General features: G+C 51.2%; 3 protein-coding genes and 1 non-coding gene across 4 annotated transcripts; 2 read left to right on the top strand and 2 right to left on the bottom strand.

Annotated features, from left to right (window-relative positions):
* Positions 1-14739: 14739 nt before the first annotated feature.
* Positions 14740-26779, top strand: WFIKKN1 (WAP, follistatin/kazal, immunoglobulin, kunitz and netrin domain containing 1). Its single transcript, XM_044433676.1, has 2 exons — positions 14740-15132; positions 24873-26779. Exons 1-2 carry the CDS (start codon positions 14971-14973, stop codon positions 26364-26366), a joined length of 1656 nt encoding a protein of 551 aa, XP_044289611.1. The 5' UTR covers positions 14740-14970; the 3' UTR covers positions 26367-26779.
* Positions 26780-27432: 653 nt separating this feature from the next.
* METTL26 (methyltransferase like 26) lies at positions 27433-41824 on the bottom strand. Its single transcript, XM_044433747.1, has 6 exons — positions 41407-41824; positions 34572-34734; positions 32545-32604; positions 31763-31830; positions 30058-30136; positions 27433-29341 (listed from the first exon to the last, which is right to left on the bottom strand). The coding sequence occupies exons 1-6, from the start codon at positions 41601-41603 to the stop codon at positions 29294-29296; spliced, it is 615 nt and encodes a 204-aa protein (XP_044289682.1). The 5' UTR covers positions 41604-41824; the 3' UTR covers positions 27433-29293.
* Positions 41825-42585: 761 nt separating this feature from the next.
* TRNAG-CCC lies at positions 42586-42656 on the bottom strand. Its single transcript has one exon. It is a non-coding gene; the product is annotated as a tRNA-Gly (tRNA).
* Positions 42657-50207: 7551 nt separating this feature from the next.
* On the top strand, positions 50208-61471 carry MCRIP2 (MAPK regulated corepressor interacting protein 2). The gene is made up of 5 exons (XM_044433802.1): positions 50208-50558; positions 50813-50906; positions 57802-57929; positions 59310-59411; positions 61004-61471. Exons 1-5 carry the CDS (start codon positions 50504-50506, stop codon positions 61072-61074), a joined length of 450 nt encoding a protein of 149 aa, XP_044289737.1. The 5' UTR covers positions 50208-50503; the 3' UTR covers positions 61075-61471.
* Positions 61472-63382: the final 1911 nt, after the last annotated feature.

Raw genomic sequence — 63382 nt, 5'->3', positions numbered from 1 at the left:
TTCTGGGCACCAAGATTTAAGAAAGATGCAGAAAAATTAGAAACATAGAAACAGAGCGAGTCAGAAGGGGTCTCCCGGACCATCTAGTCTGACTGGCACCAGCTGGCTCCACTCACGACATGCCCACCATGTGGACGTCCAGCCTATCCTTGAACACCCGCACCGATGGGGCCTCAACGACCTCTCGTGGAAGCCCATTCCACACCCTCGGGGTCCTGACTGTCAGGAAGTGCTTCCTGGCAGCCAAATGGAACCTTGGCTCCCTGAGCTTTGCTCCATTGGAGCGCGTCCTGCCTTCCTCTACAGGGGAGAACAGGTCTCTACCCACCTCTGTGTGACATCCCCTCACCTGTATGTTGCCAACATATCCCCTCTGAGTCTCCTCCAGGCTGAAGAGACCCAGTTCCCTCAGTCTCGCCTCATACCCCATCCCCTGCAAACCGGCCACCAACCTTGTGGCCCTACGCTGCACTGACTCTAACCTGGCTATATCCTTTCTGTAATGAGGGGCCCAAAACTGAGCACAGTACTCCAGTTGCAGGCGCACCAGAGTCATGTAGAGTGGTAGTAATACCTCTCTTGATCTAGAAGCCACACTTCTAGCTATGCAACCAAGGGTGGCGTTCGCCCTCTTGACCACCGCATCACACTGCTGACTCATGTTTAGCCTGCAGTCAACCAGCACCCCGAGGTCCCTTTCACAAGTGCTGCTCTCCAGCCACTTGTCACCTAACCTGTACTTATGACAGCTATTCCTATGTCCCAAGTGCAAGACCTTGCACTTATCCACATTGAACGCCATCCTGTTGTCTCCTGCCCACTTCCATAGTCTGTCCAGATCCTTTTGGATCTGGAGTACCTGTTCCTCAGTTGTGGCCACTGCTCCAGTTTTAGTGTCATCTGCGAATTTGATCAGCAGACTGTTCACCCCTTCTTCCATGTCATTAATGAAAAGATTAAACAGGATCGGCCCCAGGACAGAGCCCTGGGGGACCCCACTTATCACTGGCCGCCATCCCAATGATTCCCCGCTAATGGTACCTTCTGCTTTCGGTCAGTCAACCATGCCCTAATCCACCAGACACTGCTTTGGTGTACCCCAAAACTCCTCAGTTTCTCCACCAGGATATCATGGGGCACTTTGTCAAAGGCCTTGCTGAAATCCAGGTATACCACATCCACTGCATCCCCTCCATCTAGCCATCGCGAAACCTTGTCATAGAATTCCACAAGGTTTGTCTGGCAGGACCTGTTTTTATGGAAGCCGTGTTGTGTGGCTGTCAGCCTCCCTTCCCTATATAGCATCACTAGATCTCTCTCTATTATGAGCCTTTCCATTGTTTTTCCTACAATGGACGTAAGGCTAACAGGTCTATAATTCCTCATGTCCCTTCTACTACCCTTTTTGAAAATTGGGACCACTAGAACCATTAGAAAGGGTCCAGAGGAGGGCAACACAAAGGCTGTCACAGAGAGAAAGGTCAAGATCTCTTCTTGCTGATACCAGAGTGTAGGACGTGGAATACTGAATTCAAGCTGCAGCAACCCAGATTCAGGCTGGACATCAGGAAAAGCTTCCTGACTGTCAGAGCGATACGACAGTGGAACCAGCTGCCTAGAGAGGTGGTGGGTTCTCCCACACTAGAGACATTCAAGGCAAAACTGGATGTTCATCTGAGTAGGATGGTGTAAATTGGAGTCCTGCAACAGCAGAGAGTTGGACCTCGTAGCCTTCCTGGCCACTTCCAACTCTCCTATGATTCTATGAAACTCCAGTCAATTCTCATGATTGTTTATTCTGGTTAGTGCTGATGGGAATTGCAATGCAGCAACATTTGGCAGGCCAAATAGGCTCCAACCCTGACTTAGATTGGGAAGAGCCATTAGGAGTAGTATGCTTTACAGAGTAATTACTAAATTGTGTCATCGATCAATCCACTGCTAAAATTAGTCTATCATATGATTTCATGTTATGGCTTTTATGTTAACTGCATTAAGAAAGAACTTGCCACCTTTCTGTGCATCTATTGTACCCATTAGAAATACTTCCCACTTATTCTTACCAACTGATTTTCCAGCTTTGAAATTAATTGCCCCTGCATTTTTACTCAATTATTATACTTCTCTCCCACCCAAAGTGGCTTACTAGCTTCTCCATTTTTCTCACAACAACCCTGTCACTTAGGTTAGGTCAAAAGTCTGCAGCTAGCCCACTGCCTGGTTTCATGGCCAAGGGACTAGAACCTGGATTGCCAGTTTCTCAGTCAAACACTCCTAGCCACCGTACCTGCACTGTCTCCTGTGCTTTTTAAACATGCTTCTTAAAATGATTCCTCTAAAAGCCCTTGATGAGCTGTCATGTGTGCACTTTCCTGGGTATCTGCTGGCTAGCGTGTACCTCTGAGTGTACCATTGAATTCCCACACAAAGTCAGTGTTCCAAAGGCAGCCACCTGGACAGTACACACAGCAGGTGACGGAGAGCCGCTGCAAGGTGTAGGCCAGAGCAGTGTCTGTCCTGTGACCTATTCTGTGCCCCCTATGCAAATTTGCTGCCTTGGGTTAGGGACACTGTTCCATCACCAGCACTGGAACTGGCCAGTTTCTCTGTGCTTCGATCTGTACAGCTGGCTGCAAAATGTTTTGGGCTGTCACTGCTGTGATTTGTATAAGCTAGTCTAGGTATAGGTATAAATGGAATCCAATTTGCCATATCCTTGTTGCACACATCTCCAAAGCAGGAGGGATGGCTTACTAGTTGAGCGTAAAGCCACAAAAGCCATGCTGGGTGGGACCAAAGGCCCATCTCACCTAGCATTCTGGACACACAGCAGCCAGCCAACAGAGCTCCACAAGCGTACGCTCTTGCCCATGTTCCACAGCAACGAAGATGGTCCAACCTTGTTTTTCTGGCTGTTTCAGCTACTATAGCTCCACCCCTAAATAAATTAATACTCCAGGGAGCTAACTTTTCTCCCTGTTTTCCCAGAACATAAAACTCATGTTACAATATCACAATATGGATATTGTGATATCACAATAAGAATTCTCATCTGCTCAGGTTTCTGACTATAAAGCTGCAATGAGAGAAGGGAAGCAGAAACAGTGATAAGGATCAGGGCTCAGGAGATGGGAGACAACTGTGCCTGAGACCCTGGACAGGCAGTCCTGTTGCAAGAGACAATCCCCAGAAAGCTTCAAATATTGGTTGGTATAGAATATCAGTAATAATAGTTGTATAGATGATCATAAATGGGCCAGGAGTCTGCCACAGCATGAAACAGTTTCCAAGAAATTTTGGGGAAGCTCTAGGTATACCTTAACATCATATTCCAAAGACAATGCTGTAGTTTTGGACTGTGTAGTCCCAAGTACAATTGAGGATCCTGGTACACCTGCACATCAATATCAGTGCCTTCTAGCTGTTTCGGACTTCTGCTCCCATTTGATCCAGGAGCAAGGAGAGTGGCCAGAGGATGATGGGAACTGAAGCCCAAAGATCCCTGGAGGATTCCAGGTTGGTGAAGACAGCTGTTTTCTTCTCTCGGAGGAGGACAAGCATCTTGGGTCAAAGGGTCATGGCAGAGGTCGCTGGAGCACCCGCGCCTCAAAGCCCGGAGGCACATCGCTTCCTGCACCGGGGCCCCTTTCCTTTCTTCAGTGTACTCAATGGCTGCTCAGCACAAAGGTTGCCGTCGGCTCCCGTGATCCTGCTCTCGTTCTTTTGATCTCTGGCATGGATGGGAGGCATCTGTGAGTTGCATGTGAAACGCGCCGGGTGGGAATGGGGGTGCCCCACGGCTTTCTTCAGAGGCATCGCTCTAGATGCTGTCCCTGTGTTTATGAAGTCTTCTAAGGCTTTCGATGGACTGGGGAGAAAAATAAGCTTAATGTGAACCACGCGCATATAAAACATGCACACCAGGTGCTCGCCGAGCTCCTTTCTCACCAGTTCTCAGAGCTTGCCCCTGAACCTGATGCAGCCCAAACATGTTCAGAGGACCTCTCACCCCTGACTTGGCACCACCAACAAGGGCAGAGGAGAGCCATGGCTGGGAGGCGGCCAGAAGCAGCAGTGACGTCTTTTTAAGGCTCTATAAATGAAACCCTCAAAAGAGTCTAAGCAGAAAGAGGTACAGGAGTTTTATATGGCCATGTAATTGTCATGCTTTTAAAAAGAGCAGTTTATGTTTCTGAGCTCCAGGGGTGGATAGAGGGACGGGGGCTGATCTGTCCTGTTTCCATTCTGTTCTCCATCTTTTTGGATAAAATTGTAGACATTCTTAAGATGCCCAGATCCTTAGTAATGCAGTGGATCATATGCACCAAGGTAAGCCAAACCCGCACTTCCACAGAGCACGGGCTGTTTGGCTTTACCCCACAGCAAAATCCCAGCTCTTCCTTCCACAAAGTCTTACTTGTTAATACCATGCAAGAGTCCCTCCTCCTCTCTCACAGAAGGAGTTGGTGAAACGGGGGACAAGAGTGGATCTCAATTTGTACATGCAAATTTAGAAATACCTGGTTTGAATCAAAATAAGTACACGGCTGTTTGTAGGCCCCTTTCTGTCTAAACCCACATAGGATAGCGTCCCTGCGGGGACTTACCTTCCTGCAACTCACTCTGCTGTCAAGGAACTCACTGCAGATGGACAGCTTCTAGTTTCCCTGTTGCTGTTTTTTCTGAGGGTCGTCTAACTTTAACCTGGCCTTGGTCTGGAGATCTCTTCAGATGGGGTACCTGGAGACTGTCCTCTTTCACGGCGCTTGGGGCAGTGTACTGGTCACTAGGCCTTCAAAGGGATATTCTGCTGTTGGAAAAAGCACAAAAAGGGCAAGTGGAATAATCGGGATCTGAGAAACTTCCCCATGAGGAAAGGTTACAACATCCAGGACTATTTAGCTAAGGAAAGGGTCGAACAAGGGGAAACATGATGGAGGTATGCAAAATCATGCTTGGTGTGGAGAAAGAGGGCAGGCTGACATTTTCCTCTGTCTCCCATAACAGTAGAACGCAGTGGGGTCTCCCCATGAGTGCAGGAGGCTAAGGACAGATCAAGGGAAGATCATTTTCACACAGCGCAGCGTTAAGCCATGGAGCAAACTTCCACAAAGCGGAGTGATGGTAATGCTTTTGGATAGCTGTAAAGGGAGGCTGGACAAATTCAGGCTACCCAGAGTATCAAAGGCCTGGGTGTGTGTGCAAGTTCCTGGGGGACATGGGTAGGGGAGTCCTGCTGCACTCTTGTCTGGCTCGTGGGCTTCCTCTGGGCAGATGCTTGGCCGCCATGAGAACAGCATGGAGCTTTGGTCTGATCCAGTACAGCTCCTCTTATTTTCTTGTGCCAGTTCTCCATAGTAGAGAAGTTTTGTCTGTAACGTAGAAATTTAGCACCCTGATAACAGCCTGGACACCCAGGCTCAGAGGTGACACGCTCCTACTAGCTGTGCAACAAAACTGCTGGAGCAAAAACCGAGGAAGAAAGCTGTTTATCTTTGCAAAACTTGTGAGAGGCAGTGTCTGCACACTAATCTGTGTATATCATCATTGCCCACTCAACACACATGTGGATGAGTGATTGCGGTGACTGAGGCAATTCATGGGTGTGAAGTTCTCGCCTCATGTGACAGGGATAAATCATGCCTGCCAACGGTGCATCCAAGTCAAGAAGTGGCATATAAATCAAAGACAAAAAGAAGTGCAGGGCGCTCCAAATATTCTCACCTGGGGTTTCACTTCATGGCTTTGAGGGAGCCTCCGCTTTTACTTTACTAAGAAGTCACAAAAGATCACCGAAGGTGTGTAGTGGTGAGGACAGGGGTAGAGAAGGTTGGGCCTTACTGTTGGCCCGGCTGAGTGGGAGCCGTAAGCCAAGACCTCTGGAGGGTCACATGCTGTCCACCCCAGGCTAAGGAACTGTGCTTTAGTGGCTCCAAGTCGGAATAATTGGTCTAACTGGTGGTTGTAGATTTTGTAGTCCTTTAAGGAATTGGCAAATGAGGAAGGGTGCAAATAAGAGGATAAGAATGAAAGGAAAGCCATGCTGGATCAGACCCAAGGTCCGTCCGGTTCTGAGCTCCCTTCACACGGTGGCAAATGAGCTGCCCTCCAGCAGGATGGGCGCCAGACCTCCTCCTGCCCAGGCTCCTCGGCAACTGGTGCATCCAGGCAGGCCACCCCTGATGAAGGAGGGAGCCTATGGCCAGCTGGTAGCCACTGATAGCCTCCTGCTCCATAATTTTGTTCAATCCCCTTTTAAATCCCTCCAAATTGGAGACCATCACCACTTCCTGGGCAGAGGATGTGTGGAGATGTATTTCCTTTTAATCTATCCTAACTCTCCCACAACTCAGCTTCAAATAAACTCTCCCACAACTCAGCTTCTCCCACAACTCAGCTTTATATTTCAAATAAAATACGTCCACTTTGTACAGGTCACAGCATCTGGTTTTTCCCCAGATTCTGAACTCTGGTGGTTCGTTCATCACAGAAGACAACCCAAGCATCAACCCAGGCTTATGGGCAGAAACACGTTCTTGGGTGATCCTGAAATCCAGTCCCTTCATGGAGGAAGAGGTACATATCGTTGCTTTCCACGAGGCATCTTTTAAAGCAGCAAGGCCTTCCCGAAACGTTGCCGTGCTCTGGCTCTCCCCAGCACGGAAGGGCTCAGTAGGTGACATCCAGCCTGCACAGGGCGGACTCTGCCAGAGCCAGATGGCAGGCAGAGCTGCCGCAGGTACGCTGGAGCTGTTTTGTTGGCCAAGGGCTCTTCCTAGCAACAGACAGCACAGAGTTCTCTGCGCGGATTTATTTTAGCTCTACCAACTGTTCTATGTAGTGCCTGGTGCTAGCGTTTTTTTCTTTTTGTTTTTCCATCACAGCTCTTCAGAGGCTTAGCAGCAACCAGCCACAGGCTTTTCCCGGCAGTTCTGCCCACACGGCCCTTACTAGGTAACACTGCCACCCTCCAGCGGGTCTGGAAGGATTCAGCTGCAAAGAGGATTTCATCCTCTGCTCCCCTGCCCATTCCCAAGTGACTTTTTCCTGGGGCTGCAGGCTCTAGCTGCATCCGTGGCCCAGGGCCACTGGCCATGGCGCCTCCAGCCTCCCAGGAAGAGCGTACTGGCAGGGCGGAGACCAGCCTGGTCCCCTATACCGACTGGAGGGAGCGCCTGTTTTGCCCTGGATTGCTAGAAAGAATTCCCCTGAGGACTCTGAAACAAAGAATTGTTGCCTGCATTTTGTGTTTGCTTTTTTCTCCTCCCTCTGAACCCCCTTTCCTTTTCTGCTGTGTCTCATTGCTGCGCACAGTTCCATTGTGACGGTTTGCCTGAGGGCAAGGACTGCCTCCTTGGGACATAGAGGCTCCTCAGGGAGCCCTTTTTTAGGGAGGAGCGGAGTAAATATTTTTTAAATAAATTAAGACGAAACTAGGAAGCTGCTGTAAGCCTGGCCAGACTAGCTGACCAGGGTTGCCACCTGTGACTGGCAGTAGCTCTCTGGGACCTTGGCCCAAGAAGTGGCCCATCATGTGGGGACCTTTGAACTGGAGAAGCCAAGGGTGGAACTTGCAGGCAAGCTCTGGGCTCCCTTACTGATCTACGGGCAGGAAACCCAGAGGAGCCGGTCCCGGGCCTGCCTAGGTGGGACGAGCATCTGGGAGGCGTGGCAGCACCTCTGGGCAGGATCTGGGGAAGCTGCTCTGCATGTGCGCCGATCCTTGCGTGGTCCTCAGATGCCCTTCTCCAGGCTCCCTTCCTGGAGCCGCTAGCCGGCTGCGTACTCGCTGGAGACCTTTCTCGGCGCTGGGCCTGATCACGGAGCCCTTCCCATGGACAGCCCTGATGCTTGCATGCAGCGGTTCGAGGGTCCTCGGGCAAGGCTCCCCGGGGGTCCTTCTCCTTGCTGGCACTCCGTCCCCGCTGCCCTTGCCACCAGCGGCTCTTGCTCTTTCTCGCCCCGGCCCCACTCACTCACAGGACAGGCTGTGAGCCGGGGAGGGGGGTGGCCACATTTCCCGTGCCACCTCCCCACTCCTGCCCTTGCCTGGGCCAGCACAGAGGTGAGGGGCAAGCAGAGGCGCAATTCCGGGGGGACCTTGTGGAGGAGCCTCCGCTGGGACGTGAGCCTTCGCCAGCTGCCCGGCCATGGCGACCCTTGGTGCCGGCCCTGCCTGGTTCTTTTCCAAGCCCTGGCAAGGGGCCGTTCTTTTGTCCCCATCGTTTTACCGTTCTGTTTCTGATCCGATAGCGAGTTTTTATATACCCATCCCTGCCCTGTTTGTTGGGCTGTTGACGTGATGTTGCATTCTTTTAGCATTCCAGACTCAATTCAGAGGACATCTGCTCGGCAGGTTGAAAAGATGCTACATTTTAAAATGCTGAGCTTTTCGCTATTGCTCCAAAGTGGTGGGCAAGCCACCTCTGCCCTACCTGCTCCCAGGGCCCCCTCCAGCAGTTCAAGGACCAGGCCTAGTGCGGAGCCTGGATGGATGCAGAGGCGCTCCAACGGACCAGTTGCCTCTGGGGAGCTTTGCACTCCTGCGCTGGCGATTCTCCTTCTCCATGAGGTATGGACTGCAGAGGATGCATCCCCTGTGGCTGCTGGCCATGCTGGCTAGAAGGACCCTCCAGGGCAAGGAAGAGGACCGCTTCCTTCATGTCCTGCTTGAGGGTTTCCCTGAGGAGCCTGGTTTGGCCACGGCTGGGATGGGATGCCCAGACAGGGAGCACCACAAGCGCTCGTGCACCGCACAGGCAGAGCCTCGGCAAGCAGGCTGCAGCCTCCGCCGCCTCCCTTCTCACTATCGCCGTTGTCCGGGCAAGAGGAAGCAGGATGCGTTGTGGAGGAGGAGGAGGCGCTCCAAGGTGTGCCTATGGATGCCGCCAGCCACACCTGTTCTGGGCACCAGCCTTAGCAGTTGCGGTGCAAGAGGCGATGCCAGCCAGACTTGGCTTAATGTTGAAAAATATTTTGGTGAACAAAAAGGCACCAGCTGTTGCTCAACACTCCATACTGTTGTTACCTGCTGTCAAGCCATCTCTGAATCACAGCAGCCCGAGGCGAGCCTGCCCTCCGAGATGCCTCCTCAGGAACGCCCTGCCCAGCTTTGCAAACTCAAGGCTGTGGCTTCCTTGACAGAATCACCGCCTCTCCTAGTTGGTCTTGCTCTTCTTGTTTTGCCTTTGATTTTGACTTTCCCTAACACGAAGGTCTTCTCCAGGGAGTCTTGCCTTCTCAGCAAGTGCTCAAAGTACAACAACCTCAGTTCGGTCATTTTTGCTTCCTGGGCAAACTCTGGCTTGATTCGCTCTGGAATGCCCCTGTTCTAGTTTTAATTTAATCCCACTTAAAGTAAAATCAATTTGTTCTTATTTTTCTCACTTTCCTATCCCATTTCTCTTCCAAAGACTCAATCCGGATACACGGAGAATGTGCCATTTATTTTCATGCCAACGCCGTGAATTAGAACATGACGGGCCTATGGGCGCCCGAGCCAGCTTCATGCAAGCGGGGCATGGAAGCGATGCGCTGGCAGCTGGAGAGGGGAAATAAGCAGATTGAAAGGAAATCCGTGACTCACTTCCAGCCCTTCAAAACCTTTTAGCCAAATCATGGGCCCCTAACTCTCCAAAGACAGTAGTTGAAGAGGGTCGGGCTTCCCCTGCTGCCACCACTGAAATCCAAGCACTGCCTTCCTCTCTGTCCAGTTCTGGCCACCAAGATTTAAGAAAGATGCAGAAAAATTAGAGAGGGTCCAGAGGAAGGCAACAAAAATGATCCCGGGTTTGGAGACACTGCCCTGTGAGGAGAGAGAGCTGGGCATGTTCGGTCTTGAGAAGACTGAGGGGGGACACGATATCCCTCTGTAAGGATCTCAAAAGTTATCAAAAAGAGGAAGGTCAAGATCTGTTTCCTGTGCCATGTTGGGTTGGCCATTGGAGGACTGGCCTGCTCTGAAAGCGGAAGAGTGGATGCCTTGCCTGCCGAAGGTCCCCGGTGTGATGGGCTGCAAAGCCGCCTCTCCGAGGCTCTGCTACCAATCCGGGAAGCCAGTTCTGGTTCCCTTGGGAGGACGTGATACAAGCAGTTTCTGAAGTCTAATCTTCCCATTCTCAGATCTTTGGTTTCTGAGTGGAGTTCCTGTGTGGAGACTGCTGGAACTAGGAAGCCGCTGCAGGTCAAGTCAGAGTCGCGGTCCAGAGTGGAGGCCCTGGTTCTCCACGGCACTTCCAGGGTCATTCCCAGTGCAATCTGGAGATGCTGTGGAGAGAACCTTTGGCATACTTGCTCTGCCTCTGGCTGTTTCACTTGGCTTCCCTGGAAATCCATGGAGCAAGATAGTTACAACTGAAGAACAGTGGATTCCCATGGGAACAAGCGGTGCAGCCCCACATGTCCAGTCCGAGAAAAGTCCTGGAGTCCCATGAGGATTCCGCTCAGCTCAGTGGGATGGGCTATAGGACTGCAGCCTATAAGGAGAGCAGGCTGTACGGTAATTGCACGAAGGTGCTGGCGTGGCATCTGGACTGCACCCAGTAAAAGACATTTTAGTTTCTGAATGATATGAACTGTAGCTGATGGACTGAATCTGCATCCATTTGCCCAGGAATGCAGCCAGACCAAGAAAGAATAGCCACTTGGTTGTCCTTTCATTAAGCTTTGGGCCGACTTCCTCCTGTAAGCAGCACCACTGCAGGAGAGACATCACATTCTGCACAAGTGAGCGAGGAAAGGAAATGCTTTTCTATGCCGGTGGCTGCCAGCCACAATTTCCCCCTTTCCTTGATACAGAATCATCATAGTTATTGAATAATTCAGCGAGTCTTTCCAAAATGTGCAGCCCAATTAACCGGGGAGCATCTTTTTAGAAGGTCAAAAGGTCTTTAATCAAGTTGTATATCAAGTCAATTAAATCTTTTGACTAGCAGTGCAATCCCAGGTATGTCTACTCAGACGTAAAGTCTACTTAATTCAACGGGGCTTATTCTCAGGGCAGCCCAGGAAGCATCGTATCCTAAATGTCCCTGAACGAATCCTAAGAAGGAACCTGCACTGTTGCTTTTGAAGTTTTCCGTGTACTCAGACAGCCCCACTGCACATGAGAGGGGCCACCTGCGTGCTGCACGGAGCAGGCAAAAAGCATCAAAATTATTTAATGATTAGCTGAGTCTTGGAGGGAACGCTCATGCAGTTGCCTGGTGCTTGTGCCAGCCTTTCCTGGTCGAGGCCTTGGTTGGGCAGGCTCTTCACTGCTGCCCCAGCCAGCAGCTACAGCCACTGTGCATCCAGACGTGATAAACAGACTGGGAGCTGCTCCGCTTCTCTCCACAGCGGCTTGGGTTAATCGCCACGGTCACACGATCTGAACTCCGAGGAACAAGCCTGTGAGCAAGCTGAGGGCCTCATGTGGCCTGGACTGCAGCCTGCTGCAGGAACTCAAGCCCCCAAATCCCCCCCCCCACATACACACACACACACAAACATGTATGCACGACTGCTGCTCATCCATTTGGCAGGCTGAAGAAGGAAGGGCTGTGCTGAGCAAGGGGTGGTTGGGAAGGTACCTCCAGCGTGAGGTCTTCTCATTGGGGTCTGCAGGGCTGACAGCATCTTACACACATACACACTTCATGCCACAACATGGTACTAGCTTGTTCTGGGCCTGGCTGTTCCCCCAACTTTGGACACTGGTTGTACTGCACCCACAGGGACCCTACGAACAAGGAAAATCGTTTTCTGACGTCAAACACACAACCCATTCAGTGCTTTGTTGACAACCCGGGTTTAAACACCATGCCTCTGAGAATTCCAGGGTGGCTGCGCTGGGGGGTATTGATTTGCATAAAGTTTGCAAATGCTGATCCACGTGCATAAGTGCAAATCTATAAATAGCCAGATACCTTCAACAGACTTGCAGTTTCCTAGTGGGGAAGCTGTGGACCCATCCTAGCAGTGCCTGAACGTAACAGAGGAGCACAGATCTATGCATGGTGTGAATTGGGAGACCTTCTTCTTCTTTTCCCATAAGTGTGGAACCCGTGGTGGGAGATTCAGGACAAACAAAAGAAAGGAACTCTTCACACAGCACATAGATGTGCCATCAAGCACATCTTGCACATTGATGGCACATCTTGCAATCAATGTGCAAGATACGCCATCAATTTGGGTGGCTGTCAAAGGGGACTGGACAATTATTTGGTGAGAGCTAACATGGCAAATGGTTCTGAGGGCTATATGTTGCCTCCACTTATCAGAGGTGGTATGCCTATGTGCACAAGTTGCTGGGGAACATGGGTAGGAGGGTGCTTTGCATGCATGTGCCATAGTGGTTTTCTGTGGGCAGCTGCTGCAAAGACTGAAGTACGTCAAAGAGTTTTGACTTCCAACTGTGTAAGGAGACAGCAGCAGAATGAGCCCAACCTTACGTTTTGCTTCTGAAATGCAAGATCCTAAATTTTGCTTCGAAAGTGCATCCTGCCTAATGTAAACAGGAGTGGATTTCTGTGTGGAAGAGCTACGTTCAGCTCTGGCACTCTGTAGCAACTCGAGGGTTCACATATTCTAGGACCATGAGTATGTCTTCTGTATTCGGCTCCAGCTGGCTGATCCCGGGGCTCTCGCAAAGAAAAAAACATGGCTTGCCGTTTTCAGGTGTGCTTGCCAGTGGCACAAGTGGGATAAAACTCTGGACAATGGAAGGGAAGGTCAGGCTGGCCAGCAGCAGAGTGGCGGGGCTCAGCTCCAGGACACTTTCAGAGCAGGAACGGTGCCATTGTCTGCCAGAACGCCAGAACCTCCTTCCTCTGGCAAGCCAGTCAGGTGATCATCCGGCGTTCAGGTTTTACTACAGTTTGGGGCAGATCAGCAAAGAGGAAACCAGCGGACAAGGAAAGGGGTTAAACAGAAGCTGCTCACATCTTCCCTTTTCTTCTGATGGCCTTTCTCCTTCCCGCTAGCAGATTTTAATGGTCACATTTTTTCTGCAAGATTGTTTTTGTTAAAGCTCAGAGTGTTTTCGGATGCAATTGCATGCATGTTTTGAGGGGGGAAGGCCTACCATTCCTAGTGTGTCCCAACAAGTCATCCTGGGACTTGTAGGATACTTTTCTGTCTGCACCTGCACAGTTCAAGCTGAACCTTTGCAGTTATGAATCAAGTACGCAATGCGACTTTCTTCCACATGGCATAGTTATATCCCAGACATGGCCTCTAAACTTAATTGTGAGATCTTATTTGTGGTTTGTTTTGGATGTCTGTTTCATTATGGAATATAACCAGAAAGTTAGCTCCTTTCTGTATAAAAAAAGAGGAAAGCTGGAATTATTTATATATATCACATGACTCTCTCTCGTTTTCTCATGTATAATGTCTCCTGGGAGGGGTGGCATGGCCGTCATGATGAACTCCTGCACTCAAATGTACCGCCACTGGTGCATGGCTTTATTGAATGCATCGTTCTCTTCCCTTTCTTCCGAGTTGCTTAGGTCAACCAATATGGTTCCCTCCACTAGTCTTTCCCCAACAGGACCCTGTGAAGTAGGTTGCACTCAGCGTGACCGGCTCTGTGACCGGGTGGGGATTTGAACCTGGGTCTCCCTCCAAGCCTACTCAAACACGCTGCCCATTAAGCCACACTGCCTCCCCACGAATGCAGGTCCGCCCCATGCTTCCCAGGTTTCCACACTGGAGGCTCTTCCGAATTCTGCATCCTGTTTTCCAGGGAGTCCTTCCATTCCTGCTCCTGCGATGTATCACCTGCCCTGCCTCAGCCACCTCTCAGCACAGCTGTGGATTGCAATCTCCTGCATTACTTGCATCGTGCTTGACCGCAGTTGTGGGAGGAACTGTCTCCCTTCACTCAAAGAAAACATGCCCAGGTCCTGTGCGAGAGGTCCGTGCTTGTCTGCACCCTGCAAGGCATGGCATGGTCAGCCCGGCTTCAAGTGGACCTGAGGCCTTTGGGTGTTCTCTCATTCTGAAAGAATTCACCCGACTTGGTAGGTGTCTGTCTGTCTGTCTAGGAAGGCGGGGGGCTCTACAGCGCTCTTGCCCCCCTTTGATCTCTTCCTAGTGTTTGCCCAGTCGATCAACCCAGACAGGGTTAGCGTCTGAGGTCAGTCTCTTTTCCATTCCAAACTCCCAGACGCATGGGTGAGAGGGGAGGAGATTCAGGTTACAACCCCCTCCTCCTCCTCCTCCTCCTCCTGCTTTTTCTTTCCCCCCAGCCCAGACACACACCCAGAGCTGCTTTAGGACTGGTCAGGAGTTTGATCTGACCAGTTGTGCTCCCCAGTTGCCCTGAAGAGATTTTGAAAAAATAGAGAACTACGTTGGTCTTTCTCCGGTGAGGTGTTCAAAATTTTCTAAAGTTGTTTAGAGTCTTAGGAACTGGAAGAACTCCTTCACTGTGGAGAAGGCAAAACAGAGCCCCATCTGCAACAGCACCCACGGTTGAATGAAGTCTGAGGAGAGCAGAGCGGGAGCTGCATCTCCTGAAGAGCGGTGAATGGATGCGCCGGCTCCTGAATGATGCTCCTTTGTGGAAGGCCCTTGTGGAATTCTGGAGCTGGAAAGTGGTGGCGGCGGCGGAGGCGTGGTGGTGCGGAATGGGCACTAGGCGTCAAGGCCGAGATAAGATGAAGAGATTGTGCGGAGGGAATTAAGAAGGGAGCGGGGAGAGAAAGAAAAGGAGCGCTCCCCTTGCCTTCCCTTTATCTTTCCCTCTTTCTCCCTTCCTCTGCCTCCTCTCCCCCTCCAATCGTTGCGGATGTGATTGTTTTGTCTATCACACAGGGCAAAGTGGAAGACGGCTCTTGGCTGGGGTGGAGGGAAGAGAGAGACACGCAGTGGGTCCAGGAGCCTGCTGCAGCCGGATGCCTGTCTGGACTGCTGCAGGCAGAGGACTCCGAAGAGAAGGCTGCCCGAGAAGGCTTGGAGGGGCAGCCCGGAGCACCACCCAGACCCATGCTGCCGCCACTGATCCTCTCTCTGCTCTCTGTCCTGGCAGAAGGGGCCAGCCTGCAGCCAATCCGAATGAGCCACCTGGGCGTGTGCCCCAACCAGCTGAACCCCAACCTCTGGGTGGATGCGCAGAGCACCTGTGAGCGGGAGTGCCACGTGGACCAGGTGAGTCCGGCGGGCGGGCGGGCGGGCGGGCGGCTGCCACGGCAGGGGCCGCCCCCCGTGGCACCCGCTCCCCGACCAGCAGGGTGGCTGCAGCACTCTGCGGGGGACATGCCCTTCTGGGGCCCACACGGCGGAGCCACAGCAGAAGGGCCTGTGCTGCCCCCCGAGGAGCCCCTGGCCTGGCTGGGGAAAAGAGGTCTGGGTCGGCTCGGCTCAAGTGAGTCAAGGTAGACCGTGCTGGACCAGTGACCCGACCCGGTTTCTCAGTTGTCTTCTTACGGCTGCGGCCTGCTCAGCATGCGTAAGGTGCCCACCTGGGTCTCTGGCTTTCTCTGCTAAGCAACCTAGGAAAGATGCTTTCCTGGGATAAATCAGAAAGCACCAACTCGGAATCCAGATGGTTTATACAGTCCGTCTCTCCCTTTTTCAATGCACTAGGGTGGGATGTTGCTTGCAACTGTGCAACAGCAGGAAAGGATCACTCTGTGCATGCTCAGAAGCACTTTCTTATCTACTCCTTTGGAAGTTTCACAGACAAGTGAACGCTGTTCATCTGTTATACCCACATCCTCATTCTAGGGCAGGGGTGTGTAACGCTCTGGGAGGATTATTTCCCTCCCCACGCACTTCATGCAGCACAATCTGAAGTGGCCGCTTAGAAGTACCTCCCATTGCATCAATTGTAATTTGCTTACTCGGATTTAATTTAATTAGCTGCCCATATGTCTGCATCCGTAGGACAGAGGCACTTCTAACCTCCAGGCATATGTGGAAAGTTCTGTTAGCATGACAAGCTGTTCTTTCACACATACAAAGTATTATTTTTTGCAATTACTTGCAGCATTCTGTATCCCTGCTCCACAGATTCTGAAGTGGAGAGCAATTGAAAGATTTTAAAAAACTGCACCCCAATGTGTTAAAAACAGGCTATCAGTAAAACCTAGGCCAGTCATTCAGAAAGTTTTTGGGAGTGCCGGCAATAACACAGTTTGGTGCCTGTTTGCAGGGCGTGCCATAGAATGGGAAATCCCGCTGCAGGCTGTTCTCCAGGGGACCTGGTTGGGCTGGAAGTCCATGCAGAACCACCAAGAGCATCCCAGGAGGTGACCTCATGGACCTGGCAGGTTGATAAGGGAGAATAGCCTGGCCCCAAATTGCGTGGGGCTTTATGCACCAGTAGCAGAAGCTTACACCCCACCTGGTACCAGTAAGCAGCCTGGGCAGTTTCCTCAGCAAAGGAGCTGCACGCTGGAAAATGTGCTCTTGGAAGACTTTGTTGGCCTTCAGATGTTTCATGTGTGCACATCAGTGCCTGGGTCTTGCTGCTGTGCTGCCGCCTCCTCAGGCTGAAGCCATCCAGATGGGCTGCAGGCGGAGGGAGCGCTCTGCAGGGACCTCAGGGCAGTGGCAGACGTGGGGTGTGATGCCAGGCTGGCTCTGCCATTGGCTGGAGTAAAGCAGCCCCTCCAAGTGACTGGTCTGGGATGTCATTGAAGGGTAGCTAATTCTAGTGAAAGAGTGTCTTATTAAAATATGATTTCCTTCTGGGGAGAGGCACTTGTAGGATATTCTACCTCCCGTGCCAATAGTTCTGGACCAGGCTTTGCACCTGGAAGGCAGGAAGGGGAGGGGAGCAGAGGGGAGGGGAGGGGAGGGGGCACCTTTCCCTCTGGCTGCAGAATGTCTTATGCTGGCCCTTGGCCCAGTCAGGAGGTCGGAGTGCAAGAGTCCCTTCCGGTCCTTGTGTCCTCCACACAAGCCTCACTGTAATGTGTCAGGACTCATCAGAGCACGAGGAGGGCTCCAAGGTGGATTGGCTCAGTGCTAATTACAGGTGGGAGGGACCATCGGCTTCATGGCGAAGATTTGAACCCTGACATATGCAGGCAGGCCTGGGAAAGCCCCTGTCTGAAGTCCTGGAGCGGCCAGTCAGGGCTGACTGTATTGGTTTAGATGGACCAAGGATCTGACTCAGTGGCTGGGTTCAGACACTCAAGGGTTGAATATGGGCTGTCATTAAACCATGGGTTGTTTTTGAAGTAAGGGCTATTCTGTTGCCAGAATCCAGAATAAGAAGTCAAGGTTTGTTCAGCACAAACAACCTACATTTCACAACCCAGGAACTAACCCATGGATTTTCTTCATAGGTTGTTTGTGGTGAACACACCATGGTTTATGGGTGCAGCTGGGTTTAGACAACACTTTTTTATTAAATTTATATTTCACCTGTTCTTTTTCATGGTGGTTTACATAATCCTCCTCTCAACTTTATTCTCACAACAAGCCCCAGAGTAGGCTAGCCAGCGACTGGCCCAACATTACCCTGTGAACTTCCGTAACCCATGTTTCAACAAGAGCCTGCTCTCCACCCGTCTCAAACTCTGGGTGTGGCTTGTCATGCTGTAAGGCAGCCTCTACATGCTTGGGCAAACTCAGGGCATTGCTGGCATTTCCCACCTTGGGCACCTGCCCCGAGGGGTTTGCCAAATGTCCAAGGGGAAGGCAGTGGAACGTGTGAGGCTCAAGGTGCCCGCTCAGGCACAACCTTCACCATCGGCCCTGGTGCAAAGTCTCTTGCTGCCTGAGACCAGAGCGTGTCCCTTGTCTTTCTTCCGACCATGTCAGCTCTGGAGAGCTGTGTGGCTGGAAGGAGTGGGTCGCAAAACAGCATCTGGTGATGAAGGAGAAAAGGGGCAGGCAGCTGTCCCAAAGAGCCCGCAAGGCCAATGCCATGGCAGGAGAGCAGCCGGGGCACCTCGTCGGAGCACCCGCTGGAGGTGGTGGCACGCAAGCCGCGGCCCCCCCGGAGGGCTGGGATCGGTGCAGCCCACTGCCCAACGCAGATGCCTCGCCCTGCCTCATGGAAGGACCAGCTCTGTCTCTGCGTTCCCAAGAAATGCTGCCTCTGCCTCAGTTTGAAGGCAAACCCGAAGTCCGAGTCGTGCAGCCACGTTCTGCTCCAGGACAGCAACCAGGGCTGTGGGCGCTGGAGGCACCACTGGCGACGTGGGAGAGGGTCTTTTTGCCGGCCACTCGCAGGCTGGGAAACACCCCCAAGGAAGGCCCCTGTGGCTCCTCTCTGGTGGCACTGGGCCCACCGGCAGAGGCTTTTTAAAATGCAAACATGCCTTCCGCATGTGAGTTGGTCTGTTTGGCTGGATATTGCATTTATCCTGTCTTTGCTGCATTTTTACTCCTGTTTTAATGTGTTTGCTTTCTCGCTGTTTTAGCCAAGTTTTTGTTTTATATTTTGGTTGTAGTATTGACCTTCTTAACCCTTGAGTGCCATTTCCTGGGTAGGAGTGGGGTGTGAAGCAAGGGAACAAATCGCCTCCCCCTCTTTGTGCCCCCCCCCCCCCGATGCCTGCACCGTCGTTCTCTGCGATTCTGCGCAGCCACGGGAGCAGCTTGCGCTGGGAGGGCCCCTGCGTGGGGCAGGCTGAGTGGGGCTGCTTCGTGCTCCTCCAGCCCCCTGGAAAGCGGAGCTTGTGCAGGCGGAGGCTGTGCTGCAGCCACGCTCCACATCCGCGCCGTCCCAGAAGGGGTGATCCGGGTCAGAGGCCATGGCACCAGTTGGCCCCACATGGCCCCGGTTTTATTTGTTCCTTAAATTTATATCCACCTTTCCACCAAATCTGACACTCCAGGTGGCAAATAATAATTTAAAAACCCAGACTGATGCAGAATTCTATTTTTAGTTATTTATTAATTGAAAACTCTTGTATACCATCCCATTGCAAACGTCTCATTGGGTCATGATGTGCTATAAAATTGCATCAGCAAGTCACACAGTGATGAAAGACGTCGCTTGGGATTCGGTGCAGGTCACTCAAACCACTGGTGGAGCTCGGATCCTCTCCTCCCTGCATCCCTCCCACCCGTGCAGTCGGGCGTGTTGTGTGGGGCAAAGGGGCTTCTGCTCGCATGGCTCGTGGGGATCGGGACTGGGGCTGCCCGCGCCTCGCCTGACCCCAGTGGCCACTACACCAGAAGCGCATGCTGCACCTTTCCATGTTGGAAACCTTTCCCGTGGGATGCGACCCCCCAGTGTGAGAGGCCGTTTTCACAGGGAGCCCCACCGCCCAGCGCGCACCTCGCCCTGCCTCGGACAACCCTCCTGAGGCTTCAGGTGCACCTGTGCTGCCGGCCGCCCCGTTCTCCCATTGCTGGAGCTCGAATGCGGTTTGCCTTTGCGTGCTTGCCAGCTCCCATATAGCCTAAAGTGCCCCATCCTGCCTCATCTCGGGAGCTGAGCAGGGCTGAGGCCAGTTGAAATCTGGATGAGTGGCTTCAATATTGTGTGAAACAGCCAGGGAGCTTCAGCTGCAGGTGGTATAGAAATGTCATACTAGTAGTAATAATAAGCTTCCATGTGAGGTGGCAGCATCTCCAAATGCCACATTGTTTTCATCTGAGAACTGGAGATTTGGGATGCCTGCCAGGAAGCACGCTCTCTTTGGTACTTTTTTTCTGCGGGGGTCTTAGACAAACGGGTGTGTGGGGTGGCCATGCCACTGGAGAGGACTGGGAGTTACAGGCCTTCTTTCTCCCTAATCATACCTAGGATCAGGCCCTCAGCTTCCTAGCTAGAAAGCAGCAACTTCCTCCCCACGTAAGAATTTTACCTCTTCAGAGGGAAAATTGGGTTTAGGGGGGGGGGGGGTCACAGACTGCAGAGGGAGCATGTGCCACAGTCCTGCTGGAACATTCTGGAAGGCACTCTTAGTTTGGAGTGCAAACCTGGATTTGGACACTCTTCCTTTCAAGGCAGCCTGTCTTGACTTACACAATACCAGGTGGTTGTTTAATAGCCCAAATAGCTGTTTCCAATTGCTTTGCTTTCTGTCACAAAAAGCAGGGAAAGGCATTGTTCGAACATTTTTGTACGTTATACTTCTCGGACACGTGTAAAGGGCATTTCTGAGTTGAGGGAGAGAGGTGTGAGCTCCACTTGTGCAGCTGGAGAGGGGGAAATACAGAAGTTTGTTTTCCACACGTGAAGAGGAGAGGCGCACAAGTGCCTTTGAGAGCAGGGGACCAAAGGGCCAGGATGAGGGAAGCAAAACATGTTTTCTCCCCGTTTGCCCCCTTCGTTAGCACCACTTCAGCCATAAGACATGACACCTTTGGCATAGGTTGGCCACAGCTGTCTTTATGCATTATTATGACTGATATTTTTTTCTGTTGTTGGGCACAGAAAAATGGAGAACCCCTTCACACGCACACGTTCACCCCGCCACGCACCACACTTTCAGCCACCCGCTGCGAAGTCGAAGAAAGGCTGCAGCCCCCGTGGGGCCACAAGGACAGGCCTCTGCTTGGCGGAGCCGGCCACCTGAAGCCCCATGGGCTGGGTGGCCTTGCACAAGCCTCGCTCAGCTGGGGATGAGACTGAGGAGACGGTCTGTTTGGAGGCGGGCTGCCCAAGGGACGCGGCCTGGCCTGGCCTGGCCTGGCCTGGCCTGGCCTGGCCACCTGGGAGGGCGTTGCGTGTAGAGCGGGGAAGTGTGCCGTGTGGCTTCCTGGGTATAAACCTTTCAATAACTTTGATATGTTGAAATCCAAAATAGAGGACAAATGCACCCATTTAGGAAAATAGGGTTATCATGGTTTGGCAAAATGGTAGTATGTGAAATGAAAAATTTAACTCAAATCAATGTTTTATGCAGGATGTTACTGATTAAGATATTAGGTAAAGAATTGGAAGATTACAACACTTATTAATCATATTTTGCCAATGGGGATAAGAAAGCAAGGTTTAGCAAGAAAGGAAAAATGAGAGGCTTAGGTATTATGAAAATTAAATTATATTACACAGTGAGTCAAATGAGATATATACCAGATATTATATTACAGCTTGAAAAGTTAATATCGGCATAATTAGAACACCAACAAACTGAGGGATCCCTTCTAAACCTTTTTCAAACTGGATGACAAAAAGATTGTAACAAAGGTAGAAAAACTCTTTCCTAAGAATATGGTGCAAATCTGGAATAAGTAAAGAGAAAGATTTATGCTAACAATCTAACCTCTAATTCCAGTCACAGAAATTGAAATATTTCCAGGAAACATGAGAGGAAGTTTGAGAAAAGTATTGAAGGAAAGACAGGTTTTTAAGTTAAAAGATTGGTTGGAAAAAATGGCTAACAAGGAAAGGATAAAGGTGGTATTAGGAAGAGAAAAATTAACCTGGTTTAATGTTATGCAATTAGAGCAATAGACTAAAGAACAGGTAAAAAAATGGTACATGTAGAGATCTTACTAAATTTGAAGAGATTGTTTTGTATAAGAAAAAAGAAGATATCATGCAAACAAGAGGGATAATAAGTGAGACCTATAAGATTTTATTAGATATGGAGGAGCACTAGGACCTTCTTAAGGTTTCATGGGCAATAGACTTAGGAAGAGATATAATTAAGGAAGAATGGGAATAAATATGGGATAAGGAAATACTAAACAGCATGTTAATTAGAATTAAGGAAAGTTTTTAAAAATGTGTATGGAAATAGTACCTGACACTGGTAATACAATATTATATGAATTATTAGTACTCCAATATATGTTGGAGATGTGATCAAAAAGTGAGTACCTATTTCCATAGGTGGTAGGCATGTGAAAATATTAGGGAATTTTGGGAAATAGTTTTTAAGAAAATTTGCAACTAGTGAATTTAGATATTGAAGCAAACTCTGGAATTGCATTATATGCAATTTTATGCATTTTATGAAAAGAAATGGAAATGGAATATTAAAGAATTAATAACCAATTTATTAACAGCTGTAAGATTAATAATAGCAAAGAAATGGAAGGAAAAATGGGTTTTCCAATTAAGTGAATGGTATAAAGAAATCAGGAATATAGCTGTTAATGATACGTTAATGTGTAGTTTTAAAGTGAAAAGATGGTTGACAAACAAGGACAATTTTAATGTTATTTGAGGGTTGTTCATTGAATGTGTATTAATAAAAGGGAAAAGTAGCAAACCTTCATATGATTTAATGCAATTTTGGATGGAAGGGGGTGGTTCTGAAAGAAGGGAAACATAGAAAAAGAAGTAAGAAGAAGAAGGATGTGAGTAATTAATGATCACGTAGCTAAGGTTCCAGTCTGGGGGTACAATTCTTGTGTTCAAAGTTCCCCCTTTTAATTCTTTGTTATTTTTTGTTTTGTTTGCATCATACTGTTTTTACTTAAAAGTATTTCAAACTATCCCAGAACCCTACAACAAGCCATGGATTCTGGGGTCATGCCAAAGCCACCCCTGCTGGGCACCTCGCTGGCCACGGAAAGGCATGTGCCCTGAGCATCCTTGGGCCAAATGTGCAACCATGAATTGTGCAAAACTGGCCACAGCATTAAAGCCGGAAGATGAGACAAGGAAGATGCCCGCTTTCACGAGAACAGCTTCAAAAGATGTTTGAGCGAAAAACATTAGCGGCCTTCACACAGGAGAAAAAATAGCAGCGAAGTTAAAGGGTCTGGAGGAGGGCAGCGAAAATGACCCAGGATTGGAAACACTGCCCTGTGAGGAGAGACTGAGGGAACTGGGCATGTTCAGCCTTGAGAAGAGAAGACTGAGAGGGGGCACGATATCCCTCTAGAAGTACCTCAAAGGCTGTCACAGAGAGGAAGGTCAAGATCTCTTCTCGCTGATACCAGAGTGTAGGACATGGAATAATCAATTCAAGCTGTGGCAACCCAGGTTCAGGCTGGACATCGGGAAAAGCTTCTTCACTGTCAGAGCAACATGGCAGTGGAACCAGCTGCCTGGAGAGGTGGGGGGCTCCCCACACAGCCCCGTTACAGGCAAGGCCAAAAAAAACCCAAAAACCCAGAGCTGCTGCCCCAGCCCGTTACATGTCAAGGAAACCTTTGTAAGCAAATGTTTCCAGGGTGGTCAGTTTCTGGCATTGGGGTGTTCCCCTCGCAGGCGCTGGGCAGCCTAGCCAGCCACTCGACATCGGAGGGTCCCATGACGTGGCCTGCAGCTCCTTCACCATACAATGTCTGCTTCTTGTGAAAAGAACCAAACACACACACACACACTCTCTCTCTCTCTCTCTCTCTCTCTCTCCCGCCCCCACCTGCGAAGATTGCTGCTGTACGGAGCTGCCACCTTGTTCTTCCCCACAGCTGGACAAAAGGTGAAAAAGCCTCGTTTCCAAGGCCGAGGGAGCTAGAGGAGCAGGGCAGACTCACCGGGCCCTGTGAAGCGCTAGCTTTCTTGACTCGGGGTTGTTTTTGTTTTCAGCACTGGAGAGCATTCAGACTTGCCAACCCTGCAAGCTCAAGTAGGACCATCTTGGAGGAAATATACAGTCAATAGAACAATAGAATTAGATGTGTATCTAATTTCAGTTGTTAGATACACTTCTCGAACTCATGGAAGGCATAGCTGCACCACAGATTAAAATTGGTTTTAGTCGTTGCTTTCTCACCTGAGGTAACCCTGGGGACTGTATTTCTGTCAGGGAGAAGGGCCTCTTTAAGCCCTGATCTCAGATAGCAGCATAGGTAGCCCTGCACAGGGCATGAGAAATTAGGTGCAGGTAGAGGTTAAGCCCATTGGCAAGCAGTTTTTCCAGCCTTTGGAAAAATTTGCTCCTGAGAACAAGCCCTAAACAAAATGGGAAAGGGCTGTTGTATACTGTATTTTCATATCCTGTATGATTTTGCATCTTTCAACTGCTCTTGGGGGTTCAGTGTAAAAGTGATTTTTTCAGAAGCAGAAGGGAAACCCAGTTTGCATCAAATACGTGTTCTGAACCATGTTGGTTTTCCATTCAGATTACAGACATGAGGGAGGAAAGACGTTTTACCATTGCATAAAAATGAACACCTACATATTCTAAAACTTGTTAGTCTGTAAACATGAACAAAGGAGCTATCCTCACTAAAGGCCACATTAAAATTATTTAATTTTATGATGCTTGATCATTTTTTAAATTTTTATATCATGTTTTATTGTATTTACCAAGTCTTGCGCACTGCCCAGCGAGCAGAGAAATAAAATTACTGTAAACAACAACGACATTCACACAGTCTGTGGCCTTTTTGTATCTGCCTTAGTTGTTTTCTAATTGTTTAATGCTTTACTGTAACTATTAGGAGTGATGATTTAATTATCATGTTCTGATACTTTGTTCAGTTATTATCTTGTAATATGATATGAACAAAGGCATTAATTTTATGTTCACTGGTTTAAACAGTTTTTTAAAAATTATACTGTTCACTATGGAATATTTTAACCTGATGGAACTGTTACAGGATATAACTTCTGGTATTTTGTTGTTTCTGTGGACAACAAACTGTCTTGAAGGCAGCGGAATGGGAAGGCAGCATTCAAAATGAGATCTGTTCTGTTTCATGGGGGAAAACCTGTAGCCAGTGGCACAGTTCCTGCCTTGCTTGCAAAGCTCCCAGATCAGTGTGTGGCCTCTCCAGGTGTGTGGGCGGGGTGGGGGGGGGGTGAAAGACCCCAGCCTGACAGTGGGGATGGCTGCTTGTCATTGTAGGGCTATATGGACCATGGGGGTGAACTTGTCTCAGGCAGCTTCCCACGTCTTGCAACATGAAGTCATGAGATTGCTGCCACGTTAGGCAGGTGGGCATGTCATGAGCAGAGCTGGCTGCAGCTAGGGGTCAGACTAGATGGCCAGAGGAACCCCCTTCTGACTCACGCTGTTTCGATGTTTCTAATTCACCTGAATTTATACACTCTACTCCTGCTTCCTCAACAGGACTGCGAAGGCTTTGAGAAATGTTGCACCAACGTTTGTGGCCTGCGGAGCTGCGTGGCCGCCCGCTACGCGGACGGAGGCCTCTCCTCCCTGGAGCAGGTGCAGGAAGCCACCTGCGAGAGCTTTGTGTGCACCCAGCAGGGCTCGGACTGTGACATCTGGGATGGGCAGCCCATCTGCAAGTGCAAGGACAGGTGCGAGAAGGAGCCGAACTTCACCTGCGCCTCGGATGGACTCACGTACTACAACAAGTGCTACATGGACGCCGAGGCCTGCATCCGGGGCATCAGCCTCGCCGTGGTGCCCTGCAAGTACATCTTCACCTGGCCCAACACCAGCCCAGTGCCAGTGGAGACCACCGCGCACCCGACCCCTGGCGCAGCCGCCGAGCTGCCCGTCCCGCCGGCCCTCTACAACAACCCTTTCCACCAGTCGGTCTACATGGGCGGCACCGTCAGCTTCCACTGCGACGTGAGTGGGCGGCCCCGGCCAGACATCACGTGGGAGAAGCAGAGCGACCACCAGGAGAACTTCATCATGCGGCCCGACCAGATGTATGGAAATGTGGTTGTGACCAACATCGGCCAGCTGGTCATCTACAACGCGCAGCCGGAGGACGCGGGCATCTATACTTGCACGGCCAGGAACTCTGCAGGGCTCCTGCGGGCGGACTTCCCTCTCTCGGTCATCAAGAGGGAGCACTCCAGAGGGGGGCCGAGGGCATCCAGCCCCCCACAGCTTCCCCCGGGTGAGTGCCTGAAGGAGCCGGACAGGCAGGACTGCGAGTCCTACCAAGTCCGCTGGCATTTTGACCCCAAGAAGGGCTCTTGTGTCACGTTCCATCACGGCGGGTGCAGCGGCAACCAGAACCACTTCGACACCTACGAGGAGTGTCAGCTGGCCTGCGTCCACAACGCGGGCAACCTCTGTACCCTCCCCATGGTCCAAGGGCCCTGCAAGAACTGGGAGCCGCGCTGGGCCTACAACCACCTGATGAAGCAGTGCCACTCCTTCATTTACGGCGGCTGCGAGGGCAACGAGAACAACTTCGACAGCAAGGAGAGCTGCGAGGACATCTGTCCTTTCCCCAAGACACCGCAGTGCAAAGCGTGTCGCCTGAAGAACAAGATGGTCCTCAGCCTCTGCCGCAGCGACTTCGCCATTGTGGGGCGGCTCATGGAGATCGTCGAGGACCAGGACTCGGGGATCGCCCGCTTTGCGCTGGATGATGTCCTCAAGGATGAGAAGATGGGCCTCAGGTTCTTCAACATCAAGTACCTGGAGGTGACTCTGACCGACATGGACTGGAATTGCCCCTGCCCCAACATGACCACTGAAGATGGGCCCCTCATCATCATGGGGGAGGTGCACGACGGCATGGCGGTTCTTGACCCCAACAGCTACGTCCGGACCGCCAATGACAAGCGCGTGAAAAAGATCGCCGAGCTACTAGAGAAGAAGACCTGCGAGCTTCTCAACCGCTTCCAGGACTAGTGTAGGCCGAGCACCCCTTCGTGGAGAAGGGAAGACAGTCCAGAATGGTCCCTCCCTGAAGATGCACCGTTCTCTTTCCATACCGCTGCAGCTACACAGGACTGGGCTGGAGACAGGCAGGGCTAACTCTAGCACCCCTGGAAGCCCTGCGTGTCCCCAATGCAGGGACACGTGGAGGCGTGCAAGTCCAGCTCCCCTCCGCCCCTTTGGCCAGCTCCATGGATCACCCTCTTGTCTGCAAATATTTACAGCTATTATCACAATCCTGTGACTGTGAGCTCCATTATGCCTGTAACTACCTATCGTCTGTTTTTGTGTGAGCTGTAATTTATCTGTCCCTGTGATTTCCACCCCGCTCCACTCCCCTGCTGCTCCAGCCTATGCAGAATCAATAAAATTATCCTGTGCTTATTATCCATCTCACAGTGGAGGCTGATCTTTCCCTTAACATGCCTTCATCTATGAAGAGAAAATTCTACACTGCATGGCCTTCCAATGGGGTGCTGGGGCATAGGATTACTCAGAGCTGGGATGCCAAAGGCTGAACCCCTGCCCTGCAGGAGAAATGCGCCAGCTGCCTCCCCTCAGTCACAACCAGACCTCATAGAGGACAAAAGGGGTCACGGCAGAGGCCCGTGACTGCCAACCTCCAGAAGTGGCTGTGGGAAGTCAGTACTGCCTCTAATTTACTATTTCTTGGATGGCCCCTGCATCTACTTCCCCTTTTGTGCATCTCAGAAATCCATTTTCTTGCCTTTTTCATAAAGCAGCTGCTGGGCTCCCAGCAGAGCAAGCTGCAGAAGAATCAGATCCAAGTGCCATGAGAGCGCAGGCTTGGCTTGGCCCGCTTGGCATCAGCTGATTTAGTCAGATAATTAAAATGGAGGTTACTTTGCTGGGTCCAGTACTAGGTGTAACTCCAAGGAACCAAAAACGGTGCTCCCACACAGCCTCTGTTCTACTCTCAGAACCTTCTCTGCCGATGCCCGGCAGCCAATACCCAGTTGGGGACGGTGGGCTGGCATTTCCCTGGAGCACGAGGCAAATGAGACTCCTCAGCCAGTGCTTCCTGAACATTACATTTATTTTGCACCCAGATGCAGCATCAGTTACGCAAGGCAACCTCCTCCTCCAACCCCATTCTGCAAATTCATGCTATTCTACAAGCCACCACTGGAGGGAGCCATTCATTCATAAACAGAATTAAGAGACACTTTTGTTTTTTTTTCCCATTGTTTGAATCCCGGCCCAGAAGAAATAAGGCCACATTCAAGAAACTGGTTGCCTACCTTACGGGTGGCTCTGGGCCAAGTTGGGAGACACTAAAGTAAAGTATTTCGTAGTGGTGGTGGATACGGGGAATCATTGCTCCACACAACAGGTGAGCAGAGGGTTGAGGAAGGCTTTTTTGGAAGCCACTGAAAAAGAATTAAACCACATACTGCTGCATTTCCGGGACTGTAACTTTTCACAATACAGCTGCAGCATTAAAAGTGTTGAATACTTGGTGGTATTTACAAAACAAACCTTCCCCCAGGCAGAAAAGTAGCCCGGCCTCCCCGCTCTGCAGCCTTCCACGTGTGTTTCAACTACAGCTTCCTTCTTCCCCGGCTCGCGTGGCCACCGCAACCTGCAAGGCTTCCTCAGAGCCAGGACCAGAGATGAACCGCACAGAGCGGTTTTTAGCAACTGAGTGTGCAGATGGGGACACCCCATGGTTACATGCTCTTCCATGGGAGGCTGGGGATGATGGGACTGCAGTCCAACACAAATGGAGGACTGAAAACTGGGGTAATCATTTCTTCCAATGCACTAGTTTTCCACAAGCAGGAATATTCTGATTTGGGGTGGAAATACGAACACCCAGTTCCTTCCCCGCATACAGTCCCGGGGACTCAGCAGCAGGCTGTTGACTGGAAAGTGTTAGGAGTGGTCTCATCAACAAGGGCCGGGGTTGAAAACGAGCCACACTAAGGAGCCACCCTGTCTTCTGCATCCCCAAAGCACTGGCCAGATCCTGCTGCATCTCTTTCTGTGGCAAGCAGGCTGAAGATGTGACTGCAGCAAAAGGCACAAGACGCTGGGCACTCCCAGCCCTACAGGGGCCTGGCGGCAGGCCCCACACAGGCTGCAGAAGCTGCCCAATGGTGCAGGGAGGTGAGGAGGGGCCTGGCTCTCCAGCGGGGGGCAGGCAAGGGCCACCCAGGGGTGCCAGCTCTCAACTCGCCCTTCTCACCCGCCCGAGCATCAAACCATTGGGTCCTTTCCTGGGGGCACCTAAGTGCCGAGCGACGTTTCCCCCGCAACACTCCCACACCCCAGCCCGCTCCCAAGTCACAGTACCGGGTCGACAAACACCAGGGCCAGTGAGGAAGGCCTTCCACGTGCACTGGTGAAGCAAGCCACAAAAGCAACAGCCCGAGAGGCAAAGGCCCTGCCCGGGAACGAGGCCCAAACAGGGAGCAGCTGCCCATGCTGGCACCAAACGCGAAGGCATACGGAGGCAGGACGGGGGCCAGGCACGGGGTGCTGGGTGAGGAGGGAGATGCTGGGGTGTGGCCATACCTGGGCCCCCTGCACAGGTTCCGGTTCTCCAAGCAGGCAAACAGTAGGGGTAGGTGGTCCAAGGTATCCCTGGCAGCTGCAACTCACGCACAACACAAGAAAAAGACAGAGGCACACTGCGTTCCAAGCCAAAGCCCAGAAGGGCTTGATGCCTCCTTGCCACAACTTTCGGCGAAGGTCTTCCCCTCTGGACTGACATCTTCGAGGAGGACACCAGGTTTACTCCTCCCAAGGAAGGAAGAAAGAAGCGATGCGAAGCCGAGCAAAGGAGGCTGAATGGATTCTGCCAGGGCAGGTGATCCTTTGGTCAGAAGAGGCTCTCCTTGGGGGTCTCCCCCTCGCAAAGGCAGGGGACTGGCTGGCTACTGCTTGCGGAAAATAAGGCACTTGTTGTTCGCAGGCATATCGACCTGGAAGTAGGAACGCCATTGTTACTGAGCTCCCTGCTCCGTTATGAAGCACGAGTGCAAACCAGGTGCTCCGCAGCTGCTCCAGAGCATCTTAGCTTCCTTTGGCCTCATCCCCTTTCCCCAGTTATTTGCTAGTTTCTCAGCTGTGGGGCAGTTTTCCCCTTGCACTTTAAAAGGCGAAAATGCCTCTTGCAAAGCTGGGTTCCCAGCAAGAAGAGCTTTAAGTGACTATATGCAGGTGCTTTGGGTCCCGCCCCCTTCTGCCCTCTGTCCCACTGAAATGGGCTCCGGAGAGCAACTCCAAAATGGAGCTCAGCTCTCGTGCGGCAAGAAGCTCGGCTCCCCTCCTGCAGAGACGGGGCTACGATGTGCGCTGTGAGGGGTCTGCCTGGTCAGGAACGGTGGAGGCTGCGGGCCCAGCGAGCGCCGGGTGGGCGCTCCAGCCTGGGGCTGCTTTCCCCTGGACCTGGCAGCAGAGACTGGCTGGGAAGCCCTGCTCCACTGCGTCAAGGGGCACTTCAGCTCTGAGGTGAGGGAAACGCCTTGCGGGGAGCCTTCGCCGTGCCCAGAGCCTGCTGCCCTGGGGAGAGTGCCAAAGACCGTGTGGAACAGAGGGATAAGGTGCCTCTCCCAACAGCTTCCTTCCTTCTAGAGTTCCCCTTCCTTGGTCCTCTATGGACACCCCACTGGGCGCCCTCTGTGCTCTTCTCACGTACCATCCTCTCCAGCTGCATCCCGTTGGCCTCCGCCAGCTGCTGCAGCAGAGTGGTGTCCCGGAGGCCCCAGGCCGGGTTTCTGGAGGAGCAGAGAAGGAGAGAGACTCATTAGCATGGGGCGCAACCAAGGCTCCTGCAAGCCCAGCAAACGAAGAGCAGCTCCGCTCACTAGATTACTGCATCCAGCAGAGCGGTGGCCCAGGTGGTCTCTGCGGTGCCGTCTGGCTTGCAACTACTTTCCGAAAGCAGAACAATCACCCTTCCGGCACATCAATGTTCCATCCAGAAGATCAGCGGTCCCCAACCTGGTGGATGCCAAGTGTTTGGATTACAATACCCATCAGCTCTGGCTGACGCAGCCAAGGCTGGAGCTGTGGTCCAAACCATCAGGTTGGGAAAGGCTGCGCTGGGTTGTGACCTACATGTAGCGTATGCAGTTTATGCCACCCCGTGTCCCCACGAAGAGGCAGCCATGAGCACTGTGGGCAATGCAGGGCAACACAAGCATTTTTGCTGCGCGTGTCCCCCAACCAAAGCGATGGGAATCTCTTTAAAAACCAACAGGTACAAGCGATCATGATTTCTGGGCAGGATTCAGACTTGGTGTCCCCTAGAAACTGCAGCCACGGAATGTGGAAGCTGCATAGATGCAAAGAGAGAAAGAAGGGTTTTTGTTGCCCTTCACATTTGTAGACTGTTTTCGAGTTTTCAAAACACTTTTTTTCTTTATTTTTAGCTGTTTAAAATGTTTCTTAGATGTTTTGATACTTTTATTGCATATTATTGCCTTGTTTTTATGGATTGTTGTAAGCTTCAGTTAGGGGGTGGTGCAGAAATGAATGAAGAGGGCGAGGCGGCAGCTAATGAGACACCCTCAATATGTGTGAATATTTTCAGAGGACACGTGGACCTTGCTCCTCCTCTTATAATGTCACAACTAAAATCCAAAAAGACAGCAAAAAGATTGAGGAGCAGACGCAGCGGCAAGCAGAAGAAAGAGACAACAGCTCCAGTTATGCTTCGTTGGGCTTGGTCACGCTTGCAGGCATCCGATCAAGGTCCTCAAAGCCACCTCCCTGCTCGCTGTCGGCGAGTGCCTCTTTTAACCCGGTGAGCCCCCAGCCATCTCCCTGAGACTGAGAGCCAGAGCTGCCAGTGCTGGACCGGAGTCCCAGGAGATCCGGCTTCTAGTCCTCACTCAGCCCTGACACTCACTGGGTGACTTTGGGCCGGTCACAGCCTGAGCTCAACCTACCCCACAGGGCTGCTGCTGGAGGATAAAAGAGAGCTTTGTAAGCTGCCTTGGGCTCCTCACAAGGGGAAAAAAGCAGCATATAAATGCAAGGGAACAGCAGAAAATCATTTCCAGATACTTCGGTTCCCATTCCTGACCATTGACCACACTGGCTGGGACGTGAAGCCTGCAACATCTGGAGATGCCCACACCTGCTTTACCACCATTCTGCCCCTGCACTGTGGGCCAGTGTTACCCTCGTCTTTTTGGACTGGGGGAAAGAGGGAACCGGAGAAGCCACTGGCTTGCCTTTGGGCCATGCGGACAAGGTCATGCCCAGGTGAGCCAGTAGAGGGAGCGGTAGCTCCAGCTCCCAATTGCTGCACTACAAGAGCCGGCAGGAGATTAAAACTACCCCCCATTCCCGCTTCTGAGGCTGGGAGCACCCCCTCCACCCTGCCCCATGCTTACCTCTGCCGCAGCTTGCAGTCGAAGTCCACGTTGCTCTGAGGGGTGATGCACCCATTCACGGCATAGGGCTGTGCGGGACCGAGCAGGGGGGAAACGCAGTCAGGCAAAGCGATACCCTACCCAGGGCCTCCACAGCCCTGCTGGAGAGCTGCAGGCTGAGGAGGGCCCTCCTGAAGGTCAGGGCGAGCAAAGCTCAGTTCCTAAATGAGATCCCCCCACCCGCATCTCTTGCTCTAAGGAGCTCATGGTGGTTCTCCCCACAAGCACCTTTATCCTCACAATAATCCTGCAAGACAGGCGAAGCTGAGAAAGCATTCGTGGCCTGTGGTCACTTTTCACGGCTGAGCAAAGACCTGAACTCAGATCTAGTCTGGCAGTGTAACCACTGCACTACACTGCCTCTGGGCTCCAGCCCTGGCCTCCTGCCCAAACCCACACTGATGCAGCCTTTCCCAAACAAAACTGGGGAAACGCAGAATCATTAAGCCAGTCTTTGCCAACGTGAGGCCCTCCAGACAGCAGGCAGTACAGCTCCATCATCCACAGCCAGGACGTGGCCAAGGGGTATGGGCGCGGTAGTCCAGGACATCTGGAAGGCTGAAAGCAGGTCCCAAAGGGGGCAGGAGTGCTGCCTCTGGGTCAGTTCTGGAGCACCCTCCAAACGCAGCTGCGGCAGAGAGCTGAGCCCGGTTCCCCCTGGCCACACGGGAACGCTAAGCCACGTGGTGATCCACCTTCAGCCCACCTTTGCCCTCATGACAACAAACAGAGCAGCAACTTACGCCGTATGTGAGCATCACAGCTTTGGGTTTTAGCAATTTTCCCGCTCCTTTGAACAAGCCCTGGAGAAGAGAACAAAGGAAAAAGCAGAGAGGGGAGGGAAGCCCCTCCTAGCATGAACTCCAGCCACTTCCCCCTGTGCTGCCCGCCACCTGCGCAAGGAGATGGCCGCTCTCCATCAGGACAACTGAGCTGCCTCTTTGGCAGTCCTGCCTCGTGGATTCTGCCCCCGACCCATGCAAAGCGGGGGGAAATTACAGTATGTTTCAGAAACTGCGTCGTTTCTGGAATCAGAGGCATCCTGCAAAGGTGGGAGGAATGCATTCAGCACATGCTCAGAGGCACCACCCTTGAGCATTGCAGACATATGTTTCCTTCACCATTCTATCAGCTGCTCAAATCATGTACTGCTGCTTGCTGTATATGCAACCTGAAAGAGAAGGCTAGATTTCTGCTACTGCCAAAACCAGCTTTCCCCAAAAACTAACATCCCAAAGGCTGAAACAGATGCAGGATGGAAAGCAATCCAGCTAACCTTGCTGGCTGCCGCTAGATGGCACTCCTGCTTGCATGAGCTTAGGGGACTGCCCAAAATCCCAAGGACCCAGGAAGAGGCGCTGAGAATGCGACGGAGGTGTGCGCGTGGCCATGTGTGGATCCTTCCAGAAGCAAAGGGTGGACGTACCCCTCATGCTGCGGCCCCACTCTGGGTTGCCTTCCCCTGATGGGCAAGGCCTGTTTTCCTTTTCAGTCTTGTGTGCCAGGGCTACCCACACGGCAAATGCCTCTTCGGCCTCATCTTAATCAGGCTGAGCATTAGGCAGGGCGGATTCCACTGCATGGCCATGGCCTGCCCAACAGCGCCCACCACTGCATTTTAAGACAATTACAGCAGGCAGGCAAGGCTTCTGCATTTCCCCGGATTCCTTGCTTGCCCTCCCACTCAACATCCAGCCGGAGGAAGATCATGGGCCAACTCGAAAAATCGCGTTCTTCTTGCCACCCTTGGATAGGCCCCAGACGGTGCTCCTGGCACTGAAAATGCTTCCACTACCCCACACCTGCTGAGGTCCTTTATTTTGCCATCCTGTGTCTGTTCAGACAGAAAAAACCCAGGAGATTCAAGGCCTTTCTGGTTTATTTTTTGTTTGTTTTGCTACCCTGAAACATTTAAAATAAAGAGCAGAAACTCAACTGTATAGCATTAAGTTACCAACAGATCTCAAGATGCACGAGGCAGGGAAAAGGGGGAAATGTCTCTTCTGGCACTGAGAAAACAAGCCTTGGCACCAAGCAAACCCCTCCGGCGAGAGGAGTCCACACTCGGGGGCCAGCAAAGGAAAGGCCCTGCCTATCCCTGGTCACTCATGGAAGTTGGTTCCCTGGGGAACTGGAGCACTGAACCCCCCTTGAATGGGGCTCCTCATTCTGGGTGATCCAGAGAAACCTCTCCACTGTGGGCTTATTTAGTGCACTACCCTACGCATGTTTAAAACCTGCATGTTAGAAAAAAAGCTCTGGGAATGCTGGGATTGAGGGCCTTTTTCTGCCTACATGTACGCTGGATGGCACCATAATTAGGACTCGAAGCCCCGTGCCCTGCTGCTCATAGGCCTCCAAACCAACATGAACTGGTGTAAGCCCGCAGTCCCAGCCTACAAACACCCACCCTTTCCCCCTCTATGTCCTGCGCTTGGGAAGGGTTAGGGCTAGAGAAGGGGGAGGGGGCTCCAGGATGCCACATAAACCTATGGTGTTCCAGAGAAGAGGAGGGAGCCAGATGTCCTTTAAGTATTTTTGTACCACCTTTCTATTATGTTCCCCAGGGGAATTTATAAAAATGATATAACAAATGAACAATGATATAACAATTAAAAATAAATTTAAAGTAAGAGAAAAGAAGGACACGTCCAGTGAGGCACTCCCCATCAGCCCAAGCAAAAAAAAAACTGGGATTGCATGGCATTCCACAGGGCTCTCCACCAAACAGACACACGGGAAGGTTGTTGCAATGGGAAGGCGGCCTCACCTGGGTGCAGCTCATTTCCGAGATATGGATCATGTTGATGTTGACTATGAGGTCCAGAGACTCCGGGCGCAGGCCTCCCCACATCTCCCAGCTCTGGGATGAATCCAAGTAGATGGGGGGCTTGACATTGGAGAGGCGGAGGGCCTTGATGAATGCAGAGATGCTGCCAAGAGAGACCAGAGGACCAGCTGAGCATGCACAGAGACCTGCAGTTGGCACGTGAGAAATATCAGAGCTGACTGAGACAGGTTGGCCGCAGGGAGTCGCGGTTGGCCTTCTTCTTGGAAGGGCACCTCACCGCTAACCGAATGCACTTGATCATGGTGAGAGGTGGCGATGGATGGCCCCGAATCTTTCAGTAGCAGCCCCACACTCTTGGAGGCCATTTCCTCCACCTCCCTGGGCCAAATAAAGGCGACCTGATCGGCCCAGATTTGCTGGCCTTTTACCAAGTGCTTCACGTCCTGTGGACCCCCAGAGTAAGTCTTTCTGCCTGAGCTTTTCCCCCTGAGGTCAGCCACCACTGTTCCTCTGCCCATACATCTCCTCTTTCAAACAAGGTTGTCCTTCAGGGACAGGATCCTTTCAAGACACACACGTGGCCAGTTTGCAGGGGATGCCATATGAGGAGAGACTGAGGGAACTGGGTCTCTTCAGCCTGGAGGAGACTCTGAGGGGATCTGTTGGCGACATGCGAGGGGGTGTCACACGGAGGTGGGTAGAGACCTGTTCTCCCCTGCAGAGGAAGGTAGGACGTGCTCCAACGGAGCAAAGCTCAGGGAACCAAGGTTCCATTTAGATGGCAGGAAGCACTTCCTGACAGTTAGGACCCCGAGGATATGGAATGGGCTTCCACGGGAGGTCCTTGAGGCCCCATTGGTGAAGGTGTTCAAAGATAGGCTGGACGTGCACATGGTGGGCATGTCGTGAGTGGTGCCGGCGGGAGCTGGGGGTCAGACTAGATGGCCCGGGAGACCCCTTCTGACTCGCTCTGTTTCTATGTTTCTACATGCACTTTGCAGCATATATAAATTAGCAAATGTGTGCATGTTTTCCTTTTGACCGATGCATATTGTCAGGGTCCAGGGGTACGGACAGTCAAAGCACCAGGACCCAGATGCTCAGCATGGTATACAGATCTTATTCCAACCATGGTCAGACAGTCCATGCTGACTGTGAATCCTGGAAGTTGCAGCCCAAGCTGCGTTCGTTCATTCGTTCTTCGGATCACACAAGTGCCATGCGTGACCCATATGCTACCCTCCAGGAACACCGGCATCAGCATTGGAAAGTGCACCATTTTATCATGACAATAAATAACCAGTCTATAAGAAGAGCAGGTTAATAATAATATCCCAGGTTTTACTGATTTTTACTGGCAATGTTTTAATGGGATTTTACAAAATCGGTTCTTACCGATTTTACAGTATTCACTTTTCTGTAGCTCTTATTTTGCATGCCTCCTGGATGAGCTTCTGCCCTTAAGACCCTCCAGGTCTAGGGACAGCTTGCCTGGGACCACAAGAATAGGAATTCTCAGACTTCTGGCAAACCCCAACTATTAGCTGGGGGATGAGGCCCACAGTCCCACAGGAAAGGTTCAGCAGAGGAGCTCAGGGCCGGGGCTGGCAGGGCCCACTGGCCAAGTCCCAGAGGCCCACTTCCCCCTCGCCATCCACCTGCATCTCGCTCGAGCCCCGACAGCACAGGCAGGCAGGGGAAGCTGCTTCCACCCTCTTGCTCCGGCGCTCTCTGCCGGTCAAGCCTGCAAGTGGGACCTCTGAGGAGGAAGGCAAGGGGAGGGAGGGGGAGCAAAAGCAGTTGGGGACGAGGGAGGGAGGGAGGGATCGAGGCTGCTTTGCCCAAGGGCCCTCCAAAACACGGAGTCAGCACTGCTGCAGGCCACAGAGGATGGGCGTTCACACAACTGACAGGGAGGAGGCACAGAACCCCGATCCTGCGCATGGCCCTGATCCACACACGCGCTCACTTGCACCCACGGGGATCGCCATCTGCGGTCATTCCTACGGGGCAGGCCTTTGAGGCAGAGGTCCGGGGCCTGTCTGAGTAGGAGGCACCCTAGAGGCCGCTCAGTCGCACTGGGCTGTTGTGTGGGAGGGAGGGACTTGCCACCTGAACCGGCAGAGCCGGAGCACATGCACCCAGCGGCCCTGGCTCTTCACAGGGGAGCGCTCACGTGCATCAGTGGAAGCCTTCAGGGGAGAGATGATCCGGGTCAGGGCAGCAGCCGGGGTGGCAGCAGGCCAAGCGGCCCTCCTCCGCCTACTGCCAGAGTCCTGATCCAGATCGGGGCCAAGACCACTGTTGCTTTTTCTAAAAGATGCCCACAACTGCAAATTGTGCAACCAGCATGTCGTTTCATGTAGCCCTAATTCTAAGGAGGGCGATTCATGGTCCTCCAGGTGTTATAGCTTACAAACCCTACAATCCCTTACCACTGGCTGTAACAGCTAGGACTGCTGGGAGTTGCAGGTCAAACCATTGGGAGGCCACACACTTCCCAGCCGTGCCCAGCCCACCTGGAACAAATTTAGAAGTCCAAAGTTCAACCCTCTCCGAAACCAGGGGCTAGTCTGATGTCGCTCTTGTGTGAAATAAAAGCGTCTTACGTCTATGAAGTCAGAGCAAATACCGAAGCTTGCGGAACAGTTAAAGCATAACTGATCCCTGTCCGGTGATCCTGCCGGTGCCCTTTTGCTTGGGCTGATGGGAAATGGCTCGCCGGACGTGTCCAAGGTCCAGCTCAGAAGCCACAGCAAGAATCAGAGTGCCCTTCAGCCCCTAAGACCCATGAACGGGTCCTGGAGCCCATTCTCCTCTGTTTATTTATTAAAACATTTCTATGCCGCCCCATTCGCCGAAGCCTTGGGGCGGCTCACAACATTAAGTAAAAACATTAAGTTAAAACATTAACTTAACATAAAATTAAGTTAAAATGTTTGTAAAATACAAACATTAAGTTAAAATACAAAAAATAACAATATAAAATAAGTTGCCAAACCAAGGGTGCAGTGGAGGGGCCCCTCGTGGAGTCAGAGCACCCCCACTTATTTTGGGGGGCCCTCAGAGGGTCACTGGATCCTGAAGCCACGGTCACTGTCCCTCCCCCACCGCCGCTCACGGGAGTTACTCTTGCTGGTCCGTGGCCAGCAGCCGCCCTGTGTTAGAGTCCCAAATTTCATGGGCCGAGGGCAGGGGTGTTTTCTCGGCAGTTCCTGGGTGCTCCCTACCTGGAGAGGCCTGCCAGGTGTGCTCGGGGTCTCCTGGGGCATGTCTCCTGGTGGGCAGCCCCTGCTCCCCAGCAACATGGGGCCAGCCTGCCTGTGCTGCTCTGGAAACCCCCTCCCCCCCCACGCCACATGTTGAACATTTTTACCCCACTTTAAGCGGCCATCGCTTCCCCAGAGCATCTTGTGGGCCGCAGTTTGGCAAGGGTGCCAAGGGCCACTGGCGGACAGCTCCTCCTCACACGGAGAGGGACGGACTGGGAAGCCAGTCTGGGAGCCGCAGCTCTGCCAGGCGAGGAGGCGTTTTCTGGCAGCTCCTGGCCCCAGAATTATTTGGGAGAAATAATGGCTAAAGCGGAATAACAGTATCGGAACTAGAGCATATTCACTGGAATCAATGGGAAAAACCGGCCATGGCTGCTGACAGCCTCAAACGCCTCTTCCTTCGGTGAGGCTACTTTACGCATGATTCTGTGTGGCCCCAAAGACTGCATAAAAAAGGTCACTGGCTATTTCGAGAAACTGGAACCCCTGAACTCTGGGCTCTCGACTCTTGCATGAGCTCCCACACACATGTACGCACACGACAAGCCAGTGGCTGCAGAGGCCACAGAAAACAGAAAGAAACCAAACATTAACTGTCAAGCCCAACTGCTGCTCTTGGGAGAATATAGCGGCACGCGTTTCTGTAAGTGTGGCAATTAATGCCCGAGGGTCCTTTTTTCCTCTTCCCATCCCATCCCTTTCCTCTCATATGGCATATTTTAAGAGTAAGCCTGTGGGCAGAAACTGCCTTATTAATTCCAAATAAGCCACTTTAAGAGCTTTCTGGCTGGAGATCAAGGTATGATTGTAATTTTTTAAAAAATATCATTTATTCATAATAAGATAATAAGGAATAACTTCTAGAAGCTGTCCTTTGTTTCACCTCAAAAGGAGAGCTCTCCTCTTGCATTCATTACTCAGCAGAAATTCAAACAAGGTGACAAAGCTCATTTTTACTGTATAATCATAGGTTGCATAATCTTGGGAATAGGTCTGGCTTGGGGGTGTAGCTTTGATGGGGGCACGGCTTTGAGGTGCGGCTCTGACTATCATGAAGGGACCCCCATTTCTAAACTTGCCACTACACCACGTGGGCTACACTCCCTTGGGTACCCTTCGCCCTAAAAACTGGTGGTTTTGTGACTGGATTTCAGTGGCAAGCTGGTATGGTGTACAAAGCAGATCAAATGTAGCCTATTCCCAGGAGCTGCATATTGCTCACCTCAGCAGTGAGTCAACCTTCCGCCACCTGATGCCCTCTGGATATGTCAGATGGCAACCTCCATCATTCCCCACCCACACGGCCGTTGCCCATGCTAGCTGGGACTTGCACTCCAACACTTCTGCAAGGCCCCAGGCTGGGGACTGCTGTTCCAGGCAGCCGCCCAGTCACTCGCCCACGCTTACAACATATTGGCCCATTGCCAAATACAATTCAATTAGGGTTCTAGACTCCAGACACTGATGAGATTTTGCTGTCCAGGGGCTAGAAGGACAGCCGCCTCAGCTCAGCATACCTCAATCCCAAGGGAAGGGAAGGGTCTCATCTGCCGGCTCTCTGATTCAGAATCCAGGAGCTAAGCCACCCATGTCTCCCAGCTCGGAGATGAATCCAAGTAAAATGGCACCTTGACATTTGGAAGGGAGAGTGCCCTGGCAAATGCAGAGATGTTGGAAAGAGAGTTGACATCAGCCGTTTTCAGCTCCCTGCCTTTAAAGACGGCTCAGAATTCTAGTGGGACTGAATGCAGTAGTAGGGGCTAGAGATGGTCACAGGTGTGCCACTGGAACTGGTTGCTGATCTGCTCTGGGGCCCAATTTAAGGTGCTGCATTGGACTTTTAGAGCCCTAATCCTGGGGTGCAGAACTTCAGGCCCGGGTGCCAAATCTAGGGTTCAAATCGGAACTTCCAAAGGCCATCCAACTTGGTTTCTTGCCTTTTGTGCCATTTTCCCCGTTCTAAAAGACCGAAATGCTTCTTCTAAGGTTTCATTCCTGGCAGAAATAACTTTAATGTGCTTGCATTTTTGGTATGTCTGCCCCGCCCCTTTTGCCCACTGGCCCTCAAGAACATCTCCAAAGTGAAATTCAGGCCTAAATGAATTGGAAGCAGGGCATTTAAAGGCCATCTAAGCAGTGTGGTTCTGTCTGGGTGCAGCTCCCAGAAGGCAATGGCTTCAGAGTGCCATCCTGTGGGGATGCCTGCAACCCCCTCCTCTTGGAAGACCTGCAGCAGTGCCCCTCCCTCCCCTTCCCCACTCCGAAGAGGGCCACTTTGGGCTGCCCAGTTAGGAAGTGTTGGAGTGGGAGAAAAGGAGGCCACAACAATTTCAGTCTTTTCCCCTTTCTGAGTCCCCTTCCCCAACCTCCGAGAGCAGCTTGTGCAGTTCCTTTCACATCACTGGAGAGGTGCCAGCGAAACGGCGAGCGGAACTTCGATTCCCAGCTCCAAGGTCAGAATGGCTTCTTCAGCCTCAGCGCTGGCGGGCTGAGCTATCCAATGATCCGCAGCCCAGGTCTGGGGGGACACAGCATTATTGCTGCTTTCCAGCCTCAGGCAAAGAGCTAAGAGCTTCCCATCATGCCCCAGGGGGAAGTTTCCACCAGTGCCCTGGACGCAGCGTACCTGGTCAGCCCTGCCCTGACAAGCGCCTGTCTGTGGCCAGTGCTGCAGTGGGGGGATTCTAGACTCTGGATTTAATGGTCTTACAAGAGGGACTGTTTAGATGAGAATGTGCGTTGCTTTATTTCAAAAGGCGGCCAGTCACCCTCGTCTTCAGCCTCCCCGTCCAGCTCCAACAGCGCCATGTGTTCGCATCCTCCAGGTCCGCAAGGCAAGACGATTTCCCGCACTGACTGCTTGGGCAGCCTCCACGCTCTACCTGTGGCCATTCCAACGGCATTGGGTTGGCACTCGGCTTGTAAAAAATTAACCTGCTTTAATTTTCAATGATACCCTTAACACTGCCTTTAAAAACGTCTTTCCCCAAGTTTAGCCTTTGGGATGTTTTTTCTCTTCATCTACAATTATTTCAGTCTGTTATTGCTGCTTACAAAATTTTGATTGATTTGCTGCCTTATCCATCGGGGCCCCCTCCATCTGGAAGGCAACAGGCTGGAAAGGCCATTTTAAAGTGTTTTATCGTTTGTTGCACAGGATAAAGAAATGCACATATTTGCATTGGTAATTTGCATATGCTTATGAATGGTTCTCCTAGGAACACCCCTATTTGAAATAATAGATGCATGGAGAGAGGAAAGGGCGTCTGATATCGGGGGGAAACCCTCCGGCAGAGATTTAAGGGGGCGGGGAGGTGGATCCAGCAAGATCCAGGGCAAGATCCAGCGCCCTGGCCCTTCACTCCGGCCCATGGACAGCGGAGCAGGTGGCCTCCTCGAGAGTCGGGACTCCAACGGAGAGGTTTGTGGTGCCGGCCCTAGTCGGCCGCCTGCTGACACCGCCTCTCGTCTGCAGCCTGGGTCTGACCCAGCGGGTTGGACTGCCACGCCTATCATCCCCAGCCCTGCGACCACAGCTGTACCTCTCCATGGATTTCGGGTCCACGTCCGACGGCTGCCAGACCACGTTGGGCAGCGCCTGGGCGAAATGGGCCGCGTGCTGCCCGGAGCCGGAAGCCACTTCCAGCACCTGGACCTGCGGCTGGCTGCAGTTCACGTAGTTCCTCAGCACCCTCAGGATGGGCTCCTTGTTCCGGTCCGCCGCCGCGGCCACGATCATGATGGCAACCGGGCGGCCTTCGCCTCGAGCTCGCCCGGGAAGGAAGACGCCTCGAGTCGCTCCCGCTCCGCTCCGCTCGCTCCACCCGCCGCTGCCTCCCCTCGCGCTGCGCACCGCGACCGGGTCAGCCCGCCAGGGTCGCGCGGCTGCAAAGCAAGGCAGGAAGGCAACGCACCTTCAGCAACCCCTACAAAAGTTGCACCAAATGCGAGCTTGCCTTTTTCCCCTCACATGCTTCCCTTTCTTCCGGAGGCAAAAAAAAAAAACAGTTAATTAAAAAAAAAATACACGAGCAAAGGCATGCTGGGAGTTGTGTACTCCAAGATACGGGGAAAGGGCCCTAGGACTTTACAGTAAGAGTTCCGAAGGAGACAGAAAGACTACATTTCCCAGAATGAACAGCGCGCCACAAAAGCCGGGGAACAGCTCCATCTGGTACAGTTTATTCGCTGGTGCTTGTGAAAATTGGACTGTTTTGTGGGAACTTCCTTGATTCCAGAAGGAAATCTAGCGTTTAAATTGCTTAACAGAACAGTCTTCCTACACTGAGAAATAAATCTTCAATGGAATTTACTCCCTAGGAAAAGGGATTAGGATTGCAAATGAGAGAGACCTGAATCACAGAAGGAGATTCCCACCACCGCCGCCTTCAAATTCATGCTGCCAGCAAGCCAAAGGAAATAAGGTGACTTCGGCGCTAGTCCTCAAGATTCTTCGTTGTTCTTTGGAGCAGTAGATGAAGTTCCTTTGCTTTTAAGGAAAGGGCCCTTCTTCCATGCAAAACTATCCTTGAAAAGAGAGATCAAGTGCCTTAAAAGGCGGGGAGGGGGTTGGCATTGCCGTCTAGCTTCTGGAGCAAAGGCTGGCGAAAGGAAGTACAGGAGAAAGGCAGGAGCATGACTCAATGAAGAGAATAGGAAAGTGCGACAATTAATTTGCCCGTGCAAATTTGTAAAAATTAGAGAGAGAAAAAAAATCGTTCTGCGCCGCCCGGGAATCGAACCCGGGTCGCAAGAATGGGAATCTTGCATGATACCACTACACCAGCGGCGCGGTTGCGAATTCTTTCCTGCAAGGATTATTATGCAGTTATAACAGTGCGCCATCTATAGCCAAGTCATGATAAGTGACATATTCGTGCTTATCTCCTAAACCCGTAGGCGCTTGGGGAAATTTTGAGATTATTTAAGAAAAGATCCGATTCCTGCAATACAGCGACGTCAAGCTTCTTTATAACATTATTTCCTAACAGAAAGTGGTGTTCGTGGTAAAAGTAAAAAGACGTTTAACCAACCCTTAGCTACTGATTTTTTTAAAAAATGGGGATGAATGGGCGTTCATTATATCGATTCTTAAGAAAATGCAATGCTCTTACGTGCTGGCAGGAAGGAGGATAGAAAGAAGGCAACTGAACGGTGGCTATTGTCCAGCTTGACCAAGGGCAGTCCTCCATTTGAAGGCATTCTCTGAAAAGTGGTCCAGTCGAAATACAGTCTCAAGATAGGGCATCCTAGTCGCCCATCCATAGCTTGCGGCTGGTCAGTACTTGGGCTAAGCACATGGTCCCAGTTTTCCCCACTAAACTGAGAAGTATTGTTATCTCTTTGAATTTCAGAGGTTACTTCTAAATTTGCATCAGTAACTATAAACGTGCATTTTTTGCACAAACCTGCACCCTCGTTTTTTCCTCCTTTTTCACAATGTGCGACTGGTTACTATATGTTAAAATGTCCACAGAATTTCCCTTTTGCTCCATCACCAATGGTTTCAAGTAGAACATCCGGACCCTCCATAACTTCCTGCAACAAGGCAAGGCGTTGGCCGTAAAAGCATCTGAAACCACTTGAAAGTTATCTAACTGCACCACTCTGATCCTGCATGGATCTACTCAGAAGTAGCCTAGAAAAAAAGGCAAGAAAAAAACTGAAAAAGAGTATTTTTTCCATAAAATTTGGGGGGAAAGGGATTTTATGAAGGAAAAACTAATAGTTCAGATTTTTTTTTCCCCTGAACTATTCAAGTTTTCATTTTCTGAGCCTTCACATTTCTACTCTGAAACATGCAAACAACATGTTCAGATCCTTTTGGAACGACTTGTCACTCTGTCATTTTTATATACCTATTAGTTCTATGCAGAGATCTGTCTTAATTAATTACAATGTTCAGTGCTGTATTTTCTGCACTTCTTTAGACCGATTTTGGACTATCTTTCTGTGGGTCCAGGATACTGTATTTGCAAAACTCTCCTCAAGCACCATGTTTCAAACACATCAATTTTCTTCCTGACTTCTGTCTTCGCTGTTCAGTTTCCACACCCATGCACAGTGACTGGGAATACAATAGTGTGGATGATCTGGGCTTTTGTTTCCAGAGAATTGTCCTAACGCTTGAGGATTTTCTAGTTCCTTCATTGCTGCCCTTCCAAACCTGTCTTCCTCAAATTTCTTGGCCACAGTCTCCATTTAAACAGGTGACTGAGCCAAAGTATGCAAACTCTTTCACAATTTCCATTTCTTCATTCTTGACCTTTAAATTGCATAATTATTCTGTAGTCATGATTTTTGCCTTCTTAATGTTCAGCTGCAGTCCTGCTTTTGCACTTTTTATTTTCACTTTCATCAGGAGTCATTTCAGTTCATGGTTGTTTTCTGAAACATTGGTAGTAATATGGAATAATGCACAATATTACATTTCTATCAGTATCATTTGCATATCATAAATTACCGATGCATCTTCCACAGATTTACATGCCTTCTTCCTTTAATCCTAATCCAGCTGTCCTTACAATATGTTCTGTGTATATATTGAATACATAGAAGGACAAAATACACCCTTGCCTGACACCCTTGCCTATATGAAACCATTCTGCTTTGCCAGATGTGGGCCTAACTTTAGCTTCTGGATGGGCGGATGGGCTGGGTTTAGAGAACACACTCATTGTTCCATGAGGCAACACGGGTCATCGTTGTTCCATGGATGATAGTTAAACTGTGGGTAAACCTTCCCGCCGATTGTGGAGGTCCTTATGGCCCTGTGTTCTCTTTTGAAAAATTCCCCAAGGCAATGAACAGCCTACAAGATGGTGTGGTGGCTTAAGTGTTGGACTGGGGACTCAGAAGATACGGATTCTTAGTCCTCACTTGCTGGGTGTCTTTGGGCCAGGCATTCTCAGCCTAATGCACCTCACATGGTTGCTGTTGTGAGGATGAAATGGAGTGGATTACACAACATCCTGGGTTCCTTGCAAGAAGAAATGTGTTATTTTCCTGGGCTCCAAGATCACCGCAGATGGGGACTGCAGCCAAGAAATGAAAAGTTGCTTGCTCCTTGGGAGGAAAGCTATGGCAAATCTAGACACCATACGAAAAAGCAGAGACATCACTCTGCTGACAAAAGTTCATATAGTTAAGGCTATGGTTTCCCCAGTTGCAATGCATGGCTGTGAAAGCTGGACCATAAGGAAGGCTGAGCGCCGAAGGATTGAGGCCTTTGAATTGTGGTGCTGGAGGAGACTCCTGCAAGTCCCTTGGACAGCAAGGCGATCAAACCGGTCAGTCCTAGAGGAGATCAACCCTGACTGCTCTTTAGAAGGCCAGATACTGAAGATGAAACTCAAAGACTTTGGCCACCTAATGAGAAGAAAGGACTCACTGGAGAAGAGCCTAATGCTGGGAACAATAGATGGCAAAAGAGGAAGGGGACGGCAGAGAATGAGGTGGCTAGATGGAGTCACTGAAGCAGTGTGAGCTTGAGTGGACTCTGGGGGATGGTGGAGGGCAGGAAGACGTGAAGGAGTGTTGTCCATGGGGTCGCAGTGGGTCGGACACGACTTCACAACTAGCAAGCAAGCGATTTTGATTCCTATTTATTTACATCACTGATCACACCTTAAAATATATTTCCCCAACAATTAATACATAAACATAGGGCTACAATGGAAAGAATATGAAAGAAGTGGGAAAAAGCACATCACTAAACACTGTATGCATGAACTAGTAAAAATTGCTCATATCAAAAATTAAGGATAATTTTTAAAAATGCCTCCACTTAAATTATCATCCCTACATTGCACTGTTTTGAACCATTTCTGACCCATCTCCAATCTGTCTGGAAGTATCCATGCTTACAGAGGCATTTTCTTCTAACATTCTACCTTTGCCCTTTATGCCTGATACTTTCCAACTGAGCCAAAGCAGGCCCAGTTCCCATAATCCCCAGTTAGTGTGGGCCTGCAGGGCAGGCTAGAGATGATGGGAATTGCACTTAGCGCGTCTAGAGGGTGCCAAGCTTGGGGAGGCTGCCCTCCAGCACCCGCCTTAATCCTTGGGATAATCCGTGTGTTAACGGGTTTCACCTATGGCCCAGACATTGGACAATCCGATGCTGAGGTCATTTGTTAATGTAAGCACAAGTCACTTGTAGGAGAACATGGACCTTGGAACATTTCTGAACACCAGTGGAAATAGTGGAAATAAAATATACACTTAGAGATGTGCAGCACTCTCTTAAGCACTACCCTGCACTAGTTCTCCAGCAATGATTCCCCTCTTGATCCTAACAAATTTTTAGCTTGATGCTTGTATTATGGGGAGGAAAGTTGGAAGGAAGTTTAATGAGCCACAGGAGCTGACTTTCAGTGCCATTACATTCTAGATGTTAAACTGTTTTATATTTTTGTCTGTTGGAAGTTTAAGCTGTTTTAAATTCGGGACCTGGAATTTATACATTTTATTGTATTTGTACTTTTATTGTACCATTTTGTATTTTGATTTAAGTGTTGTGAACTGCCCAGAGCTTGGCTATTGAGTGGTATGAATCAAACAAGCAAAGAATGGACCCTTGTCCCTCAGTTTTCGACAAACTGCTTAAAAAGGGATGCCCCAAACTGTGCATGGAGCTGGGCCTCCTCATGTGACCGCTGCTCTGGCCCTTGACCTATTGGAGCCCCAGAGGGAAGGGGCATTTCCAAGAAAGAACCACACCACACAAAGCAGAAGGGCCCCTTCAGCAACGCAGAATAGCAAGAGGGGGAGCATTCCCAAGGTTATGCTCCTCGTAAGAGAGCCTTGCCAGTTTTCCCCTGCCAAATAGTAGAGGCGCTCTGTGTCCGCTTCCTCGGACAAACGTGGAGTGGAAGCAGAGTAGCCCCAAGAAATTCCTCCTGCCTCCCAACTGAGTCCTTTCACTGGCTGGGCCCAGCTGTGTGGGTTATAGTACCTGCCCTAAGGGGGACACGTCTGAATTACAAAATGCAAGGCACCAAACCTTGGTTTGCATTAAATCCGCACGTGCTGATTTCTCTGTGTAGAAGCAACACAGACATATCGGTATGGTTTAAGCTGGACCACCGTGCATTGCAGTCTGGGAGGCTGCAAGCAGGGCCTCTGTGTGTCAGCCTGTTTGGACTGTGGATAGGTAGCAACACAGAGGTCTTTTTTCTTTAAATGGGCACTGGCCTGGGATGCCTCCAAGCAATGGATGCCTACAAACAGGGGCCCATCCTATCTTTCAGAAAAGTGAGGGCGGATCTTCCTTGGAGGTGGTCACGGGCTGTGTGCCATGGCAAGCGCTGAAGCCCAGTGCTACTGGGAAACATTCTCTCCTCTTTTGCCTCAGGTAGCAAAAAGTCTTGGGCCTTCCAAGCCACATTTATATGATGTGACATAAACATGCCTTTGCCTCGAACAGGCTATTTTGTTTGTTTGTTTTCGAACGATGCAAATCATTCCATGGAAGCAGGAATCATAGAATCATACAGCTGGAAGGGGCCTGGTAGGCCACTGGGTCCAACCGCCTGCTCAATGCAGGACTAAAGGTGATCATAACCGTCAGCCTTGCTTCAGAGTTCCTCAAATGGCAGCAGTGGAGGAAAGGTCAAAGCCTCCCGTTATGGCTCCCTCAAATAGGTTTGTTATCAGTCCCCTTCCTCAGCCGATTACATGAAATGACCGCAGCCAGTTAAAAGCAAAGGCGCATTCAAACATCGGGGGCACTTCGGCCTTGCGTGCTCGCAAAGTGTGATAGACTTGCCGAGGGGGGGTCACCGAGGGGCATGTGCGGCAGCCCCGAGGCCCACCTTTCCCCTACAGAAGGCACTGTCACCTTTGGTCGCCAGCCAGAGCAGGAACTCCCAAGGTCACCTCTGAACTCGCCCTGGAATGAACGCAGCCAAGCAGGAGCAAGAAAGGCAAAGGCAAAGGCAAGGGGGTGTTTGTTTGAAGAGAGGCACCTTTGCAGGCCTATCTTGAAGGAGCTCAGAGTTCAGGGTGGGGAAGCAGAACTGGAACAACAAAAGCCTGCACGATAAGCTCTCATGGAGCAGAAATCTACCTTTAGGGATTTAGCAAGGGGATTTTTAAAATAATAAATAACACTGAGAAACTTGCAAGCACTGTCATTCAAATGCCACCAAAAGTCAGAGGTTCTGTTGATTTGTGTACCATTAAATTAGGGTGGGCAACATGTGGCCCTAGAAATGTTGCTGGACTGCAGTTCCCGTCACCCCTAGCAAGCATGACTAGTGGTGAGGACAGAAGGGAACTGCAATCTGCAACATCTGCCGGGGCTTCACATTTGCTCATCCCTGTGCTAAGCAGTCCCTTTTCTATCTCATACATCTTTATATCTTTTGTCTGACTACTGATTAAAGAAATATTACTTCATTAATTGCACTGGTTGATTAATTAATTAAATCTACATAATACCATATATAAGGAAACTAGTGCTATCTGAAGACAAGCATTATTTTCATAGCCACAAGCATGCTTCTGGAGAGGGGAAAACATCTTTCAAAGGCTAAACTCGGTATGTTGTTGAAGGCACAATTGCTTTTCACACTGAAAATGTAATTGCTGTTACTTTTGTTTCTTGTTTTAAGCTCCATTGTATGCTCTTTGCTTTTTGTTCTGATTTCAATTTTAACTTGAAGCTGTTTTTCCTGCTACAATATATGTACTGTTGACCTTGCCTTGTAGTGGTTTCTTTTTAACCGGTTGTTTCGTGGTGTGGTCTTTTGTATAAGACAATGTTTAAATAGTGCAAATAAAGAAAAATGTCCTTCTAAACCACAGCAGTCAGAACATGTATGTGTGCGTGTTTAGAGAGGAAACGCTGGAGTTGTAGGGTTTTCCCAGCCTAAACATGCCTAGCATGGAATCCTTAGAGTATTAATCTGATAAGCTAATTATTTTATTTTGCCTAGTCCAAGAATCTTTACAGGAGCTGAGCAGGACAGGACATTTTGGATTGGATTTGGAGAAGTTGGTACAACATGTGACAACAAAGTCCACAGGAAGGAAAGCTTTATGCTGTATCTTGGTTTTCTATTGTTAACTAGTGTGTGTGTTGTATTTTTAATGTGGGGTTTTGATTTGCTTGGTAATTTATAAGCCGCATAGAGGATATGTGATGGGTGGTTGTATGAAATGAAACATTTTCATTAGCTTTGAAGGAGAATTTCCACTGGGACCAAAGGGGTGGGAATGTTTAAACCGGCTTCCTTCCAGTGCCTGTTTTCCTGGAAGAAGGAACACACAGGCATGGTAAATGCAGTCAGAAACTGAACATCGCAGCTCGTTTGCTCCTTAGAGGATAACTGAACATCTGTAGCATGTTGGACACTTCAGTCTCATCCTCTTTTCATGCAAGGAAGGTAGCCTCCAAAGCCACCTGCAGTTTTTATATTAACTTGAAATAAAGATGATTTGGTTGTTAAAAAAATTGTCCATGAATTCACTTTTTTTGTCCATCAAAAATGGTTGAATTTAGCAGCCAGTATAGGCAAAACAGGAATTCTGGGAGGTGTAGTCCAAAACAGTGGGAAGGCACCACAGTGAGGAGCTGCCTTGTGGCTTCCCCGTTCATGCAGTTCGTTCCCCCATTCTTCCCTGAATGATCATGCAGAATTACTGTAGCGGTTCGATGCACCGGCTGGCTCTGTGCCGCCCCTGCTTGTTAAAAGCATTTTAAAGCTTTGTTGCGTCCTAAAAGCAGGAGGAATCCTCCCTGCAAGTAGAAATCTAGCATGCAGGCTGAAGACTGGCCTAGGGGCAATGTCCCTGATGGTGCTTTGTATATCCAACCTGGCTTTTAAGAGGAGCTGTAGCGCAGGCAAAGTGCATACTCCATAGGCGGAAGGATTCAGGTTTGATCTCCAGTCGCGGCCAGAAAAAAATCCCGTCCAGAGCGCCTGCGGCACCGGACTCGCATCCAGACGGGCCAAGTGCCCACGCCGAACAGAGCCGCTTCCTCTCTTCCCGGGAGAGGCACTCAGCCCGTCGCCTGACCTGCCGCTGCGCAGCAAGGCGCACCAAGCGCTCTGCCGCGCCGCGCACACGTGTTCGAGCGCGCGTCGGGCCGCGCCACGCGAGCCCGTGCGGGGATGGACTCCCCGAGGCCGTTTGCTGCGCAATGCGCGAAGGACGGGGCCCAGCCCCGGCACGTCCTGCTGTTGCACCGCCGGCTCCTCCCGCCCCCGCGGAGAACTTCTGGCCCAGTTCCCGCGGCGGAGCCCGGCGCGCCGCTGCGCCTTTAAGAGGCTCGGGGGGCGTGTTGGAGGCCTGGCCCGTCGCGGCGCCCGGGCTGCTCCTCCTTAAAGGCGACTCGCGCGGCGTGGCCGATTGCGCGCGGCCGCCAAGTTAAAGTCAAAGGCAGGCCGAGGGGCCTGGAGACTTTGCATTGCAACAGGCGGCGGCGGCGGCGCCTCCTCCTCCTCTCTTGCGCCTGGAGAGAGTGAGAGGAGCCTGGTGCCAACGAGGAGGAGGAGAGCCGTCCCGAGAGGGGAGCCGTTTCAGCCTAAGCAAAGTTGTGCGCCCGATCCCTCCCCGTCGTTCTTGGCGTGCGCGCACGTTTGGCTCTGTTCGTGCCTGCTGGCTCTTGGGGCTTCGCGGCGAGGCGAGCTCATGATGTACACCATTACCAGGGGACCAAGCAAATTAGCTACCCAGAGGAGGACAGGTAAAGGACGGGCCACGCGGGGTGCGCCAGGGGGCGGAACAGAGCATGTGCAGAGCGCTTCTGCGCCGTCTCTCCCCGATCCCGGAGGGTGTAGCAGCAGCATTAGCAGCAAGAGAGTGGGACCCCTTGGAGGAATGCGTACCCCCGCGCCCCCCGATGGCAGGGTAGGAGCACTAGGAGGGAGGTTATGATGCTGATGCTGTTGCCTTGCCGATCTGAGGTAATTACCTCGATTCTCCCCCCACCCCGCGCAGGTCCCACGCAGCAGGTGGAAAGCAAATTGGCGGACTTGAAATGCCGGCGGCGGCAGCAGCAGCAGCAGCAGCTCAGCTCGTGGCCTCTCTCAAGGTGAGCGAAGGATGCCCCCAGCCCCACACCATCCGGGGAAGGGCAGGGGCACATGCCCGGCCAGGCCAGGCCAGGCCAGGCAGCAGCGAGGGCGAGCCTCTGACCTTGCGCGCCGCCAGCCAGCGCACCAGGCGCTCCGAGGGCTGCCGCGGCGCGTCCTTCTGGGCCCTTCCAGTGACAGCTCCGCGGGAGAGGAGGCAGTGTGGGCGGGCGGGGCCGGCTGCTTGCGGGGATCCCGCTCGGCCCGGCAGGGGATCGCTGCAGGCTCCCCTCCGTCGCGCTTCATAGTGCGGGGAGCGCGGAGAGGGGGCGGAGAGGACGCGCGCGATGACCTTGTGGAAAGGTTACCAGGGTCGTCCTTGTTGCCACATGGCTCCGAGGAGGAGGAGGAGGAGGAGGAGGGAGGGAGGGGCGGCCGGGCGGCCTTTCTGGGTAAGGAATCGGGGCGAGGCAGGGATGGCGAGGGGCCCGCGGGCGCCCGGGAAAGGGGCCAAGGCGCGCCGCGGCACGTGCGCTTGGGAGGCCGGGGCGCTTCTGCTCCCGGGGAGGGTGGCGGAGGCGGCTCCGCAGCTGCTGCCAGGCGAGTCGCGGCCGGCCCGAGCGTCACCTTTGCCCTGGAGAGGCGAGCGCCGGACACACCCCCGTAAGGGGCGGGGTCGAGCCTGCAGGCCCCGCCCCGCCCGGGCCGCCGGCGCCGGTCGGAGAGGCCGCTCGTCAGACGGGAAGGGCCGCGTCGGCTCCGGCCCCTTTCGCAGCGGCGGCGGCGGCGGCTCGGCGCGTTGGCCACGCCCGCTGAAATGTCCTCCCTGGAAAGCGCAGGAAGCTTTTCCGCTCCGAGGAGGAACTGCGCTCTGCTCGTTGCACGGCGACCTCCGGATGTGTTAGCGGCAACTCCCATCGTCCCCAGCCAGGGACTTCGGCCTGTCCCGATTCGAAAGATCGGGTGCCCGCTTAGCTGAGCCCACCATTTCCTTCCCTCCTGGTGCTGAAATGCAGATTGTGAGCCAACTGGGGCATTGGCACCTCTTCTTTCTCTTGCAAAGAAATCTGTTCCTAGTGGGTTACAAAGTGCACTAGAGCGATAGATCAATAAGCGTCTATTTATTTATTGCATGTGCGGCCTCAGACAAATGCCGTTCAGGTCAGCTCAAGGGTCGGCTTACCCAGCGCCCCACTGCCCAGTGGCCAGCCAGGAAGCCCTCACACAGGATGCGAAGGCGATAGATAGTACTCTATGGGGTTGCCCCCATCAATTGCCTCTGGGACGAGGTATGCCTTTCCCAACTCAGTTCCCCCAAGATGTGATGGAATAGAGCTCCCAGCATCCCCAACCAATGGGGATAATGGGAGTTGCAGTTCATCACATCCTTAGGTCTCAGGTGGGCCTCAGGGATCCATTTAGCAGTCACAGTTCATATCTAACGAGACAGAAAGTTTCCCCACCGCAGAATAACTCACTGCAGTAGTGAGTTCTGCAAGTGAATTATGGGACGAAGTGCTTTTGTGGGGAGGGCGCTGCCAATCAGTTTTGTTAGCTAACTCCAAGTTCCAGAATTTTTCCATACTGTGTCACTTCATAAAACCTCCCTTCTTTCCTCCTGCTTTTTAAACTGAAATGCTAAAATGCTGCAGTTTCTCTGGTCTACATAATGCATACTGTATTTCCCCAAAAATAGGATCTAACTGGAAAATAAGCCCTAGCATATTTCAGAATGTTCATACTATAAGCCCTACCCCAAAAATAAGCCCCAGTTAAGATTGTCAGCCAGATGGAGGCATTTAGTACATCTGTTGAAACACATAATGGACATACTGAATTATAAAATAATAATAGTAAACAATTAAATATAAATAATATTATTGACATTGAGTATTTGTAAATACCCAAGTGGGCACCTTTGGACGAGAGGTAAATGCCTATGTAAACAGATGAATTGAGACTTACTGTCAAATGACCAATCGGAGTACAGACACAACACATGAATAATGTGCGCACTTGATAATGAATGGACGTGTTTCATAATTCAATATGTCGTGTGTTGTAAAACTGGACTACCTGAAAAAACTATTAGGCGGGTCTAAAATTGTAACGGATGTACTTAATGCACTCATGTGTTGCCACTCCTGTCTCGTAAGTCCTCAGTTAACACTTCCAATATTACTTCCAAATTACGAGTAGTAGCAGTTCCCCTATACTCCTCAGTGGTCAGACCTCACCTGGAATACTGTGTCCAGTTCTGGGCACCAAGATTTAAGAAAGATGCAGGTAAATTAGAAAGGGTCCAGAGGAGGCCAACCAAAATGATCCCAGATTTGGAAACACTGGCCTATGAGGAGGGACTGAGAGAACTGGGCATGTCCAGCCTTGAGAAGAGAAGACTGAGGGGGGACATGATAGCACTCTTTAAGTACTTCAAAGGCTGTCACAAAGAGGAAGGTCAAGATCTCTTCTCGCTGATGCCAGTGTAGGACACAAAATAATCAAGCCAAGTTGTGACAACTGAGATTCAGACCAGAGAGCAGGAAAAGCTTTTACACTGTCAATACAGCAGTGGAGCCAGCTGCCTGGAGAGGTGGTGGGCTTTCCCACACTAGAGACATTCAGAGCAAAACTAAACAGTCATCTGAGTGGGATGGTGTAAACTGGTGTCCTGCAACAGCAGGGAGTTGGTCCAGATGGCCTTCTTGGAGTGGGGAGGGAAGCTGTGATAGCCTAGCCCCCTCCCTTGCCCACTTTTGATGGATTATGCAAGAGCACACCTTGAATATAAGGTTAATTGCTCTCAAGACAGTGTGTGTTTGTGTGGAATTGTCACCCTTTCAAAAAGCATTGCCACTCTAAGTGGAAGCCTTTAAAGACTGGCAGGGGAACTAAGCTATCCTCACTTTGATCCATACATGCTCCCCTGTGGATGTGTCTTGAATAGGATTTCACCTAGGATTGCATCATAAAGGTGCCATGTTATGCACCTTTGGACAGACAGACACCCTAGAATCATAGAATCAAAGAACAGAAGAGCTGGAAGGGGCCATTAAGGCCATTGAGTCCAACCCCCTGCTGTTGCAGGACACCAAGTCACACCACCCCACTCAGGTGGCTGCCCAGGCTCTCTCTGAATGTCTCCAGTGTGGGAGAGCCCATGGCCTCTCCAGGCAGCTGGTTCCACCGTCGTATTGCTCTGACCGTGAGGAAACGCCCTGATGTCTAACCTGCATCTGGGTTGCCACAACTTGAATTGATTATCCCGTGTCCTGCACTGTGGCATCAGCAAGAAGAGACCTTGACCCTCCTCTTTGTGACAGCCTTTGAGGGACTTACGGAGGGATATCATGTCCCCCCCTCAGTTTTCTCCTCTCAAGGCTGAACATGCACAGTTCCCTCTCTCCTCACAGGCCAATGTTTCCAAACCCTGGATCATTTTTGTCGCCCTCCTCTGGACCCCTTCTAGCTTTTTGGCATCTTTCTTAAATCTTGGTGCCCAGAACTGGACACAGGACTCCAGGTGAGGTCTGACTGGTGAGGAGTATAGAGGAACTACCACTTCTCGTGATTTGGAAGGAAAACTTCTGCTAATGCATCCCAAAATAGCATTTGTCCTTTTGGCGGCTGCATCGCATTGTTGGCTCATGTTTAGCGTATTGTCCACAATTACTTCAAAATCTTTTTCTTTCTCAATTTTGTTGAGCCATTTATACCCCATCTTGTATCAATGCCTTTGGTTTCTTTTTTCTAGGTGGAGGACTTGGCAAAATCTATAAATACAGTGATATAACTATAAATAACATACATACCCCAAACAATAATGAACTAGATAACCCTCGACTGAAATAAATGACATTAATTATTAAAATAATTTAAACAGATTAAAATAATTAATTATAATAATTAAAATCTATTAACATTAAAATATTGGGTGAATAAAAAGGTCTTGACCTGGTGCCGAAAAACATATAATGATGGCGCCAAGTGGACCTCTGTAGGGAGCGCATTCCATAGCCAGGGCAAGTTTATCAAGATTGCCCTGGATCTTCATTCTGTCTTCTAGGGTGTTTGCTATTCCGCCCAGTTTTGTATCATCTGCAGACTTCATTATCTTTCCTTGTACTTTACTAGTACTAATAATTAATAAAGATGTTGAAGAGCACTGGGCCCAGGACCGAACCCTGAGGCACCCCACTAGTTACCTTCATCCAATTTGAGAACGTGCCATTGATGAGCACTCTTTGTGACCGAAGTAGCAGCCAATTTTGGATCCACCTAATAGTTTTTCCAACAAGTCCAGGTTTTGCTAATTTGCATTTTAGAATGTCATGTGGCACTATATCAAAAGCTTTGCTAAAATCTAGGTAGATTATGTCCACAGTGTTCCCTTTATCCGTTTCGGAAGTTACCCAGTCAAAAATGAGATTAAATTAGTCTAACAGGATTTATTTTTGATAAATCCATGTTGGCTTCTATTAATCACTGCATTTTCTTCAAGATTTTTTAATAATTTGCTCCAGAATTTTTCCTGGGATTGATGTCAGACTAACTAGTCTATTGTTCCCAGGTTCATCTTTTTCCCCCATTTTGAAGATAGGGACAACATTAGCCCTTCTCCAGTCATCTGGCACTTCTCCTGTTTTCCAAGATTTATCAAAGATGATAGCCAGTGGTTCTGAGAGTTCCTTTTATGGCCCTTTTATGACTCTGGGATGGAGTTCATTGGGCCCCAGCTCAGAACTCCCAGCTCACCCCAGCCTGCTGTGCTGGAAGTCGAAGCCTCTGCTTCTTGTCCAAGTCTGTGAGGTTGCACCCTCAGGACGTCGCCAGGGGCCCCTCACAGTGAGGCAATACAACCATGTTGCCAGCTGCAGCTGCGTTGCGATTTACCCCTGTTAATACACAATTGCCATTTTCTGCATTTCGTTTCCTTTTGAGATCACGCTGTACAAGTCTCTCCCACTTCCCCGTCACAAAGCAATTTCTGACACACTCAGAATTCCCCATAGCACGCCATGTTCCTGATGTCGAGGGCGATAGTCCATGAAAGTCTAGGGCAGGAGTGGTTTGCTGGCATTCAGGTGCGGGAGGTTTCTTTGTTGATCTCGACACGAATGTCTCGTGCGGTCCTAGCTGGCCTTGAGGAGGCTGGATGAAGCCTTTCCCCCTCCCTTCCCTCTCGCCAGCCCTTGTGTCCTTGTCCTCCCCAGGCCTGTGTCCTTCTCGCCTTTGGCATTGACAGCTGCTTTGACGCACATTTGCCCCACTGACCTCGGGGAGGCACTGATCCAAATCAGTGCTCGCCCTTGCTTCTAGAGGATGAGAGATGGCATGGACTGCAGTGTAGCGGAAAGTGTAGCAAGCACATGAAGTGGGCAGTGATGGGGAAGTGCGGCTGGACGGGGGTGTCTCTGAGCACCCGATCTGGAGAACTGATACCCCGGAAGGCAGCCCACTTGCTGGACGCTGTGGCTCAGGAAGTCCTGAGCACACAGGCCATCAAAAAACCCTCAGGGTCCCTGACACAAAGGGATCCAGCATTTTGATGCGGGGGGGGGGTGCTGATGAGGTGAAATGGGAATTGGCTTCTAGCAAGAAGGTCTCCCTCCCTGGGACTCCGTCTTCTGGGAGGCGTGGGGGCTTGAACCCGTTGCCACCTGCTGCCGCCACTCCTGTAAGGACTGGGGTGCTGCATCTGATCCTGGCATTAAATAGAAAAGAGCTCTGGGGCCTGGAAAGGAAGGGAGTGCCATGCCCTCTCGCTGGAGGGCAGTGGCCGCCCTGTGCCTGTGGCCGGGGCTGAGGGGCAAGTCAGCATGTGAAGTTGGAAATGCGTACTGAGGGCACTTTCCTGGCCCTGCCTCGCTCGACAACGAAGCAGGGTCAGGCCTGGTTGAAATCTGGATGGGCGACTTAATGCTGTGGACTGCCTAGAGAGCTTTGGCTGCAGGTGGCACAGCAATGTAAGGAATAAGAATGAAAGAATAAGAACAGACTGGCTGGGTTTAGAGAGAGGCAAGGCCAGAGTGTTGTGTGCGTACCACAGCAGCTTGTGTCCATCTCCCACTTGCCCTGGCCCAGAGACTGGTGGTCACAGGGCTCCATGCCCTTCACTCCCCAGTTGGCAGCCAAAACAAGCTGTGCAAACCGCTCTGTGGCGCGAATAAGCAAAGGTGTGCAGATCCTAGTGCGGAAATGTGTCCTCTACAACTGGCAGGGAGGAATTCTGTGCACAACCTGTTTGTCAGAGTGATGGGCTGGCAGCGTGGTTCAGAATTCATTTTTAAGCCACCCAGGCCTTCAAAAGGTTGAGCAAGCTGTGCAGCCTCTCTCCACTTGGATTGTAGAATCGCAGAATGGCAGAATCGCAGAATTGTAGAATCGCAGAATGGCAGAGCTGGAAGGGGCCAGAGGGGCCAGCCTCCACTCAGTGCAGGACCCCAGGGTAAACCATCCATCTCAGACGGATGCCCAGCTGCACCTTGAAAATGCAAGGGTCCCCTCCTGATGTGTTGGACTGCAGTTCCCAGCACTCCCTGGGGATGATGGGAGCTGGAGTCCATAACTGGAGGGTGCCAGCTTGGGGAATGCTGCAATAGTGGGGATATGGGCGCTGGGGTGCTCCTGCCCTAGAGTGCCATCGAGTGTTGGACAGCTTTGCCTCAGCAGTCCGAGGGCCACTGCATCCCGCAAGGGCTTCTCCATAGAGGCAGTCAGGCCTTGCTTTGGTGTTGCTGAAACAGCTGGAATCTGGGAGGCTGCAGCTTGTCCGAGGATCTGCTTGGGCTTTTTGGGGAGGAGGGGAGGCCTTGCTTTGATTCAAGGCTGGAAAGAAGAATACCAAAAACTATCATAGTCATCGTGAACAGATCAAGCCCATGATCGGTTCTCTCCCTCTCTTTTTCTTGGCAGCTCAGCTCCCAAGCTTGTGTTCAACAGGCTAAATGGCAAAAGACGCCTGCTCGTTTCCCAGTCCACGTCAGCCACGGAAGAAAGCTACACCGTGGCCCACGAAGAAAATGTGCGGTTTGTGTATGAAGGTAAGAGGGCAGTCGGGGGATCCCAGGAATGAACAAGGTTCAAAGAGCCTCTGTTTAACAAAATGTCTAAGCATCTCTGTACTCCAAAAAGATTCTCAACCAGTGAGCAGGAATAAGAAGATTCAAAATATGTAGAATTGGAAACTGTGATTGTTCATTCAGGAAAAGTTTGCGTAAATAAAAATGTTTGTAGCCGATGTTGCAAACCAAAAGGGCTGCTGCCACTTGCCTGCCCTGGCTCTTATCCTTCTGTTTCTTGAATGAGGAAGAGAAACTCTGTTCTCTCGCTCCTTCCTGCGACATTCCATCTCAAAACAAAGTGGGAAAACTGCAGCCCTATTACAGACAGGCATTCCTGGGCTTCCAACTCACAAAATTCAGCTGTTGAAGCTTCTAGGATAGAGGAGGCATTGCTGATCTCCTTTCTGGGGATGATGGGAGTTGGAACACAACTCAGTGGAGGGCCCCAGGTTGGAGAGCTGCGTGCAGGATTTTTCCTTGGACCGCTTTGTTTTCTTCTCCTGTGAGGTCCTTGGGCCACCAGGTAACATGCAGAAGAGACGTCCTGAATCAAGAAGAGATGTGGATGAGCCAGGGACTCTGTCCTTGGGAGCCCAGCTTCATGTTTCCATACCTTACTAGGATGAACACCTTGAAAATGCCACCAAGGGCATGGACCAGATTCCCTCCTTGAGGAGCATGTCTAGCAATCCTGTATACTGGGGTGGGCAACTTGGTGACTACCAGGTAGTTTGGACTACAGCTCCCATAGTTCCTGACCACTGGCCATGCTGTCTGGGGCAAGTTAAGAACTTGTTTCAGAAAGCATTTGGGAGAGCAGAAAATGCCTGGCTCTGGATTCTGTGATGCTGCCTGCTGCTGCCAAAACGTTTTGAGCAAATAATATGGCCCTTTCTGTTGTGTTTTTAATGATGTTTTTAAAAAGTTCTTGCTAAATCAATGGATGGGTATTGGTGGACGAACGTGTGGGGTGTAAAAATGTAAAGAAATAAACAGGGAACCTACTTTTCTAACACCCACACACGAACATGGAACTACTTCTGCTTCTTACCAACCCACTGCCCAAAAGCTGCACATTCTTTATTTTGACCCATCGAAGTGCCAGACCTGTTTCCTGGTGAAAAGCATGGGTGTGGATCAAGGCTAGTGCCATATCACTGCTTAGCATGGCCACATCTACAAACAGACTAGCCGTGATAATGCCTAACCTGGTGGGAGAAGAACCAGAAGCAGCAAGGTGCCAAAGCTTTGTTCAGTGCCTTGCATCTTGTTCCTCAAAATAAGGTGCCGCCCTGGGCTTTTTGCGGACTTGACTGTTTTTCCTGTAAAGCCCACGTGCGCCCCCTTTCTTGCCTCCAGCCTGGCAGCAGGTAGAGCAGCAGCTGAGCGACAGCCAACAAGGACAGAGTGGAGCTGGCCCTGTGCAGTACATGGATAAAACGCCCAGTCCTGAACTGAAAGGTACTCCCTTACTTATTTCATTCTGCTTCCATGCTGCCCCATAACCCAGAGGTTCTCGGAGTGGCTTACAAATGCTAAGGGATGAAAGCAAACGCTGCCTTCCAGAGAACGCTTGGATTGCAAGGCACCCGCCAAGGCCTCCTCTCAAATGAAGGGCCGGCCCAGGAGTTTTGGCCGCCTGATGCAAATGGCAGGGCATGTCCCCTCACTCCCTCTGCAGAGGCTGCCTGCACTGGTTGAGGAAGCTCTTTTGGCCTTGGCCACAGGGCAGCGTTTCCCTCCGGCACCAGACGGGGCTGCATGGGGGATCCTGGGACCACACATTGGCCAGGAAGCCGCCACGGATGGGCACAGCGGAGCCTGGCCAGAGTTGCGATCCCCTTCCCCGCCCATCGTCTGCCATTATGCAGAGGTTTTAAGCTTATTCCCCCCACAGGATATGTATTCCCTGGAAATGTATATGTATTTGCTTCTGTATTTCTGCAAAGCTTGGGCTTTCCTGAATCTTGAGCCCTGTTGCTCCTATGCAGTGCTAATGCCGTATCGGCTACCTAAAGCTTGCTACTTTGAGAATGAATTTGGTATTAGAAAAAAGGATTAAGGCCACTGATGAACTCTCCCTAACCTTGTGGTTTTCTACCTTGGTTGTTTGCAATGTAAGCATTAGAAAACACATCATTTTAAAAAAGAAAGTAAAGAACGCACAATGTAAGCAGTGACTCGCTCCCAGTTGCAAGCCACCCGCACCAGATCCTTGCAGGAGCACCCTTGACTTTCAGCAAGGCTGAGGGATGGCCTTGGAGCGTGTGATGCAGCATCTTACTGAGCTAAATTGGGGTGGGGTTGATCAGTCTCTGGCTCGGACATGCAGTGGGGGAGGGCTGCGGGGGCCATGCAGGCCTCCCCAAGTCCTGAGCAGCTTCAGAAAGTGGCCTGGAGCAGGGCACTCCTGGGAAAGGAGGGGGTGGGTGAAGGAGGTGGGTGCCCGCCTTGGAAGCCTGGCGTGAGCAGTTTGTGACTGTGCCGGGCCACTGAGAATCAGGACACACCATCTGCCCCATTCCTCCACTCCCGCCAGGGAAAGGGGGAAAGGATACAGGGGGTGCTGAGCCGCTCTGCTTGTTTTGATCCGGAGCAAGGCGAGCAAAGCATTTTGGTCTTGCTTGCCACCGCTGAGGTGGTGAGGAAGTGAGGCTGCCCAGCCAATTCAGCCAACTTGGGAGCAATCCGGCTCTGCCTCTGGCATGGGCTGGAGCACAGAGGAAGCAGGTGGCAGCCACACAAACTGCTGTTTGAGCTCTTTGTGGGCTGCCGCTGTGGCCAAGAGGCTGTCTGGATTTTTGGCTCAACTGTGAGTTGCTGTGTTGCCTGGGATTGGAGCAAGTGTTCAGCCATGCTGGCAACTGGCTTATAGGTTGAGTTCCATCCCTCAGGAAGAGTTCCTGCTTCAGACAACAGGGTAACTCACCATGGTGTTTAAACCACAGTGGGTTATTGTGTTTTGTGAACTCCGTCCTTTTCGCCTGTGCTTACATTTTCAGACAAGTGCTGTTTCTGCACGCAGTTTATTTGGCATCTCTTCTCCCTTTCAGATTTTGTGCCCATAGACCTAGAAGAATGGTGGGCCCAGCAATTCCTGGCAACCATTGAGAATGGTTCTTAATGAGGGGGTTTTGTAGAAAAGATTAAAATAGAAAATTAAATTTTATTGTAAGAAAATGCACACTCCTCCAAGCAGCGAGAGAAGAAGAGGAGAGAAGGAGAGAGAGAAGACGGCCCACGGCAGACCCACCCTTGCCCCCGTTCTGGGGCCAGGAAGGAAAGCGGCATGCCGCCTGCCACCAGGACCCCTCGCTGCGCTGGGATTCGCGCATGGACAATGCCTATGGACTGAACGCTCTGGGCGTGCTTTAGCCGAGCGGGAAGGGTGGCTGTGGGGAAGGGCTGGCCAGCCTGTCCTCCTCCCGCCTGGAGCTGGCACCAACATGAAGTTGGCGCTGACCTGTGAGGCCAGGATGGTGTTTTCAATAAAAGGCTGAGAATGCCAGCAGGACAAGGCACACTTGCCGCCTGGAGAGGCCTTATTGCTGCGCACCGACCGGGACGCCCTTCCTGCAAAAGCGCTTGCCCTCCTGAGGTCTAGCGGGGCGGGGGCAAGCTGGGCAGGGAGGGGGGTGCCTGCGGGGGGATGCCGGATCGGTTGCCTCCCGCAGCCGTGCCCAGTGAGGGGCCCCCGGAGGTGTTGGGCCACCACCCCGTAATCTTGCTGCAAGGGCCCTGGTGGGATTCAGCCCAGTCACCTCGAGTGCAGCAGGAGGCGGCAGATGCACTGCTGTGACCTCCCCACATTTCCCCCTCCATTGTGGTTTGTGTGCTGTAGTTGCATCGCATGGTGGTTTTTTAGGTATCTGGATCATAGATGGCGCTTGTGGGAGTGTCCCTCATGATAGAATTGGGTTCCCGTGGCTGGGAGGCAGGGGGGGGGAGGGAGAAGCACGCCAGAGGAAAAAACTACCCCCCTTTTTTGGGGTGGCACGGTTCTTTCTCACGGGGGGCACATTCACATGCAAGACCTTCCCCCGCTCTGCACGCACAGATCAACCACTGGCCCCGCCGGCGATGCTGTGATGGCTGTTCTCGGGGCAGCTTTCCCCACCCGTCTTGCCCCAGGTCTGTTGGCCTTCCAGCCCCCTGAATCTCAGCCAGAAAGCCAGTGGTCAGGAATTCTGGGAGTTCAGGGGGAAATAGCACCAAACTGGGGGAGGCTGCACAAAGATCTCGCTCACTGTCTTACAGCCATGGGGATGCAGTAAGTGCAGCTCGTACATTGCTCCCCACAACGTCTCCCCTTCCCTGCCCAACCCACTGTAGCTTAGACTACTGCAGGGGCCTCCTGGACTGAACCAATTCTGTTGCCTCTGTGTTGCTGAACTTCCTTTACTTTGGCAGCTTTCAGTGGCCAGGGCTGTAGAAAACCTCTGGTTTGGCATGCATGCCCTTCTCCCCACACCCCACACTACCACCTGGGAAACACCAGTGATGGCCTTAACCCTTCTGTGCAATACTGAATGACAGCCGCCCTAGAAACTTCTCAAAGTTTGCAAAGGTTTGGGTTCACTTGGCAAAGGCTTGTTGCGCAAAGAAGAGTTACTGAGGCACATATCCTGCCTGAAACAGAGTCCAATCGTTCCACCTATGCGAAAGTGCCAGCTGCTGAACCTTTGAATAAAGCAGACCAGCTGTTTGACTGTTCCGTCAGCATGTTAATACCTCAAGTGGAAAGCAGGACCTGGACTTCTGTGTTTAATGACTGCATTTTAAAGTTAGCAGCAGGATTTGGTAAAGTTGTTCTTGGTTTGAGGCTACTTGTCCGTCTTGTATGGGATGTGTTCTGGCCATGAAAATCTGAGGCAGGGTTAGGGTTAGGCAAATTCTCCCCACCCCAAAAACGAACACAAATTTGTTTAAATATTCCCTTACACTTTGCAGCTTTTGGTCACTCTAAAAATCCTTCTGCGTGCTAAAAAAGCACAATGCCAACACAGGCCTGTCTCGCATCTATGAACCTCTTTCAATTGTGAGGTTGAATTCTACTTTGGAGGAATTCAGAGAGACCACATTCCTCTAGTGGATAAGTCCCAAGATAAAGGGAGGTAAAACTTACCTTTGAACTGTGGTGCTGGAGGAGGTGCCTGAGAGTCCCTTGACCGCAAGGTGATCAAACCGGTCAGTCCTAGAGGAGATCAACCCTGACTGCTCTTTAGAAGGCCAGATCCTGAAGATGGAGCTCAAATACTTTGGCCACCTAATGAGAAGGAAGGACTCCCTGGAGAACAGCCTAATGCTGGGAACAATTGAGGGCAAAAGAAGAAGGGGGTGGCAGAGGATGAGGTGGCTGGATGGGGTCACGGGCAGTGGGTGTGGGCTTGGGTGGATCCCAAGGAATGGCAAAGGATAGAAGAGCCTGGAGG

The sequence above is a fragment of the Varanus komodoensis genome, unplaced genomic scaffold, assembly GCF_004798865.1.
Source record: "Varanus komodoensis strain SLA01 unplaced genomic scaffold, ASM479886v1 scaffold26, whole genome shotgun sequence".
Lineage (NCBI taxonomy): Eukaryota > Metazoa > Chordata > Lepidosauria > Squamata > Varanidae > Varanus > Varanus komodoensis.
The sequence above is the reverse complement of the archived record's forward strand: the minus strand, read 5'-3'. Positions and strand labels throughout refer to the sequence as shown.

Coding starts and splice junctions, on each gene's coding strand:
- WFIKKN1 (XM_044433676.1), top strand. CDS start 14,971: ATGCTGCCGCCACTGATCCTCTCTCTGCTCTCTGTCCTGGCAGAAGGG. Junction 15,133..24,872: donor GGGAGTGCCACGTGGACCAG/GTGAGTCCGGCG, acceptor CTTCCTCAACAG/GACTGCGAAGGCTTTGAGAA.
- MCRIP2 (XM_044433802.1), top strand. CDS start 50,504: ATGATGTACACCATTACCAGGGGACCAAGCAAATTAGCTACCCAGAGG. Junction 50,559..50,812: donor AGCTACCCAGAGGAGGACAG/GTAAAGGACGGG, acceptor CACCCCGCGCAG/GTCCCACGCAGCAGGTGGAA. Junction 50,907..57,801: donor AGCTCGTGGCCTCTCTCAAG/GTGAGCGAAGGA, acceptor TTTTCTTGGCAG/CTCAGCTCCCAAGCTTGTGT.
- METTL26 (XM_044433747.1), bottom strand. CDS start 41,603: ATGATCGTGGCCGCGGCGGCGGACCGGAACAAGGAGCCCATCCTGAGG. Junction 31,831..32,544: donor CTGTGATGCTCACATACGGC/GTAAGTTGCTGC, acceptor GGTCCCGCACAG/CCCTATGCCGTGAATGGGTG. Junction 30,137..31,762: donor GACTGCAAGCTGCGGCAGAG/GTAAGCATGGGG, acceptor CTGCTCCTCCAG/AAACCCGGCCTGGGGCCTCC.